At 41.3% G+C, this 72089-nt stretch overlaps 1 protein-coding gene across 1 annotated transcript; it reads right to left on the minus strand.

Annotated features, from left to right (window-relative positions):
• Positions 1-27712: 27712 nt before the first annotated feature.
• Positions 27713-59956, minus strand: OSTM1 (osteoclastogenesis associated transmembrane protein 1). Its single transcript, XM_031012492.3, has 6 exons — positions 59409-59956; positions 49149-49263; positions 39400-39497; positions 35952-36119; positions 34182-34347; positions 27713-29745 (listed from the first exon to the last, which is right to left on the minus strand). Exons 1-6 carry the CDS (start codon positions 59808-59810, stop codon positions 29690-29692), a joined length of 1005 nt encoding a protein of 334 aa, XP_030868352.1. The 5' UTR covers positions 59811-59956; the 3' UTR covers positions 27713-29689.
• Positions 59957-72089: the final 12133 nt, after the last annotated feature.

Genomic DNA, 72089 nt, shown 5'->3' on the forward strand with positions numbered 1-72089 from the left:
GGGCCTGTGCAAGTCCAAAATACAGCGGGGCAGTCAAACTTTAAAGCTCCAAAATGATCTCCTTTGAATCCCGGTGACGCTGATGTAAGAGGTGGGTTATCATGGTCTTGGGCAGCTCCACCCCAGTGGTTTTGCAGGGTACAGGCCCCCTCCTGGCTGCTTTCATGGGGTGGTGTTGAGTGTCTGCACCTTTTCCAGGTGCATGGTGCAAGCTGTCGGTGGATCTACCATTCTGGGATCTGGAGGGCAGTGGCTCTCTTCTCACAGCTCCACTAGGCAGCACCCCACTAGGGACTCTGTGTGGAGACTCCAACCCCACATTTCCCTTTCACACTGCCCTAGCAGAGGTTTTCCATTAGGGCCCCCTGCAGCAAACTTTTGCTTCTATCTTCTTCTGAAATCCATACATCTTCTGAAATCTAGGCAGAGGTCCCCAAACCTCAATTCTTGACTTCTGTGCACAGCAGGCTCAACACCACGTGGAAGCTACCAAGGTTTGGGGCTTCTACCCTCTGAAGCCGCAGCCTGAGCTATATGTTGGCCCCTTTCAGCCACAGCTGGAGTGGCTGGGACACAGGGTACCAACTCCCTAGGCTCCACACAGCATGGGGACCCTGGTCCCGGCCCACAAAACCACTTTTTCCTCCTGTGCCTCTGGGCCTGTGATGAGAGGGGCTGCCATGAAGGTCTCTAACATGGGCTGGAGACATTTTCCCTATGGTCTTGGGGATTAATATTAGGCTCCTTGCTACTAATGCAAATTTCTGCAGCCAGTTTGAATTTCTCCCCAGAAAATTGGTTTTTATTTTCTATCACATAGTCAGGCCACACATTTTCTGAACCTTTATGCTCTATTTCCCTTTTAAAACTGAATGCCTTTCACAGTACCCAAGTCACTTCTTGAATGCTTTGCTGCTTAGAAATTTCTTCCACCAGATACCATAAATCATCTCTCTCAGGTTCAAAGTTCCACAAATCTCTAGGACAGGGGCAAAATGCTACCAGTCTCTCTGTTAAAACACAACAAGAGTCACCTTTGCTCCAGTTCCCAACAAGTTCCTCATCTCCATCTGAGACCACTTTAGCCTGGATTTTATTGTCCATATTGCTATCAGCATTTTGGGCAAAGCCACTCAACAAGTCTCTAGGAAGTTCCAAACATTCCCACATTTTCCTGTCTTCTTCTGAGCCCTTCAAACTGTTCCAATTTCTGCCTGTTACCCAGTTCCAAAGTTGCTTCCACATTTTCGGGTATCTTTTCATCAATGCCCCACTCCTGGTACAATTTACTATATTAGTCTGCTCTCATGCTGCTAAGACATACCCAAGACTGGGAAGAAAAAGAGGCTTCACTAGACTTACAATACCACGTGGCTGGGGAGGCCTCAGAATCATGGCAGGAGGCGAAAGGCACTTCTTACACAGCGGCGGCAAGAGAAAAATGAGGAAGACGCAAAAGCAGAAACACCTGATACACTCATCAGATCTAATGAGACTTATTCACTGTCACAAGAATAGCACAGGAAAGACCAGCCCCCATGATTCAATTACCTCCCCCTGGGTCCCTCCCACAATATGTGGGAATTCTGGGAAATACAATTCAAGTTGAGATTTGGTGGGGACACAGCCAAATTGTATCAATATTTTTGTCTCAACTTTTTTACGGTACACCACAGTAAAGAGACACTTGGATGGATACCTTTCAAACACCTGAGAATGCAGAAGGAAAGTAATTAACCAAATCCATAAAAAGAAAGTAAAGAAATGAGCAAGGCATGCAGAAAAGTTCTAAGCCTCCTGAATTCATCCAGAGCTGAGGGTCCCTATTGCTCCATGGAGTTGATTAGGATGTTATCAGACCTTTGTACCTGAGAAATACTGGGCCACTGACTAGCTAACTGGAGGAACAAATCAGAAATCTAATGATTAAACTCATATTAAAAGCATTTTTATTTCCTACTTTAATTGGGATTTCTTTTTTATTCTATCTTACATGAGTTTTGCTCTTTAACTCAAGAAACATATTCTGAAAGCAAAAATGCATGTGTGATACTGCTATTATTTTTTGCCAACAAAAGAAAAAAAAAATCAGCTAGCCACAGTGGCTCATGCCTGTAATCCCAGCACTTTGGGAGCCCAAGGCGGGTAGATGGCTTAAGCTCAGGAGTTCAAGACCAGCCTGGGCAACATAGCAAAACCCCATATCTACAAAAAATACAAAACAAAATTAGCCAGGCGTGGTGGCATATGCCTGCGGCCCCAGCTACTTGGGAGGCTGAGGTGGGAGGATGTCTTTAGCCTGGGAGGTGGAGGTTGTAGTGAGCTGAGATCATGCCACTGCATTCCAGCCTGGGCGACAGACTGAGACCTTGTCTCAAAAAAAAAAAGAGAAAAAGAAAAAGAAAATTTTTTCTTCAGTGCCTGGAGTTTTCTTTCATTTTACTGTTATTTTAGAGAAGCAAGGCAGTGTGACATAGTAGAAAGAATTGAGGGCCATGAGTCAAAAGACTTGGTTTCTAGGTGTCATGGGAAATCATTTCATCTCTTTGAGGCTTGGTTTCCCCCAGGAGCTATTAAGCCATATACAGAAGAATTCCTTGGATCTCTTCTAGCTTTAAGAGTCTGTGATTCTAGAAATCAAGGAGCTGATTCTGAGGGAGGATAAAGGAAACACAGGCCAGGTGCGGTGGCTCAAACCTGTAATCCCAGCACTTTGGGAGGCTGAGGCGGGCGGATCCCTTGAGCTCAGGAGTTGGAGACTAGCCGGCACAACATAGTGAGACCCCGTCTCATTGCTGTTTTAACATTTTTTTAATTTAAAAAAAAAAGAAATATAATGAAAGATGAGGGAGGCAAGAAGAGACAGAATCTAAGAAAAACAAAGAAAGCTTTGAAGAACAAGGATCCTCAACATTGTACTTTAAAGTCAACCTGCTCCCTGTTAACTTCCTTGGAAAAGTGGAATCAACTTTTTGAGCTTTTTATCTTTTCTTCTGTGTCCTGGCTGGTGAAGTTCAAATCAGCACTAAACTGGAGAAAGGCAAGGAGCTGGAGGAATAAGGATGAGAAATGGAAGGATGGATCATTTAGACACTGCAACGCCAGCCCCAAAGTCTTCTAGATATGAAGGTGACAATTTGGCCCTAAAGTTCAAAAAGGTTAAAAAGGATTTTTTTGTGTGTGTCTGCCTGGGCTGCTCCCAATAACCTTAATTCAAAAGGATCCCCATTGTTTAATTTATCCAGAATCTTCTCTTAAACCTTTTGCAGTGTACATCAGCTGGGATTTCAACAACAGATGGTTGCCCTGAAGGTACTTTGATAGGTGAAGTTTGGAAAAGTTTCTTGGTCCTAAACGAAGTCTAATCTTTTACTGTCTAAACCGATTTGGATTCATTTCAGGCCAGCTTATTCTTAGAAATATATTTACAGAGGCTGGGAGCAGTGGCTCACGCCTGTAATCCCAGCACTTTGGGAGGCTGACGCTGGTGGATCACTTGAGCTCAGGAGTCTGAGACCAGCCTGGGCAACATAGTGAGACCCCATCTCCACAAAAAATTTAAAAACTAGCTGGGTGTGGTGGTGTGCACCTGTGGTCCCAGCTACTTGGGAGGCTGAGGAAGGAGGATCACTTGAGGCTGCAGTGAGCCATAATCATGCCAGCCTGGGCAACAGGGGAAGACCTTGTCTCAAAAAAAAAAAAAAAAAAAGATGTATATTGAAGGAAAAACTAACAAGAAGGGGTGATAGACAGCATAAGGCATGTAGGAGAAAGGGCATGTTTCAGTTTGAGCAACTGGATGGGTATTGCTACTTGTTTAGTGAGATGGAAAATCAGGAATTTGGTTTTAGACATGTGATGTTATGAGCTGTAACTCCTAAACTAACCTATAACTCCTCCTGGGGAATATGTGCATTTTAAAGAAGAAAGCTCTCAAGGATCAAAAAAGGTGAAACTAGAGTGGTGGATTGGCAGGCAGTTGGGTTGTCATTTTTAAATCAGGGATTCAAAAATGGGCTTGGAGAACTGCCTATGGAGAAGGCTACCAGGGCATAATGACCACATCGTTATAGAGATGGGCACAGACTCTGGAAGAAAGCCTGGGACATTTCTTCCTCTACCTCCTCCAGTCTACATTCCCCCCCTGCCTTTTTCCCTAAGATTTGTTCCGGTGCTACGAACCTGAGGTTTAGCGGAAAATTTCCCCTCAGTTGCTCCTGACTATACTTTGATCCGAAAAGCTGGGTGAGATCTGCCTCATCCTGCAATCCCTCCCAGAGCAGCCCTCACCCCTAGTTCCCAAGCTTGCCGCCCTTGAGGGAGGAAATTGCGGATGCTTCCAAAAAGCTGCCAGACTGTCCCTGGGAAAGGAGCCCAATTCATCTGAAAATCAGTGACAGGAAGAAGAAGAAGCTGGAATTGCTGGAATTGAATATTCACACAGAGCAAGAAAGAGAAAGAGGCAGGAGCCAGGTTTCCTGAGCTCTGATTCTCAGAAGCCTTGCTCTTCTCCACAGTTATCTAAGGCCAGCTGTTTCTCCCAAACAAGAGGAGCCCCTTGAAAAAACAACAGTCCTTAGACCAAAAGAATTTATACCCAAAAATGTTCCTCATAACAAATTCTTGTCTCTTTCCATCTAAATACCTACCACTTGCTTGGCATTTGAAATGTTTCAAGTTACACCAGCTTGAAAAAGCTTCTTATTGATCTCCACTTATTATACTGAAGTTAGACTATGAAGCCATCAAGAAAACTTGGTTTATATTATCTACAAAATCAGTTAATCTAGAGGAAATCCTCATGCTTTTATAAAAGTAACTTTGCTTTTCATGTAAAATTATAATTATTTATTAAAATGGCAAAAGAAACAATAACCACTCCATTAAAAAGGATATGCAAGTCTGGGCATGGTGGCTCACGCCTGCAATCCCAGCACTTTGGGAGGTCAAGGCAGGCGGATCGCTTGAGTCTAGGAGTTCAAGACCAGCCTGAGTGGCATGGTGAAACCCCGTCTCTACAAGAAAATACAAAAATTAGCTGGGCATGGTGGAAGGCACCTGTAATCCCAGCTACTCATGAGGCTGAGGCATGAGAATCGCTTGAACCCGGGAGGTGAAGGTTGCAGTGAGCGGAGATCGCACCACTGCACTCTTGCCTGGGCAAAACAGTGAGAGTTCATCTCAAAAAAAAAAAAAAAAGGATATGCATTTTAAAGTTTTATATAAAATGTAATTGCCTATGTACAATTAAGTTCCATTCTCACTGATTGTTACTGAGTAATCCCTGGTTTCTCACCCAGGATCTGCCTTCATCCTGTTCTGGGCCCAAGACCCCACCATTGGTATTACTGGTATGGCATTAGATCTCAACCTCTGCAAGGTCAGGTCTGCTTCCGTCAGAGTCTCTGCTGCAGCCCCAGTGCCTGGCACATGGCCTGCCTTGTCTTAGGGGACCAGTGATATTTCTTCAAGAATGAATGAGTGGACACAATCCAGCACCAGGACTTCAGGATAAACTGAATCTGGTTGGATTATTTCTGGAGAGGCTGAAAGGAGATAGAATTTAAGGGATAAATATGAATCAAAACAGAAGAGCTAACACCAGAGGAGTATTGAATATGCTATGATTCTGTTTTCTCCTGTGAGAGACTTTCGTGAGGACAACGTAAGAGATAAGGGGAAAGTTTGGGCAGAAAAGGTCAGGAACTTGGGGTATCAACAGGGAAGTGGAAGGTTTCCTAGGCTCGAAACAAAGCGTGGGAGCTCGGTGTCGCTCTTGCTGGTGCTGGCTTTGTGACATTTGACAGGTCATCGGCTTCCAGATGAGATTTGATCTCCATGAAACCTTTCTAGAAATCAGACTCCTTCCAGGATGGCTTAAACATTTCAAAACAAGTTGACAACATACATATTTATAATGAGTTACACTGAAGTTAAGGAAACTTCAGTTCAAGGCCACATTCCTCAAAGCATGTTTTTAATTTTTCCTTAATACCTTAATAGAGTTTTGTGGAAGAAAAAAAGGGTGGGCAAAACCAATGTTAACCTGATTTCTTTATTGTAATTCTCAGAGCCTTTTATATATATAATATAAAAAATATATATTTTTAGATGGAGCCTTGCTTTGTCGCCAGGCTGGAGTGCAATGGTGCCATCTCAGTTCACTGCAACCTCCACCTCCCGGGTTCAAGCGATTCTCCTGCCTCAGCCTCCTGAGAAGCTGGGACTACAGGCGTGCCACCACACCCAGCTAATTTTTTTTATTTTTAGTAGAGATGGGGTTTCGCCATGTTGGCCAGGATGGTCTCAATCTCTTGACCTCGTGATCCGCCTGCCTCAGCCTCCCAAAGTGCTGGGATTACAGGCGTGAGCCACTATGCCCGGCCTAATGTTAATGTACATATATACATTATGAATCGCAAAGATAATATGCGTGTGTGTGTGTGTGTGTGTGTGTGTGTGTGTATGTGTGATCTCTTAAGACTAGAATTCTGCAGAATCTTTTTTTGGGAAATACTGACTTATTGAGTAATTCTACCTTCCTCTTATATACTTTTTTGCTGCAGAAAGTGTCAACACCTTTCTCTTCAGTGTCAACACCCATAAAAAATGTGTCAACACCTTTCTCTTAAGTGTCAGCACCCATAAGTGTCAACACCTTTCTCTTCAGAGGTCTTCATTTTCTTTGTGTATGGCATGGCAAAAGCCAAAATGAAAGTTTAAAGACCCAGTATATCTAGATATATATACGTATACAGATAGATAGATAGATTTTTTTAATTTTATTTATTTATTTATTTATTTATTTATTTATTTATTTATTTATTTATTTATTTGTTTTGGAGACAGGGTCTTGCTCTGTCACCTAGGCTGGAGTGCAGTGGTGTGATCATGGCTCACTGCAGCCTCAATCTCCTGGGCTCAAGCCATCCTCCCACCTTCGCCTCCCAAGTAGCTGAGACTACAGGTGCATGCCACCATGCCTGGCTGATTTTTGTATTTTTTGTAGAGATGGGGTTTCGCTATGTTGCCCAGGCTGGCCTTGAACTCCTGAGCTCAAGCAATCCACCTGCCTCAGCCTCTCAAAGTTCTGGGATTACAGGCATAAGCCACCATGCCTGGCCAAATATGTATTTTTAAATAAGAAGGAAGGAAGTTTTTCTTACAAAGTAGGTTTTGTCTTTTTACCTATTGAAGCCAGGACTTTTATTATTCCTTTTTTTATGTGTAAAATAGTCCCTCAGTGACCATCACAAACAGAAAAATATAACAAAACTGCTTTCCAAAAGACCATGAAGTTAGAAAAACAATTTTACCAAAATATAACTTTAAAAAATACACTTAAATAAAACTACCACAAAACAGACAAATAATGTGATTTTACTACCATATATTTGAAAAGTAGAATGACTCATTATTTTAATATTTCCTAAGAGTATTGTTTTATAATTTGCCCAAGGATTTGATTTGATTTTCTACTGGCCCCAAAGGTGGCAATACCTGCTTATGAAAGCCTTGATTTGGGCTGTGTAGGCTGCCAGAGTTTTTTTCAGACTTTTTTTCATTAAAACGAGATTGCACTGTAGGTCAGCAGCATCACCCATGTTTCCTAGACGCTTATATGATCAGAATTTACTTTTTCCTTTTCCTTGCAATAAGACATTTTTTTCATACTTAATGAGTGTAAAATATTCCCTGAGAGGAATCCACAAATGTTGAAATTTCTTCCTCCTTAGGAAAAGACAGTAGATTGTCAGTTTATTTACCCTTTGTTTCACTCAAAATATTTTCTTACAAATTCCCTGCAGGCTTTCTCTCTTCCTTCCTTTCTATGGAGATTCGTGAAAAATGTGACACACACACAACTGATACCAGTGGCATGGGCCTTGGCCCATCATCGTTTGTCTTTTAAGAGGTGTCCTAAAAAAAAAAATTTACAAAAATTAGCTAGGCGTGGTGGTGATGCCGGTAATCCCAGCTACTTGGGAGGCCGAGGCAGGAGAATCTCATGAACCTGGAAGGCAGAGGTTGCAGTGAGCCAAGATTGTGCCATGACACTCCTGCCTGGGCGACAAAGGGAGAATCCATCCCAAGAAAAAAAAAAAGAAAACAGGTGTCTACAAGAGTTTGAAACTAAATTTTTTATTCCTATTGGTATAATATTTATAGATTTTTTTTTTTGAGTGAGGGTTTCTGTCATCCAGGCTAGAGTGCAGTGGCATGATCTTGGCTCAGTGCAGCCTTGACCTCCTGGGCTCAAGATCCTCCCACCTCAGCCTCCTGAGTAGCTGGAATTACAGGAGCGTGCCACCACGCCTGGCTCATTTTTTATATAGACAGGGTTTTGCCATGTTTCCCAGGCTGGTCTTGAACTCCTAGGCTCAGTGATCCTCCCACCTCAGCCTCCCAAAGTGCTGGGATTACAGGCGTGAGCCACTGTGCCCAGCCTTATTTATGGATTTTCAAAAAATAAACCACCTGCCATCATCCTCAGCAAACTAACACAGGAACAGAAAACCAAACACCACATGTACTCACTTAAAAGTGGGAGCTGAACAATAACACATGGACACAGGGAGGGGAACATCACACAGTGAGGCCTGTCGGGGGTGGGACATGGGGAGGGGGAGTATAAGGAAAAATAGTTAAAGGATGCTGGGCTTAATACCTGGGTGATGGGTTGACCAGTGCAGCAACCCACCATGGCATACATTTCCCTACGTAACAAAACCTGCACATCCTGCACATGTACCCTGGAAATAAAAATAAAAATAAAAAAAGAAAAGAAAAATGTCTAATAAATGTAAGACATTTTCAACTTCACTTGTAGTCAAAGGAATGCAAGTTAATAAGTTATCACTTATCTAAGAAAGAAAAGGAAAATAATTTAAAAAATAAAAACAACCACACTAGCCCCAAGTAGGCCCAAGTAAGAAATACATCTTGGCCAGGCGCGGTGGCTCATGCCTGTAATCCCAGCACTTTGGGAGGCTGAGGCGGGTGGATTTCCTGAGGTCAGGAGCTCGAGACCACCCTAGCCAAAATGGCGAAACCCCATCTCTACTAAAAATACAAAAATTAGCCAGGCGTGGAGGCGGGCGCCTGTAATCCCAGCTACTCAGGAAGCTGAGGCAGGAGAATTGCTTGAACCCGGGAGGCAGAGGTTGCAGTGAGCCGAGATTGTGCCACTGCACTCCAGCCTGGGTGACAGAGCAAGACTCCGCCTCAAAAAACAAACAAACAAAGAACAAAACAAAACAAAGAAAAAAATGAAATACATCTTAGTAATTGAAGCAACTCTTATTTGACTATCATCTGCTCACTTTTATACTCTGACAGGTGCTTCTCCTCCCTGCAGCATGAAGCAACTCTTATTTGACTATCGTCTGCTCACTTTTATACTCTGACAGATGCTTCTCCTCCCTGTAGCATGAAGGAATACAGCAATAGGGGCTGAGGCTGTCCTGGAGGATAGCTAGAGAGGCGACACTGAGGAAAGGCGCACAGTGAGACTCCAAGATGAGCCGCCCATGCAGTGCTGAAGATTCTGGGCTGCCCTCTCAAAGCACGGTAAGAAAGTGGGTGGTCCTGAGCTCTGAGAGCTGCCCCCACTCCAGTAGGGGTTTTTCCTCAAGAGAGATTCTTCAGAGAATCATTTTCTTTTTCTTTGTTTTAGAGACAGAGTCGCACTCTATGGTCAAGACTGCAGTGCAGTGGTGCAATCATAGCTCACTGAAGCGTCAAACTCCTGGGCTCAACTGATCCTCTCACCTCAGCCTCCTGAGTAGCTGGCATATGTCACCATGCCTGCTAGTTTTGTTTGTTTGTTTGTTTGTTTGTTTAGACAGAGTCTGGCTCTGTCACTCCAGTTGGAGTGCAGTGGCATGAACTTGGCTCACTGCAACCTCCGCCTCCTGGGTTCAAGTGATTCTCCTGCCTCAGCCTCCTGAGTAGCTGGGATTACAGGTGTGCAGCACCATGCCTGGCTAATTTTTGTATTTTAGTAGAGACAGCGTTCCACCATGGCCAGGTTGGCCTTGAACGCCTGACCTCAAGTGATCCACCTGCCTCGACCTCCCAAAGTGCTGGGATTACAGGCATGAGCCACTGCATGGTTCCATTTGCTGTACAAGTTAGAGCAGTGGCTGAATTACAGAGCTGTTGTGTAGCTCTGAGACAACTGCGCAGGTTATAATTTCTCTACTTGCCTCCTGGATTCATTTTTCATCCTTCCTTGCCCTGCTCTGTGCCCAAGGAGACTGAACCAACCCCTTCAGATCAGAGGGCAAGGAGGAGAGAGGGGTCAGGCTTTATTCTCTATGCCTTTGCTTAGGAGCTGTGTCTGTTGGTAGCTGTCATGCTCCACACCTATCACTCCCATCAGGTGGCCCATGTCACCAGGCTCTAATACCACTTTTCTCTCCCCTTGCTCCTTTAGTCCTAAGGGAAATTATGGCTTCCTGGAGCCAGACTTTGGGTGCCTCATGCCACAGGGCATGGATTTAGCTAGTAGCCATGGCAGTTGCCTGACAAGACCATTCTGTTGCCTTGTGGCAACCTTCATAAATCACAGGACTGGATTTATGTGATATTTAAAATCTTAAAGATTTAATTAAAGATTTTCGAGTAGATGAGCACATAAGATCAGATATGTAGTCTAAGAATATTAACCTGGTAGAGTATTAAATATATGGGAAAGGGAGAGAATGGAGATGACACCAGTGAGCAGATACTGCCATGGTCCCTGTCAGTGGTGATGACAGGTGAGATACACAAGGTCAATGGGAAGGCTCCAGATAGACATCTACTCCAAAGGAACCAAAAACCAATTGTCTTCGGGGGACACAGTGGAAGGATGTTTCAAGTAGGAATCTGCCAATGTTGTCTTTTCTGAATTTCCTTTTGTGAGGAACTGCTCTTCTGCTACTCTACATGATTTTGATGAGCCTGCCAATTGCAGGACTCTGTCCCTCTGACCACAGCGGGGTGTGTGTGTGACAGTGGTAGGTGCAACCAAGAATAGTACCTCAAACCCAGCCCATCATAGTGCTTCATTCTCTTGGGCAGTGTGACTGATCTATTGGTGGCCATGTGCCTCAATCTAGGCCAATCAATGCCTTTTTTGGTGACTTTTCCATTTGAAGCTGAAGGAGAAGGGGCCTTACTTTCAGAAATATGTGAATGGGGATGCTGCAGCCTCTTTTTTTTCCCCACAACAAGAAGAACAAAGACAACATAGACAAGTGGGTGGAGAGTGAAGATGGTGACTTCCTTCAAGTTCTTGAGTCTGGTCAAACTAGAAGCGAGATCAATTTCTGGACTTCCCAGTTATGTGATCCAGTAAATCTCCTTTTATGCTTAAGCTAGTTAAGCTAGTTTGAGTTTTGAGCTGGGTTTCTGTCACTTGTAATCAAAACAAGTCTGAACTTAAAAAAAAAAAAAAAGCAGGGGCTGGGCACAGTGGCTCACACCTGTAACCCCAGCACTTTGGGAGGCCGAGGCAGGCGGATCACCTGAGGTCAGGAGTTTGAGACCAGCTTGGCCAACATGGAGAAACCCCATCTCTACTAAAAATACAAAAATTAGCTGGGCGTGGTGGCGTATGCCTGTAATCCCAGCTACTCGGGAGGTTGAGCTGGAAGAATTGCTTTGAGCCTGGGAGGCAGAGGTTGCACTGAGCCAAGATTGTGCCACTGCACTCCAGCCTGGGTGACAGAGCAAAATTCCATCTAAAAAAGAAAAAGTAACATGCTCTTCCTATTAGAAACAGGCTTAAGAAACTTCCATGAGTCCACAGTAAATTCAATGGAATGAATGTTTAAGCAGATACGATCTAAGGAAGTTTTATTAGCAAACTATGGATAAATCAAAGGTGTTTCGGAGAATGTTGGGGAAACTAATTTTGCTCATTTTCATTCTTTATTTTCCTTCTTATGCTAGTAGTTTCTGCTTTTGAAATTCTAAGAGGAAAAGAAACAGTAAGTGTAGCCAGCCAAGGGAAAAGGAACAGACTGAGAAGCAGTAGAGGAAGCCTGGGAACAGAGTGATGGAGAAGGGAATCATGAGAAACGCCATGGCATATGAGACAGCTCCAGCCTGGGAGTCAGGACCTGCGTACAGTCCTGGCTCTGCCACAAATGTGCCATCTGCTTGCATAAGCTAGTGTGACTAAGTTGTAATTCCTACACTTGAGAAATAAGGAGACCTGGAATAAAAGATGATTAATATTCCCTTTCAACAGTCTATTATTCCAGTGTGTCCCTATTTTTAGCAGGAACATGAAGGAAGCAAGGGATTAGGGATCATCACTATTGGATTCATAGCTGTGAAGACAGTTTCCCAGAAGGGTTCCCAGGAGGTCTGTCTTGGAGGGCAGCTGCTCCAATGCCCCCAGACCCAGGCTCAGATCAAACCACAGGCATCTGAGGCTCTGGCTTTATCCTGGAAGGGTTAAGACGTGGTCAATGAGCGAGGGAACCAAGGAAGGTCTCCTTGTTTTTGCTAAATAGTTAATGTAATCCCCTAGGCAGAGAAGGTAAAACCAACCTAATTTCCTCCTTCCCTCCTCACCCTTTTCCCACCCAATGAAGGAATCCTGACTCAACCTAAACCCCACCCACAGCAGCATACCTGGAACCCATCCAACCTAGCAAGTGCAGCCTGCCTAGTGGCGACCTGAGCAAACCAATTTCACACCGGAAAATTCAATAGCCTGCTATTATCACAGCCAGGAAGGCAGGGAAGGAGCAGCTTCATCCTCATGGCAATTTAAGCAGGAGGAGAGAAGAGTATGGGGAGGAGTGGTGAATAAACTCACAGGAAAAGGAAGTTCTGCAGAAGTTTGCTCCTGCTCCAAAGTTGGGTTTGAAGGGTAGTGTATAAGAAAAAATGGGTTTTCTTCTAGCTCTTCCAAACTTTCTGCCATTTCTGCCAAAATACCACCAAAGAGTTTCTCAGTTCTCAGATTCCAGAGAAACAAGACCTGCCACACAGTAGGTGCTTGGTAAATAATAATTTTATTTTATTTTAAATTATTAATTTAAACATTAATTTAAAGTTAAATTAAAGGCCGGGCACAGTGGCTCATGCCTGTAATCCCAGCACTTTGGGAGGCCAAGGCAGACGGATCACGAGGTCAGGAGATCGAGACCATCCCAACCAACACAGTGAAACCCCGTCTCTACTAAAAATACAAAAAAAATTAGCCAGGCGTGGTGGCGGGCGCCTGTAGTCCCAGCTACACAGGAGGCTGAGGCAGGAGAATCGTGTGAACCTGGGAGGTGGAGCTTGCAGTGAGCCGAGATCACGCCACTGCACTGCAGCCTGTGACAGAGCGTGACAGAGGGTGACAGAGCGAGACTCTGTCTCAAAAAAAATAAAGTTAAATTTTAAAAAATTACTAATTATTAAGCACCTCGCTCTGTCACCCAAGCTGGAGTGCAGTGGTGTGATCATAACTCATTGCAACCTCAAATTCCTGGGCTCAAGTGATCCTCCCATCTCAGCCTCCAGAGTAGCTGGGACTCCAGATGTGCACCACCACACCTGGCTATTTTTTTTTTGTTTTGTTTTTTGGCAGAGGTAGGGTCTTGCTCTGTTGCCTAGGCTGGTCTCTAATTTCTGGGCTCAAGTGATCCTTCCACCTCCCAAAGTGCTAGGATTGTAGGCATAAGGCCCAGCGATAAATGTTTACTGAGTGGATAACTGAACAAATGGATGGACACATCTGTGGGTCATCATATTGACTCTCTTTGTGGTGCCAGATGTGATGAGCCACAAGAGTAAAATATACTCCATGAAAGAGAAGGGAGGATCAGGAGAGGGGCTCAAGCACACTCAGCTGAAGCTGCTTCCCCACTCTGGGCTATCCAGGCAGAATCTTAATATTGGTCACAGTGCACAGAGGGTATTTCCCTCAGTCAAGGAGCTTCCTATGGGCCCTTCCTATAGGCCCAGGACCACACAGTTATTTATTAGTCCCTGACTTATAAGAGCTTGCAGTCTAAGTGAAGAGACAGTGTTAGCTCGGAGGAAATAATGACATGATTTGCATAAATCAATAAATAATTGGCCTTAAGTAATGTAGGAAGATGTATAATTATAATGAGTTCAAAGAAAAGAGAGATGAGTGGGGCTGGAACAGTCCAGAAAGCACCATTGAAGAAGTGGGATTTGACTTTGATGCAGAGAACAGGCAAATGCTCATTCACGTGGGGGAATGTGGGTTAATTTTCTGAACCCTGATCCCACCTGCGGCATCACAGTGCTATTTTCCAGATGCATGCCCAAGTCCCCTTTCAATTTTCCATCCCTGGTCTGCATGGCAGGCGAGATTTCCATCACCATTAGAGCAGATGGGGCTTCACAAAGAGCAGTGCAATTTGAGTGGTGATGAGGCCAACAGGTTTGATTCAGAAGGTTGTTATTGCTGCCAGGCTGTAACTTAGACATATAAATTTGCTGCTTCAAATGTTCCATCAGGAGAATCAGCTGGGGAGCACTAGTCCTAAGTGAAACCGTCTTGATTACAATGGAAGAAACGACAACAGCATATCGTTTAACTGCTGAACCCTTACAATGAAACACAAAGCGGCATTAAAGTTCTCTGCCTGTAATGCCATGGTTTAAGCAGTTAATCTTATTTTAGCTGAATGGCATGTTCATTACAGCAAATAAGTAGGTAATGTGTGGGATTACTGAAGAGGGAAGATAAATTAAACCAGTTATGGGCATCATGTTGATTTTTTTTAACTGTCTGATTTAACTTGGTATTTTTCAACAGCCAGATCTAATAAACACTCATTTAGCAGAGATTAAGGAGATGGGACTCTTGCCCAGAAAAGGTATTATATATGACCTGAGATGCTAGTTTTAAGGGCAGTAATTCATGGTACTCAGCACTGGCTCCAGCCTGGAATCTTCAGTGCTTTAACACGAGGGGTTCATGAGTGGCAAAGCAGTGCTTCTCACTTTCCACTAAATAGTTATGTTTCTACCATTTATACTTTTTATGGGCAGCTGAAGGACTTTTCTTCAAGGTCTCAAACATTCTTTTCTGTAGACCTGCTACAAAGACACCTTCTAACATCATACAGTGTAGTTCAGGAATGTATTTTATCTTTTCTCAAACAACTGCTACTCTAACTTCAAAAACCATTCATTGAACTATGGGTACAAAGGACAAAGGAGATAGAGTCCTTGAATTGGAAGAGATTACAATGTAGTCTGGAGAGGAGGAATAACAATCACACACAATAAAGAACAATAAAGAAGCTGGTAACAGCATGAGCGGGTACATAAACAAGTGCCAAATTACATAGCCAATTTGTGCAGTGTAGCCCATAAGGAAACAGATGGACAAGTACTTACTGAACAGCATGAAATACTCCAGGTTGGGTATTGTGCTGTAGGCTTTTTGTATACTTAATTTGTGCAAAAAAATTTTTTTTGAGGCAAGTATTATGAACTCCCATTTCACAGGTGTAGAAACCAAGGCTCAGAGAACCAAATCGCTTATCCAAGTAGGGGGAAAGCCCCAGGTCTGATTTCAAAGTCCTTGCCTTTTCCTTTATGGCAAGTTGTTTCTTTAAGAAATATGAAGAGTCAGGAGCAGAAGGAAATCATGTAAGATGTCATGGAAGGAGTGGAATTGGATCTGAGTCTGAATGTACCCTTCAACCCAACTTCAAAGCAGCAAATGCCTTGAGGCAATCTGTTTGACAGCCAATTCTGCTTCCAGGAATTAAGCCTAAATAATTAAGAAAATGTCCCTTTAGAAAGTTTGTATCCCTTTGCACTCACACCATATATTATATAAATTCATTGTTCTCATGCCAATACCAGACATTATCATTCCTTTTCAATATCTGCCAGTCCATTAGATGGAATATAGTATCACCATGTAGCTATAATTTGTGTTTCTTTAGTGGGTAGATATGAACACCTATTCATATCTTTGCTGCCTAACTTTGTTTTAGAATTCTCTGTACCTTTTCCTTTGCTGATTTTTTTTGAGACAAGGTCTCGCTCTGTCTCCCAGGCTGGAGTGCAGTGGCATGATCTTGGCTCATTTCAGCCTTGACCTCTTGGGCTCAAGCAATCCTCCCACCTTAGCCTCCCAAGTAGTTAGGACTACAGGCACACGCTACCATGCCCAGCTAATTTATTTTTTTATTTTTTTTTGTAGAGATGGGGTTTTACCAGGTTACCCAGGCTGGTTTTGAACTCCTGAACTCAAGCAATCCTCCCGCCTCAGCCTCCCAAATGCTGGGATTACAGGCACGAGCCACCATGCCCTGCTTTATTTTTCTATATTTATTTACCTCTAAATAATTTTATTTTAAATTTAATTTTATAAATTAAAATTCGTTTTCATTATTGCATTTAGAACACTTTACACATTAAGATTTTTGAATTGTCATATATGCTGCATATTACTTCTAGTTGATTTTTTTTTTTTAACACAAACAAATCTGAGTCATTTTCTTTATAATTTCTGCAGTAGCATCCTGGAAATACAGTTACAGCACAAGGTAACCTTCAGAGTAGACAGCTTTCTCGAAATAGTAGCTCAGGTGAAGGGATAGCCAGGGCAGACTTGTACAGCTTCTAAGTATCTGCAAGGACAATCCCAGTTGTGCAGACTCAGGGCTCCAGTGAGATTCATAGTTGTTAAAAGGACAAGTAACTCCTGATGGCTATACAACTAAAGGTCGCCTCAGTTACACTGATTTCTTAGTAACTTAAATTCCTAGGATAATCTCTAATTTGTTCAAAGTGTACTATTCTTTTAGCATACTGTTAAGTCCACAAATACTATATGTGACATTTTGTCTTCAGATTGATGCAGGATTTTTCTTGGCCCCTTCACTGGACTCCCAACCGGAGGGAACATTTGCTTGGCCCACCACATTCAACCCCTTGTGGGTGGGAGCCTGTGAGCGAATGAGTGCAGGATCCAGCCGGCCGCTCCCGGCACCAGCAGAAGCAAGCTCCAATGTGGGGCCCATGGCCAAACCAGCCATGAGCAAGTGAGTGTGGGATCTCGCCAGCTGTTCTAGGCACCGGCAGGAGCAGGCTCCATGTGGGGCTCATGGCCAGATCAGGAGTGAGCGAGCGAGTGCAGGATCTGGCTGGCCACTTTGGGCACTGGCGGGAGCAAGCTCTGTGCAGGGCCCATGGCATCACCGAGATGAGGGTGCCCATGACCCCAAAACCCCAGGGGGAGTGTTACAGTGCTCTCTTAGCGCTGCCATCTGCAGATGGCTATGTGTTAACAGCTCAGCTGGCCCCTTGTCTCATCACGTGGGGTGGCTGCCCTCTAACAGCAAGGGCAAAGCGCCGGTGTGATAGCCTTTTTGGGTCCCCACACTCGGTGGGTCCTGAGATCTTGTCCATCCAGCATCCAAGAAGAATGAAGTTGTGTGGACACTTGAAGGATGGTGAGGGTAGAGAACTTAATTGAGCAGTGGAAATGGCTCTTAGCATAGAGGGGAGCTGGAGAGGGGATGGGAAAAGCAGATAGTCTTCCCCAAAATCTGGCCGTCTCTTCCCCAAAGTCCAGCCATCTCTCCTTTCTGCTGACTGAGTCTGGGATCTTTATAGGCACAGGATGGGGGTGGGTGGAGTGTGGTGGGCCACAGGTAGTTTTGGAAAAGACAACACTGGATTGGTAAAAAGACATTATTCAGAAAGAACCAATCAAGAGAGAGTGAGCAAACAGGAATAGAAGTTCTCACTTTGGGCTGCAGGTTTCAGGCTTTTAGGCTTGAAGATGGGGTTTCACCAGGGACCCATCCCTGTTTGCCTAGGCGTTTGGCTGCCTCCTGCCACTCTCAATATTTTTGTTTTGTTTTCGCTCTCAATATTTTTTAGTGAGTTTTTTAGTTCATTTTTGTGCTATGTTCATCAGGTTTGACATCAAGATGATGCTGACTTTGTAAAATTAATTGGGACTTCCTTCCCTTCCTCCCTCACTCCCTCTTCCCTCCCTCCCTTCCTTCCTTCATCCCTCCTTCCCTCCCTCCCTTCTTTCCCTCTTCTATTTAATCTACTTACTGATATTTGAGTTTAATATATCATGTTACTATTTGTCCTGTCCTGTGTTCCTGTTTCCCTCTTTTCTTGATTTCTGTTATATTGATATTTCCCCCTTCCTCCATTAGTTTGGTAGTTACACCCTCTTTTACTTTTTTTTAGCAGTTACCTTAAAGGTTTCAACATTAATCCTAGTCTCCAATATTACTTGAATTTTTATCTTATTCCCAAATAATGCAACAACCCTAAAACATTTTAACTCCAAGAATATTGTGATGATTAATTTTATGTGTCAACTTGACTGGGCCACAGGGTGCCCAGACATTTGATCAAACATTATTCTGGGTGTGTTTGTGAGGGTATTTCTGAATGAGCTTAGCATTAGAATCAGTAGACTGAATAAAGCAGACTGTCCTCCCCAATGTTGGTGGACCTCATCAAATTAATTGAATAGCTGAATAAAATAAAAAGGGTGATAAGATGAAACTTTTCCTGCCTGACTTCTGAGCTGGGGCATTAGTCTCCTGCCCTCATATTGGAACTACATCGACAGCTTTCCCAGGGCTGCAGCTTGCCAAATGCACATCTTGGGATGTCTCAGGTGCCATTATCACATAAGCCAATGTCTTACAGTATGTATGTATGTCATAGGAGACATTTATATGCTAAATATATATAATATATGTCATAAGAGACATATAATACATACAGAATATATAATATATAGATCATATAACATGTAGATGTTTCATATAGAATGTTATATGTGATTATGTATTTCCTATGACATATATTAAACATAAAACATATATATATAATATCTATCTCCTATGACATACATATTAATTATTAAATAGAGGCTTATGGCCAGGCATGGTGGGTCACGCCTGTAATCCCAGCACTTTGGGAGGCCGAGGCAGGCAGATTACCTGAGGTCAGGAGTTCGAGACCAGCCTGGCCAATATGGTGAAACCCCATCTCTACTGAAAATACAAAAGTTAGCTGGGCATGGTGGCATGTGCCTGTAATCCCAGCTACTTGGGAGGCTGAGGCAGGAGAATCGCTTGAACCTGGGAGATGGAGGTTGCAGTGAGCCGAGATTGCGCCACTGCACTCCAGCCTGGGCGATAGAGTGAGACTCTGTCTCAAAAAATAAAATTAAATTAAAAGTGGCTTATATATTATCATATATAATATGGCTTATATGCCATATAGCTCTCTCTCTTCTTGGTTCTGTTTTTCCTGGAGAACCCTAATACAAATCACCTCTTGACTTTTATGTCACTTGTGCGTTTTATTCTTTCTCTCTCTCTATGTGTGTGTGTGTGTGTCTATATATATATGTGTTAACTCCACATGACATCATTGTATACAGCCAGTATTTATTTAGATTTATCCATATAGTTACCCTCTACACTAATTTCCTGTTCTTGCCCCTGTGAGTTTCCAACTGGGTTTATTTATTTATTTATTTATTTATTTATTTATTTATTTATTTATTTTTCTGAGACAGAGTCTCGCTCTGTCTCCCAGGCTGGAGTGCAATGGCTCGATCTCCGCTCACTGCAAGCTCCACCTCCCGGGTTTGCACCATTCTCCCGCCTCAGCCTCCTGAGTAGCTGGGACCACAGGCGCCCGCCACCACGCCCAGCTCATTTTTTGTATTTTTAGTAGAGACGGGGTTTCACTGTTAGTCAGGATGGTCTCGATCTCCTGACCTCGTGATCCGCCCGCCTCGGCCTCCCAAAGTGCTGGGATTACAGGCGTGAGCCACCGCACCCGGCCCCAGCTGGGTTTATTTTACTTCCACCTGAAGATGTCTTTAGCATTTTTTTTTAATGCAGTCCTACTTGTGATAAATTCTTTTTGTCCTGAAATGCCTTTATTTCCCTTTTAATTTTGAAGACCATTTTTGCTAGGCATGCAATTCTAGACAATTGGTTACCCTCTTTTTTTTTTTTTTTTTTAAAGCAGACTCTCGCTCTGTCACCCAGGCTGGAGTGCAGTGGTACAATCTCAGCCCACTGCAACATTTGCCTTCTGGGTTCAAGCAATTCTCCTGCCTCAGCCTCCTGAGTAGCTGGGATTACAGGCATGCACTACCACACCCGACTAATTTTTGTATTGTTAGTAGAGATGGGGTTTCGCCATGTTGGCCAGGCTGGTCTCGAACTCCTGATCTCAAGTGATCCACCTGCCTTGGCCTCCCAAAGTGCTGGGATTATAGGCATGAGCCACCACACCTGACCAATCAATTACCTTTCAGCACTTTGAAAATATTCCATTTGTCTTCTGGGTTTCATTATTTCTCTGGAGAATCCAGCAGTAAGTCTAGTGGTTGCTCTTTTGATGGTGATGTCTTTTTTTCTCTAGCTATTTTATAAGATTTTATCTTTGGTTATCAATTACTATGAATATGCCTGGGTTTTTTATGTATTTTAAATTCTGCTTGGGTTTTTTAATCTGTGACAATGCTTTTCACCAGTTTTGAAAGTCCTCAGCTATTATCTTTTCAAAAGTTGCTTCTAGGCTGGGCACAGTGGCTCATGCCTGTAATCCCAGCACTTTGGGAGACAGAGGCGGGTGGATCACCTGAGGTCAGGAGTTCAAGATCAGCCTGGCCAACATGATGAAACCCCGTCTCTACTAAAAATACAAAAATTAGCCGGGCGTGGTGGTAGATGCCTGTAATCCCAGCTGCTCGGGAGGCTGAGGCAGGAGAATCTCTTGAACCTAGGAGGCAGAGGTTGCAGTGAGGTGAGATCACGCTATTGCACCCCAGCCTGGGCCACAGAGCGAGACTCTGTCTCAAAAAAAAAAAAAAAAAAAAAAAAGTTGCTTCTCTCACATTTTCTCTGTTCTCTGCTTTTCAGGGACTCTAAATACATTTATATTAAATCTTCTCATTGTATCCCCTATATCTCTTACCCCCCTTGTCTGTACTTATGACCTTTTTTCACTCCATGTTTCCTTCTGGAAATGTTCTTCTAATGTATTCTTAATTATGTCTTCAACTATATCTTATTTGCTATAAAACCTTTCCATTTAGTTCTTAATTTCAGCTGCTATTTGTTTTTGTTTGAGATTTTGTTCTTTTTACGGTTTCCATAATTATTAATCTTGTTTCTTGTTTTAGCTCTTCAAACCTATTAAACACATTTCAGAGCAATTTTCTGTCAAGTAAAACTTGACAACAAAAAAAGCAATCAATAAGTTCCAGTTCCACTTATGATAGAGAAAGCCAAGAAGCGTTGCTTTCACAAACTACTTTGCCTTGGGCAGAGTACAGGATGAAAGATAGCAGCAAATTAAAAAAAAAAAAAAGAGAAGAAAACTGAAATTTTAACAAATGCTTAAAGACTAAGTGTGGGCTAGTGTGATAGCTTAGAATTACTGGGAGCCACAGATACAAGGAGAGTTTAGCCCAAATTACTGGCTCTTTTTCATAGCCTCCACTGGGTATTCATAAGAAAAACTGGGGACAGAGCAGGAGAACTGAAAGAGACTCCTTTTGGTGACACAGGCATGCAGTTGACAACCAGCTACCACTGTGAGAGAGACATGAAACCCAGGTCCTTCTCTTACATAAAGAAAAAGCCATCTGCCACCAGGGGAGTGATACAAAACCTCCTATCCCCTGGTGTCAGCCAACAAAGTTGGCTGTAGGCAGGGAGGAGTTGAAGCAAAAACCATCTGCCGTTGGACGGGGCAAGGAAACACACTTGTGACCATGATCCTGCACTGATACAAAGCAGAGGTTTGCCGCCAGTGAGAGAGGGACAGGAAACTCACTCTCACCTAAGACCCCACAATTACAAAACAAGGTCTGAGTGCCACGGAGAAAGGGGACCCAGCCCTGAAGCTCACACCCCCATAGCTTGCATGAGACTGAGGCTGGAGGAGGAGAACCGCCTCCTGCCTCAACCATAAGCCTTGCACAAAGTAGTAAGCAATAGATTTCTACAGCTGAGGAGGGGCAGGAGCAGAGAGAAAGAGATATCATCGGTGGTACAAGTGTGCAGAGTCTGCTAAAAGCTGAGGGTGGAGCAGGAACACTGAGAAAAACTCTGGCACTCTAGGCCACACACTAAGCCCACAGCAGCAGCAGCCCACCCCTGAAGAATTTGAAATCTGTGATATACTGAAAGTAACTATAGCAGCAACAAACTCAAACCCAGATCAACTATTTATTAGAGTTATTTGCCTCTCCCCCAACACTAATGGCCTAATAGAAAGACAGCTGTGCCCATTTCCAGATATAAATACTATTTACCTCAGTTTCTACTGTTCTTTAACATGCACCATCTGACATTTAATCAACAATTATAAGACATTTTAAAAAGTAAGACTTTGGGAGGCCGAGGCGGGCGGATCACGAGGTCAGGAGATCGAGACCATACTGGCTAACATGGTGAAACCCCGTCTCTACTAAAAATACAAAAAATTAGCTGGGCTTGGTGGCGGGCACCTGTAGTCCCAGCTACTCAGGAGGCTGAGGCAGGAAAATGGTGTGAACCTGGGAGGCGGAGCTTACAGTGAGCCGAGATCGTGCCACTGCACTCCAGCCTGGGTGACAGAGCGAGACTCCATCTCAAAAAAAATAAAAAGTAAGAAAAAAACGATCCATTATCAAGAGATAAAAGTAGTCAACAGAACCAGATCCAGAGATGACCCAGATATTGATATTATCAGATAGAAACTTTAAAACAACTATGATTAAAATGCTAAAGGACCTAGTGGAATGGATGGACACTATATATAAATAGATTGGGAATTTCAGCAGAGAGATGGAAACTGTAAAAAAAAGAGTTAAATAAAAATGTTAGAAATAAAAATATGATATTAAGAGATAAAGAATCTCTTCAACACGCTTATTGGTGGACTAAACACAGCACAAGAGAGAATCAGTAAGCCTGAAATAGGTTAACAGAAATAATCCAAATTGAAACACAAAGAAAAATAGAGTGTATAAAAGAAAACAGCACATCCAACAGAGCCATGAGACAATATCAAATGGCCTAACATAAATCTAATTGCAGTCTCAGAGGAATATTTGATGATATAATTGTTGAGAATTTTCTAAAATTAATAAAAAACAACAAACAGATCCAAGAGGTTTGGAGAATCTCAAGCAAAAGAAATACAAAGAAAAACACACCCAGAGGCTGGGCACGGTAGTTCATGCTTGCAATCCCAGCACTTTGGGAGGCCAAGGCGAGAGGATTGTTTGATCACAGTTGTTCCAGACCAGCCTGGCAACATGGGGAAACCTCATCTCTACTAAAAAAAAAAAAAAAGAAAAAGAAAAAGAAAAGAAACGAAAAGAAAAAAAAGCTGGGTATGGTGGCACATGCATGTAATGATAGGTACTTAGGAGGCTAAGGTGGGAGGATTGCTTGAGCCCAGGAGGCAGAGGTTGCAGAGAGCTGAGGTCACACCACTGCACTCCAGCCTGGGCAACAGAGTCGACCCTGTATCAAAAAAAAAAGGCACATCATAGTTTAACTGCTGAAAATTAAAAAAAAAACGATATCTAGAAGGCAGCAAGAAAAAAAAATTACATATAGATGAACAAAATTTAGAATTACAGCAGAACTCTCAACAGAAACTTTGCAAGCCAGGAGGCAACGGAGTAATTTCTTTAAAGTATTAGAAAACTTAGACTTTACCACAATCCTATCAGGTAACTTGAAATCTTGGTGTTGGTGAGGCTAATCAGGGCTAGAATTGAGAAGAAAGATGGTGGTACTGTGGGAACAACAGTAAATGACAGGGCTTAGATGCAAGGTGCTGGGGTGCACCTGAGAGCCAGAATGACATGGGTATGCCTCTTGAAATCAGACCATCAATAAGCAAGGTCCCCAAACCCAAAATGGGTTTTTCAGAGCCAGACCACATCAGACTACATTCTCTAAATCACTTTCAGCACAGTGGAGTTGGTTACAAGCAAAATTGCATAACTGCAGTGCCCAGCTAAGCACCTATTCCCCAGTGTCTCAAAGACATAGAATGAATGGTACAGATTGTGACAAGAGCAAAACTACAAAGGATAGTTCCTATGATTTCATCTATTGTGATATCAGGAGACAGGAAGAAGGTGAACAGATAATCTGCTGATGCAGAGGTCACAGACCCAGGAGGAACTGAAGCAGCTAAACACCCATGTGCTCCTATTTGAGATACTGGATTGAAGCAAGGGGTAAGTCCTGAATGGATGGTGGGCCAAATGTGCCAAGTAGTGCAAGGTCAAGCAGAACTTCAATCCTTTCCATAATCTCCATCATTTCCCAAAAGCTTAAAAATATACAATCTAATTTTACAATTTCTTTTTATTTATTTATTTATTTTTTTGAGACGGAGTCTCGCTCTGTGGCCCAGGCTGGAGTGCAGTGGTGCAATCTCAGCTCACGGCAAGCTCCGCCTCCCAGGTTCACACCATTCTCCTGCCTCAGCCTCCCAAGTAGCTGGGACTCCAGGCGCCCACCACCACACCAGGCTAATTTTTTGTATTTTTTAGTAGAGACAGGGTTTCACCGTGTTAGCCAGGATGGTCTCGATCTCCTGACCTTGTGATCCGCCTGCCTCGGCCTCCCAAATTGCTGGGATTACAGGCATGAGCCACCACGCCCAGCCTAATTTTACAATTTCTATGCATGCACTCTTCAAGACAAGTGACCCCCAACTTCCCTTTTCCGTGTAGACTGCTACCTCTAGTTCATTCATATACATTCAGGAATCACAGGACGAAACCACGATTGGGGGTAGTGGAAATTTGATCTAGAGAGTCTACTTGCTTACTCTCCTTCTTTATGCTATCCTTATGCTAGTTGTTTGCCTGCACCACAGTAAGAGAAAAGCAGCAAGAGGGAACATGAGCATGGGGTGGGGAGGGAGGTGGGTGGGTGTTGGATTTTGACTGCTCAGAGTCCCTGGGTTATACAAGTAAACATTGTGCCTTATTTAATGGAGGACAGCCAAGATATAAAGAGGGTTTCAAAAAGCCATGGCCAAGCAAGCCCTTAGTATCTCAGCTTCTATTACGTTACTGGCAATAGCACTACAAATCAATGTAGAAAATGAGGTACTAGTAGGAGAGAGAGGAAAAGGAAGAAATAGCTGATCACCTCTGGAAAGAGGGATGGCTGCAAGGCTTTCTGCTGTGGGCCCCTGCCTCTAAAGATACCCAATACAGTGACAGTAGCCTTCTCCTACCTTCTTTTTACTTTTTGCTGGAATGCAGTAGTGCAATCTCGGCTCATTGCAAACTCTGCCTCCTGCGATTCTCCTGCCTCAGCCTCCCGAGTAGCTGGGATTACAGGCACGCACCACCACGCCTGGCTAATTTTTAGTAGAGAAGGGGTTTCACCACGTTGGCCAAGCTGGTCTCAAATGATCCACCAGCCTCAGCCTCCCAGTGTTGGGATTACAGGCGTGACCTACCGCATCCAGCCCTTCTCCTACCTTCGTGTGATCACTCTTCTGTTTCAGAAGTCAAAACAGGACAAGCAACTAATAATTTTCAATTCTGCCTATCTATACTCTAGTTGTATACAATTATCTGAGAAATTACAATTGAATTATTTTCCACTTCCAATGCTATTGGGCAAATCAGACATGATCCTGAGCATTTGAGACAATGGAGGAATTACCACAATTTCTAGCTAAAATGAACCTATCATTCCTTTTACTTTTTAATTTTAAAAATATGAGATGGGGGTCTCACTTTGTTGCCCACGCTGATCTTGAACTCCTGGCCTCAAGCGATCACCCTGCCTCAGCCTTCCAAAGTGTTGGGATTACAGGCAGGAGTCACTGCACCCAGCATCATTCATTTTAAAGCTCTGAAATCTTTTGATTACATTGGGGTATTGAGATGGATTTTTTTTTTTTTTTTTTTGAGACAGGGTCTTGTTCTGTCACTCAGGCTGGGGTACAGTGGCACAATCTTGGCTCACTGCAACCTCTGCCTCCTAGACTCAAGTGATCCTCCCACCTCAGCCTCCTGAGTAGATGGGACTACAGGTACACACCATGATGCTCAGCTAGTTTTCTAATTTCTTGTAGAGACAAGGTCTCACTATATTGCCCAGGCTGGTGTCAAACTCATGGGCTCAAGTGATCCTCCCGCTTCAGCCTCCCAAAGTACTGGGATTACAGGTCTCAGTCACCACACCCAGCAGATTTAAAAAAATACCTGTTTATCACAAGAAAAACATATTTAAAAAATCATTATTGCAAAGCTCCACACTGTAAGAAGCATGGATCAGTCAAATTATCTTTTAAAAGCCCTCTTTAATTCCAAGGAGACAAAGAAAGTTATTGGTCATTAAACATGTTACATGTATGACTAATATTTATTATAGCTAATATAATAGTTTAGAACAAGGAAATTTAGTAGAGTTGTAACATTTTGGTGCTACATGTATAATTCAGCATAAGCCAAAGCCTTTTTAAAATAACCAATACTATCATTTTATGAAATCTTTACAAGATAAGCACAGTAGTACAATATTTAAGCATCTCAAGTCTCCATTTAAGAGTTGACTATCAAAGAATGACTGTTATAAATAAAAAGCTCTATGATGTTCTGCTTATTTAGTTAATAAGGTAGGGAAATAAGTGACATACTTTTTAGAAGAATCCATGCAGTGGACAGAAAGTCAGATTAGGTAGTCTCTAGGGATCCATCCAGCTCTGGGAATCTATCATCAGATGGCCTCTAAGGTTTCTTCTAGCTCAGAAAATAGAGGTACTTGGAACATAATTTTTTAAATTTTAAATGGTTATATAGGTTAATAGTATTTTTTGCTTTTCAAAATTCATTGCTGGTGATGTCTATTACTTATTTGATGTCATGTCTTTGGCCAGGAATGCAATCCTAATTAGCATTTTTCCAGGAAAACATTTCATTTTATAGGGAGCATATCCCAGAAACATTAGAAAATACTAGTCCCAATATAAGTAACATTTACCAACTAGACTCTGGGCTACACTTTAAAATATCTGATGTTCAGCCAGGTGTGGTGCTTATGCTTGTAATCCCAGCACTTTGGGAGGCTAAGGCAGGAGGATCACTTGAACTCAGGAGTTCAAGACCAGCTTGGGCAACATAGTGAGACACTGTCTCTACAAAAAAAAAAAAAAAAATTTAATTATCAAAAAAAAAGAAAAAATATATCTGATGTTATTTCTATCTCTCAAGTTCAACAATAAATAATCCAAAGTACATTTTTATTTGCAGCAAAATTTAAGACAGACAGTACTTTCCTTTTTCTTTTCTTTTTTTTTTTTTGAGACAAGGTCTGGCTCTGTCACCCAGGTTGGAATGCAGTGGTACAATCTCGGCTCATTGCAACCTCCGCCTCCCGGGCTCAAGACATCCTCCCATCTCAGCCTCCCAAGCAGCTAGGACTACAGGCACTTACCACCATACCCAGCTAATTTTTGTATTTTTTGCAGAGACAGTGTTTCGCCGTGTTGCCCAGGCTGGTCTCGAACTCATAAGCTCCAGCGATCTGCTTCAGCCTCCCAAAGTGCTGCAAATACAGGTATGAGACACTGTGTCCAGCTGATGGTACTCATAAAAGTAGGCATCTAAACTCAATACCTGAAAAACAAATGTGATGTTAAATTACATCTGAAATTTTAAAAATGTATTTAAAAATCCAAATAAAGCTTACAATTTCCTTATTTCCTTTATTTTAACGTGTCAAAAAAACACTTAAAGATATTCTTGTAAATACATATAAGCTGTGTGTCAGCATTCAGTACTATGCAAATAATTTTTCAATATGACAAAATGAAAAATTTACACACTTTAGGGTAGCGCTTAATACTTATCTTTGAAATCTATTGCTGATGCTAGGTCTAAAGAGCAATGACTCAACCAGAAAAAATAGTAAAGGCTGACTTTTCCTTTTTAAAGTGCTTATTAGCTTTATATCCAAAAACAATGGTTTTTACAAATACATAATACTGAAAGGTGCTCAAAAAGTCACCACTTACAGAATTGAACATGTCATTTTCTAACTCTGCACGTGTAAACTTGTTTAACTGCATTAATGAAGATTGCTTCAAATGGCTCTCAATCATATGCTTCAAATCAAGACAGTGCTAAGTTCCAGCAGCATAAACAGTGACAGCAGAACAAACCCCAGCACATTTTCAGTGGATCACAGCAGATCAGAGAAAGTGTAACAGCTTTTGAGTATGTTATACATCCAAGAGCCTTATATTTCACTCCACATATACAGTAAACATAAAAGAAAAAAGAAACACTTTGTCTCCCTATAGAGCATTTTATAGTATAGGAAGGGATTCAAATTCTCTTTTTAACAAAACACTTGTTTCTATATAGAGGAGATTTTATATTCTTAATGTTTACAACAAAGCCTATTTCCACCAAAAAAGCAAGAAGAAATTAATAAATGAAATCCTGAACTCTAAAAACCTAAGAAATAAAATTGTGAACAATTCTGAAATGGAGTGTTTTTTTTAAAGGCTAATACAAACATACCAAAATAGAATTTCTGAGCATGAAATATGTGATTTCATTTCAATCGGATCACTTTCATCTGATTGAAATAATTTAGAAACAATAAGGATGATCTTAATCTCACTATTTTCTGCATGAGACTATCGTTCCGATTCATCCCCTCAATACACACCACTGTCCAACAGTCTTACAGTGAGCATCCTCTCAGGTCCCTTTCTGCTCGCTGAACCTTAAGCTGGTTTTACCCCTCCTGTCTCTCTTCTCCAAAATCCTCTATATATCTTAAGAAGAAAATATTCCTTTAAAAAATGACAATTTAAATACAGTGTGATAATGCTACATTTGATTTAAAGTAGTAATAAATTATAAATCGCCAAATAACTTAATGTAATTCACGATGCAAATCCTTGGTATAAAAATAATCCATATTGCCCTGAATGTAATAAAGCAATCCAGTGATTTTTAAATTACTTATGAAATAAAGGCAAAAATAAGATGTAAAATACTATTTATAAAAGTCAAGTAAGAAACCAGTTACCATAAATCTTTTTACAAAGATAAATGTAATGTGGCTTACTACTTTTAAAAATTGTCAGGGAGGTTTGCAATCAGTGGTTTCAAAAATGACTCTAGGGAAACTAGAGACTGAATTATATATTATTGTGATGTACAACATATTAACTATATATATAACAATAATACTGCAATGGGGGGTAATTAATCTTTGGGCCTGCTACTTCCTAACAAGTACATTTCTTTTTCAAAGTCTTTCCTGTAACTGATTAATTTTTAAATGTTAGTTTTCAAAAACTTTTCTACTTGAGATACTTATGTTAGTAAGAAGATACCAGAAGTCTAGAACAGTAATAAAATGCCTATAAAATAAAATAATGATTGTTCTTGCATGTTCTGTTATTGTGACAAATACACATTAAAATAGATAACATTGCTATGCCTGGAAATTAAAAATATCCAAATCTGTTAGAAAGAAGTGGAAAAGGAAAGAAAAATCGAAAATTCTTATTTAAAAATGGATCTGAAGTCCTTGTATTTCTTAAGAACTTGACTTGTCAAATCACAGTTTATCTTCTTTCTGAAACCAAGTTGTGTCTTCCACCATTCATTCACGTGATATGTCAATTCTCCATTTTGTAGGTCTCAGTTTGAATTTTCCTGAATATTTGCAAAACTGGTACTGGACTTGAGACGTTTGGCTAGATAAATCAAAAGAATTATATTTTAATTTAAATTTAATTATCAAACATGATTATTTACTATTTTTATGTAATCTATAGTATTTGTCTATTAATTCTATGTTTGAATCCTAACAGTTCCAGCCTTATAAGAATTAAAACCTAATTAAAACTTTTTTCTACCAACCTCAAAAAAACATAGCTTTGTTAGAAATTGCACATGACTTTGTTAGAAGCAGTACAAATAAAACAACATCATTTATATCTTCTTGAACATCACAATCTTAAATATGTAATGTAGGTGAAATAAATGTACTTAGACAATGAAAGTGCTATAAGGTAGAATAACAAAATTATACATCTAAAAGTCTAAGTTAGAAATCCAAATCTGAATTTGTCTTAAAAGAATTCAGTGAAAACTTCCCCAACCTAATAAAGAGCATGTACAAAGATTCTATAGCAATCATTATGCTTAACTGTGAAAGACTGAATGATTTTTCCCCCTAAGATCTGGAATAAGACGAAAATACCTGGTCTTGCTTGACATCATGCCACTAATTTATCACCAGCGCAACAAGGCAAGAGAAAGAAAAGGAAAGCTATACATATTGGAAAGAAAGAAAGAAAACTGCTTCTATTTTCAGATAAAAAAAAATCAGTGAAAGAACTCTCTAATGGGAAAAAAAAAAAAAAACATTTTAATGACCCTCAAAGAAAAGTGAGTTGTATATTATTATGGAACTCTGTATTGTAAAAAAAAAAAAATTTTAATGACCCTCAAAGAAAAGTGAGTTTTATGTTATATAAACACACAAACACATATGGCTGCTAACAAAATACGTTACCATCAATTCTGATTTGATGCTAATGGGACTGAGTCATTAAGGTTAATAAAACAAATCATGGCTATTTGGCTTGGTAATATGTTTTGTACTTATAGTTAAACATGAATGTTTCTCATGTTCTAGAAATGAAAAGCAATCATGCCCACAGTGAGAGTATTTTATACTGAGTAACTAAGAGTCTCCCTACTTCAGAGCTTCACAAAACTTGGGTAGGGGTTATGATTTAGAAGCTCTGCAATGGGACCCTAGTACCTGTACTTTTTTTTTAAAGCTCTGCAGATAATTCTGATGTGTAGCCAAGGATGAGAACCAGCGTTTCTGGTTTCTTTTATTTTATTTTATTTTAATTTATTTATTTTATTTTTTTTGAGACAGACTCTCGGCTTTGTCACCCAGGCTGGAGTGCAATGGCTCGATCTTGGCTCACTGCAAGCTCCGCCTCCCAGGTTCACACCATTCTCCTGCCTCAGCCTCCCAAGTAGCTGGGACTACAGGTGCCCACCACCACGCCCAGCTAATTTTTTTTTTTTTTTTTTTTTTTGGTATTTTTAGTAGAGACGGGATTTCACCGTGTTAGCCAGGACGGTCTTGATCTCCTGACCTCATGATCCGTCCGCCCCGGCCTCCCAAAGTGCTGCGATTACAGGCGTGAGCCACAGCGCCTGACCTACCAATGTCTCTGGTTTCTTTTTTTTCTTTTTTTTTTTGAGACGGAGTCTCACTCTGTCGCCCAGGCTGGAGTGCAGTGGCGGGATCTCAGCTCACTGCAACCTCTGCCTCCCGGGTTCAAGCGATTCTCCTGCCTCAGCCTCCCGAGTAGCTGGGACTACAGGCGTCTGCCACCACATCCAGCTAATTTTTTTTGTATTTTTTAGTACAGATGGGGTTTCACCGTGTTAGCCAGGATGGTCTCAATCTCCTGACCTCATGATCCACCTGCCTCGGCCTCCCAAAGTGCTGGGATTACAGGCGTGAGCCACCGCGCCCGGCCTGTCTCTGGTTTCTATCAACTGTAAGTGGAAAATCACAACATGACTTCCTGGACGAGTGTACTGCTTCAGCTTAAAATAAAGGGAAAACTTAAACTAAAAACATTGGCCTAAACTAAAATCTACTTCTTAAGCCTTCAGTAGATTTGGGAGGCAAACCAAATCAATAGTTTGGGTTTCTGAGAATTACTTTGTTAAAAACTACTAGAAGTGATCTAGCTTCTGACTAAATTTCAAATGACTTAATAAACTGGCCAAGTTAAATATGAATGAGTACATACACCTACATCTTCCTTGCCTTTATATTCCCTACCTGATAAATCCCCACATCCTTTAAAATTCTAGCCCAGGGATCATCTAACGGTGAATTTCAACACCTCTAATGCAGTTAGCTCCTCCCTTCAGGCAGGGAAGACAAACAAATAAAGTAGAGAATAAATGAAAAAGATGATTTAAATAACCAATTATTTAATTTAAATTAGTTTAAGTGATTAAGTGCCATTAAAGAAAGACGGCACAGAAGAACAAATGGAGAGGTGTGTTCTTAGACTGGGGAGTCATAAGAGGTCTCTTTGAGCAAGTAACTTTAGAGCTAAGAACTGGCTTGCAAGAAGCCAGGTAAGGAAAGAGGGAAGGGCCTTGGAAAAGGGGCAGTGTGAATGAGCTTGGTAGTGGAGAAGAACAGAAAGGAACCAGACTGTCCACAGCACCATGAGCAATGAGGAGAATGGATGTGACGAGTTTAGAAAGGTGGCTATGGGCCAGGTCATGTACAGCTTGGAGAGCAGACCCTGGAAAGTAAGTTTGGATTTATTCTAGGTACAATGGGAATACATTAAGGGTTCCAAGTTAGTCGAGAAACATGGTGAATTTGTGTTTAAAAAATTATTCTAGCCACTATGTGGCGTATGGATTTTAGTACATCAAGAAATGGAAGGAGGGATACCAGTTAAGGGGCTCTTGCATTAGTACAGATAAGAGATGAAGATCGTTTGGGCTAGGGTTTACCAGTGGAGGGAGAGAGATGACTGACTAAGTAGGACTGGCAGCATACTTGCTAATGAATTAAAAGGGGATGAGAGGGGAATGTGGGAATGGAAAAATAAAAGAAAGAAAATAATTAAGAAATGACTACAAGGTTTGTGGCTTCCATAGCAAATAGTGACACTGGTAGTGACTTTTACTTTGACAGCAAACAAAAAATCCTGATCAGAAGCAGTAAATACTTTCCATAAAGTTAAATAGATTTGCAAGGCAAATAAGATGCTAAACTTTAAAAGTATACCAAGCTCTGAAAAATAGTTTCTCAATGGTGAGGTGCCCACAATATTTTGCTATTATTCTAAGTAAGTGCTTTAAGGACCTGAGCTACTACATATTTACAGAATGCTGGCAGCCTTCAAAAAAGCTTTAATAAATACACCCATGACAAAAACTCTCTCCTCTAGTAGCTAGCATTTTAAGGTGAGAAAACATTACAAATTCAGTTCAAACTGATCTACAGGTAACCTTTTTTTAAAAAAATTAGATATATTAGAAGTGAAGTTAGATGAAGTAGTGATAGAAATTTACAGGGAAAAGAATTTTTATATCAGACATTCCTAGACTACAAATAGTATTTTAGAGAAAAGAAAATTAACCTTTTCCCCTAAACAGTTCTCTTTTTTAAAAACTAAAATTATTAAGGCATAAGCCCATACTTTCATTCTGATAATAAACAAGAAAGCCACGTGACTTAGAAGCCACTCTTCCTTAGCTGGATGGGATCTCTAGTTAGTGCTTCTTTTGCTCTGGCCTATTTCATAGGGAGAAAGAAAGGGAATTAATATGTATTGAGCATATACTATTATATCAAGTAATCTCCTTGGAACTACGATTCCAATTTGTTCACAAACAAACTGTCTGTTATGTCAGCTATAGTTTCTTCCTGCCTGCCACACTTAGGTGGTTCTACCATGACTCCGATGGGTCTAAGAGCTGTCTGTATCTCCCTGCTATTGCCATGTTAGGAGTGCAAAGCCTCTGTTGTTATTCTTCTGTTGTTGCCAACCTTATTCCAGGGGTAATCTAGCTTTCTCAATTTAATCATCTGAAAGACACCGTGTTTTAACTTTTTTTTTTTTTTTTTTTTTTTTTTTTGTTGATACAGTCTCACTCTGTCTCCCAGGCTGGAGTGCAGTGGTGCGATCTCGGTTCACTGCAACCTCCGCCTCCCAAGTTCAAATGATTCTCCTGCCTCAGCCTCCCGAGTAGCTGGAACTACAGGCATGCGCCACCATGCCCGGCTAATTTTTTGCATTTTTAGTAGAGATGGGGTTTCACCGTGTTAGCCAGGATGGTCTCGATCTCCTGACCTCATGATCCGCCCGCCTCATCCTCCCAAAGTGCTGGCATTACAGGCATGAGCCACTGCACCTAGCCCTGTTTTAACTTTTTATTGTCTACACTTATAAAATTTTCACAGATCTCTTTCACTAGTAAGCATGATTGTAAAACTTAAAGCGGAGAGTCCTTTTAGGCTAATCTACTTTGAGTTCTCAGAGTAGCTATCATTTCTAAAACAGGCCTAAATTTTTAAAATACAGGCTTTTATCTATAAAATAAATAATTGTAAAAAACTTACGCAGAATGAGTTTGCGTTTCTTTTGCTCTGAGTGAAGAAAGCTACTAAGGTAGAAGACAACAGGTAGAAAGAGAATGAACACAGAAACAGCAATTACAGGCACTGTGTCACTGCAAGGGACTGAACAGTTGAAAGTTCGACTCCATAGTTTTCGAGTGATGTTCATCTGGAACAAGAACAAACAATATCTTTCTATTTTATATTTAACTTGTCTTCAATTTCTTATAATTATTTTGCTAATAACTAAACAGGAATCTAGAATTTAGACTCAATACATACCTCTAAAAACCTACTGATAGTTGAGGACAACTTCTTCTGCCAGGAAAAAAACCTGGTTCAAAATACAGTCATTGTAGAAATTTATATCCATACACAAATTTCATATTCTAAGTCCATAATACTGACCAAAGTATTCTAGAATGTCAACCATTTGTACATTCAAACAAAGAACTTATATGAAGCAGAATATAGTTAGGCCCTGTTTTATTCATTTACAAAATATTTATTATTTATTGAGAGCCTACTAGAAACCAGGTACTGTTTTAGGCAATAGGAATGGAGCAGTAAAAACAAACAAAAAGCCACACTGTACATTTCATTTTAAGTACTTTTTACCATCTCGAATATTATTGGTTCTTATAGTTCCCTCTGAGCTGTTGTGATAATTCACACATTCTCAATTCTTAAGCTCATTAATTCTGACCTCAAGTTCTCTACTTTGAGCCAATAATTTCTCAGTTTCCTCTAATGCCCCAAAACTCCAGCATCATAGTGCCTAAAAAGGCATGATTGCCATCTAGTGGCAGCCTATGTAAAGGCAGGCTATAAAATGGAGAAAAAAAAATTTTTTTTGACCATTCAATTAATACATGTTTATTAAGCCCATTATATGCTAGACTGTCCTAAATACTGTCCTAAATACTGAATAGTGAACAAAAAAAGCCTAAGTCCTTGCCCTCATGTGGCTTATATTTTAGTGAGGAAGACAGACTAAAAATAAATAAATATTTTCAGATGGTAATAGATATAAGAAAATAAAACAATGTAATAGGAAGTGATTGAGGAATGGCTTCTGAAACATGTAGTGAAATCCAGAAACATCTTTTTTTTTTTTTTTTTTTGAGACGGAGTCTCGCTCTGTCGCCCAGGCTGGAGTGCACTGGCACGATCTCAGCTCACTGCAACCTCTCCCTCCCGGTTTCAAGCGATTCTCCTGCCTCAGCCTCCTGAGTAGCTGGGATAACAGGCGTGTGCCACTACACCTGGCTAATTTTTCTATTTTTAGTAGAGATGGGGTTTCACCATGTTGGTCAGGCTGGTCTTGAACTCCTGACTTCGTGATCTGCCCACCTCAGCCTCCCAAAGTACTGGGATTACAGGTGTAGTCACCATGCCCAGCTCAGAAACTTCTTAAATTAGCAACAAGTGCACAAGAAACTGAAATATAAACATATAACAATACCTACACCTCTGCAAATGGCACATATTTTCAAATTTAAAAAGATTAAAATGTACCAAATCATCAACTCACTTATGAAGTACCTAATTAATTTCTGTTTTATTTTTATCCTAACCATGAGACTACTAAGGAAACATCCATTTTGGTTTAACAGACCAGGATATTCTAAAACTTTACTACTTTATAACTAGTTATTTTTGGTTGAAGACAGAATATGCAGATTCCACCCTATCACCAAAAAGAATAATCATACTGAAGGTACATTCAATAACACTCTAAAATATGTATCACATCAGAAGCAAAGTACTTACTGCATCTTCCACATCAATGCATAAATGTGTTCCAGGTTCAGCCTTATTCTCAAGTTCATTCATTTTTTGCATTTCACTGTACAGACTACTCAGAGTTTTGTATGCTTCACGGCAGTTTTTGCATACTTCTGAATAATTTTTTGTCTGTAAAAGACTATGTGCATTCCCCTAAAATGACAAAGGCACATGTAATATATACAATAAACATTATACACAATATCTCTTTAATGTAAGCTATTTACGCTTCTAGAAGACAGGAAACAATATGGTGTGTTAAAGTGCTAAGCTGTGATGTTGAGTAGGTTACTAAATCACTCTGAGTCTCAGTTTTATCATCTATAAAATAAAACGACCTCTACCTGTATTATAAGTTCGAAGGATTAGAGAGACCCGGTATGTGAAGCAGATGGCAAACTGTTTGGAACTTTCTAGGTGCCTCTAAATTTTCAAAACTGCTGCATTAGCTAATGTTAACTGAGGATAACAATAATTCATATGCCAAATGACTAGTAACTAAATACAAAATTTCCTAAATTATCTCATCATCACAAACCTGCACTTATCTATCCTACTCTCACTGAATAAATAAAATAGGTTCCTGCCTATGCTGACTTGAACACCATAGTTTACCTTACTGAGACAGAACTTTTTAAATGGAAAGGGAAAAGGCACCAAAACTGCATCCCCACTCAACTCTCTTATCACAAGGCTCATAATCCAGGCCTTTCTAGTCAACAAAAAGGGCCAAATACCAAAGAATTGTATAACCTAAAATGAAGATAGTGGAGGTACATAAAATATTATGCTACTAAATCTCAATATTTTGTACTTCTAGACTGACACTTGTCTTTTCAAGAATAAGTTTGCTAAACAGTCAGTTCACACCTTTGCTTTCTATGCCCTTTATTCTTTACCTTGTAGTATGAAGAAAGAATAAACTGAACATTGGGATGAAAGAGAAAAGAGAAAAATCAAAGTAATTACACTGATGTTGGCCCAACAATGTTACCCTCACCATCTACTTGACAGAAAAACTAAGTCTCTCCTTAGTCTGCTACAAGAAATAGCCCATTGCTTGTTTTTCACAGAACAATTGTGCACTTAGTTAAAAATTGAGCACAGGGCCGGGCGCGATGGTTCACGCCTGTAAACCCAGCACTTTGGGAGGCCGAGGTGGGCGGATCACAAGGTCAGGAGATCGAGACCATCCTGGCTAACACGGTGAAACCCCATCTCTACTAAAAATACAAAAATTAGCCGGGCGTGGTGGCGGGCGCCTGTAGTCCCAGCTACTTGGGAGGCTGAGGCAGGAGAATGGCGTGAACCCGGGAGGCGGAGCTTGCAGAAGCCGAGATCGCGCCACTGCACTATAGCCTGGGTGACAGAGCGAGACTCCGTCTCAAAAAAAAAAAAAAAAATTTTGAGCACATAATCCATTTAGCTAAAATTGTGCACATAATCTTGATGGGGAGTAGTTTAACCTTTTTTTTTTTTTTTTTTCGAGACACGGTCTTGCTATTTTGCCCAGGCTAATTTCTAACTCCTGGGCTCAAATGATCCTCCCACCTCAACCTTCCAAAGTGCTGGGATTACAGGCAGGTGCCACCATACCTGGCCACAATTTTTATTCAAATTTAAAATGCACATATCTTTTGATAATGTGAAAGTTGCAGACATTAGGATGAAATCATCTTTTGACAGACCCAGACAAAATAGAGACAAAAAGAGTCCTTGTTTCCAAGGACTTTCTAAAAACCCCACAATAAACCCTTTCACGCCCTTCATTGCAACTCCTGCTTTCACATGGTTTATCACTGCCATTCTTTAGGACTGCAGTAATTCAGATAAGATGCACTCAAAAGAACACTTGCCCAGTAATGGCATCTCCACCAATGAACTGACAACATGGCTTTGAGCCTCTGGAACCAACGAACTCAGTTTCCAAGCAGCTTGTGTGAACCTTTCCCTTTTTGCTAATAAAAGCTTCCCTTTACCCTTCCCTCACTGGTGGTTTGCCAGTGCATTCCAAATTATGATACTCCTTTCTTATTCCCTAATAAACATCATATTTGGAGATAATTTTCTCTAGTGTCTTTTTCTTAGGCTGCCAATATAGTAATTCCACTTCTAGAAATCTACCAAACTCATACAAGTACTCTAAGTTAAACGAAAAGAAGACTGTTTATGGTGTACAATTTAAAACTTATTATTTCCAGAACTTTCCATTTAATATTTTTGGACTGCAGTTGGCCACAGGTAACTGAAACTGTGGAAAGTGAAGCCATATATAAGAGGGATGACTTTATAGAAAAATTGCTATTTGAGTGTTACAACACACATCAGTCCACTAAAGGCTCTGAAGTCCTGTAGTAAAGCATTTCCCAACCTTAATGGAATACTAAACCCTTTCTGATAGGACATCTATTAACATGCTGCAGAACAAATTCTGAGAAATGTTCACCTAATTTATTTTATTTTATTTTTTTGAGACAGAGTCTCTCTGCAACGCCCAGGCTGGAGTGCAATGGCACGATCTCAACTCACTGCAACCTCTACTTCACTACAGGCGTGCACCACCAAGCCTGGCTAAGTTTTGTATTTTTTAGTAGAGACAGGGTTTCACCATATTGGCCAGGTTGATCTCGAACTCCTGACCTCAAGTGATCCGCCTGCCTTGGCCTCCCAAGGTGCTGGGATTATAGGCATGAGATACTGCACCTAGCCCAATTTTTATTATTCTCAAGGAAATTCATAATTCAGTGTTACCACATTTATTACAGAAGAAATCATACATGCTTATATCCTAAGCATGTGTACATCTACTATGGGGATTACTTACTTGTTATGTAAGTTTCAAAACTACATTTTAACCAGAGTTCCAACCTCGTCCTTCACCACGACCGGGCAAGTTCCAATACCAAAATTCAAGAGTCAGAGATAGAGATGGCAATAATCTACAAGGTTAAGATTCTTAAAGCTACCTTTTATTATCATAATTCAATACTCAAAGTTATCTTACTAAACAGTGCTTTTTAAGGTAGGTAAAACATATTTAAGCAAATTTCAGGCAAAGAATAAACTTCCTATAGACAGAATCATACTACACTGCAAAATACCTACGTAAGTCAGATTGAAAACCATTGTGTTTTAATTAAACAATCACACACCTCAATCAATGTTTTCACACTCATTATCTCACCAGATTCTCATTACAAAATACTTGAAGATAGGCAGGATAGATATTATCTCCATTTTACAATGAGAGAACTGAAGTTTTCATGATTTGTAAGTAGAAGAACTTACTTAAGAGCAGAAATCCAGGTCCACTAACTCCTCTACATCATGAATTTAGACAAATATCAATAATTAGTGTTCTAAAAACTTGGAACTGCACATTATTCCTTTGTACAAGGCAGCATTTTAATTTTAAATATTATATATAAAATACCTGAAGGTTATGTTCAAAGCAGGTCAGGGTGTGATTAAATAGATTAAGGAAATATACTGTGCTGTTTGATAATTCTTCACTGTTGTTTGTTAAACAATCTGTCAAAAAAATTCAAAAAGTATATTAATATAACTCAAGGAACAATTCTATGTTGTCATTTATATCTTAAGCTATCAGCTTCGTTTCACACTTCGGTAGTTCTTTATTCAAACAAGCATGAATTTTCCAAATATATGAAGCTTACTCCTTTTATTTTCCAAAAGTTAAAAAAAGTCATAACCATTTTCATGAACATCTTAAAATAATCACATACTCTCCTCTTTTCATAAAAATATACTAAATAAAATTCAAATGGACTTTTGATGGCACAAGGTCATAATCACGGAATATCAGCTATCAAATGCTGCCTTAACAGTGCTATTTAGGCATAAGACTGTTTACCCTGCATTAATTTTACCGAAACGCATATGCCTTATCATTTTTTGTGTCAAATTTCACAGTTCTCTGCATCTTCCAACTTCACTAATGAGTCATTTATTGTACCTAATGGGGTAACTTTTAAAATTCGCTCTTTCTAATCCATCACGAGTTGGGAGCCCAGACAAACAAACTGGTGAGAATTTTGCCTAAAATACTGACGTGGGGGCTTCAAGTAAAGTCTAGAAACAAAGTTGTTTTACATTTTTAAAAATCCTACATAAATGGTATTTCTCTGCAACTGGCTATTCTTGCTTAGAGTTAGCTCAAGTTCACTCATCCCTTTTATTTTCTATGTATGTGTATATCACAATTTATGTATCCATTTTCCCTTCTTCAGGGAATAATCTATTCTTTTTTTTTTTAAGAAACGGGGTCTTGCTCAGTTGCCCAGGCTGGAGTGCAGTGGCACAATTTGCCAGCTCATTGCAGACTTGAACTCCTGGGCGCAAGTGATGTTCCCACCCCAACCTTCCAAAGTGCTGGGATTACTTAAAGGCATGAGCCACTGCGCTCAGCCAGGGAACCTAGTCTTTATCCTCAGGTAAACCTTTGTCTTTACCTCTCCTTGTGTTCTCAGCCTGCTATCTCCAATCGAGGTTCAACTGCCTGGTTCCAGATCTTGGAACTTGTGGTCAGTCGTTTCCATCTGACTCTCCTAGAATCCTTGCCCTCTTTATCTTCCACATATTCACAGCCATTTTCATCCCTGGACAGTCCCCATCTACTTTCTGTACTCTCAGTCTGGTTACAGAATACTACTACAGAAATTCTAAAATGATAATGAAGGGACTCAATTCAAATTCATGTGTTCTGATCTCGGGGCAACAAAATGATCCTTGTAGATGCCCTACTAATTGCTCTGCAAGGGATGTTCCACATATTTTCTCATCTCTAGTCCCAGCCCTACTCTTGTTCCCCTTAATTTCAACAGATAGCTTTGTATTATGCCCACCTTATTTAGAAATTCAGGGCCATCAGATAGGATCTCTCTCAACTGGAAGTGGAAAGACAACATGCGAAGCTATTGCAATTACCCAGGAGAAAGGCAGCAAGGCAAGTAGAATTTGTGGAGAAAAGAGAGACTGACTAGGTAGACACTAGGATATGACACACTAAGGGACATCCATGTACTCTGACAGACAACAATTATTACAGTACTCTGACAGACAACAATTACTACAACGAAAGTTAACACTTACTAAATACTTGCTATGTTCTAAGAACTATGCTTACACTGCACTTTAAACACATTTGCCCATTTAATTCTTGCAGTGATTCCATGAGGCAAAAATTATCATTATCTCCATTTTATAAATAAGGAACAGAGATAGGTTTAGATAAATTAAGGAAGTTGCCCAAGGACATAAAACTGGTAAGTAAAAAGGTAGACTCTGTACTCAGTCTGATTCTTGAGCCTGCACTCTCAAACACTGCAAAATAAACATATTTATATCTACATTCTAAACCATTAAAAGTTCAAGACTCAGAATCTACAAATACATGCCACTGCCTACTCCCTCCACTACCCATAGATATCTTACACCATACAGGGATTCAGGCAGTCCCCACCAACTGATCAGAGTTAGCAACTGAGATGAAACCTAAACCTGGTAGACAGGGGCAGACAGCACAGTAAAACTCCTTTGTGCAAATCAGAAAAAGATATTCCCTCTGGGTAGATAAATTACAAAAGGTCATTCCTGCCTCCAGAAGCTAAGCTGGAATTCAGCCCCATTCACCTCCTTGCACAGCCCCCTTGTGCAGGGCTCCTTCTGCACTCATTGTACACAGGATCCTCTTGGTAAACCTATTTCTGGAGTTGTCCCCTCTCTGAACTCACATACTCTACATTCTCTGAAGCTTTATCTTCTCCAGAACATGAATCTCATTCTAACTTCTCATCCTTATTTAAAAAATCTGAGGGATCACTACAAATTAGGAAACTAAGCCACAGAAATAGGTGATATGCTGATGATCATACCATAAGTTAATAAGCCATTGAAATAAAAATAGGCCAGCACGGTGGTTCACACCTGTAATCCCAGCATTTTGGGAGGCAGGTGGATTGCCTGAGTCCAGGAGTTCGAGACCAGCCTGGGCAACATGGTGAAAACCTGTCTCTACAAATAATACAAAATTAGCCAGGCATGGTGGCGTGCATCTGTGGTCCCAGCGGCTTGGGAGGCTGAGAGGGGAGAATTGCTTTAGCTTGGGGAGGTCGAGGCTGCAATAAACTGTGATTGCGCCACTGCATTCCAACCTGCATGAAAGAGTAAGACCTTGTCTCATAGCCCCTCTTAATGCTAGTTTAATATCATCATGAAGTAGCCCGCAATCCTTTTAGGGATGAGGCAGAGTTGATATAAATAAAAACAAACAACTATATAGTTTTTGTACATGTTTACAAAAACAATTATATCGTTTTTGTAGTTGATGTGTTGCAGGGAAGTTGAGGGAACACAATTTCATTCACAACAGTTGTACATCTGTGTTATAATGAGCTATGTCGTGACAACTGACATAACAATATAGGGATAAAAGGGGTCCACATACTGCCAGCAAAAGTAGTATAAAGTGCATTATCATGAGAGAGCAATAGCAAATTTCTTCTATGCAAGATACATAATTAAAACAAATAATTTCTTTTTCAAAAGTAATTTATAAAGTAAGCTTCTCTGAAGAACAAAAGAACTTAATTTCTTTTATTAATAATTACATTAATGCAGTACCATCAAAACTTTTTCAATGATCATTAGATGGTGGTAACATAAAGCATAAAGCAGTTCATTTATATAATGGGGTTAAAAAGTCTTCATTATTAAAAAGCCATGACTTTCTGAATCGAAATAACAGATCTCTAGTAAATTCCTTTTTTATCTTTTTGCAGGAATTGGGAGCTTAAGATTATAAACAGTGAAAAGCTATATGTTTTAGAAATTGGTGAGTTAAAGAATATTAATAATAATAAAGCTTCCTTTAAGCACTAAGTGAAGCGGTCATTATGAATTTCCTTCATCTTAGATAATCAATGGAGCCTCATCAAGGACAGATTAGCCGAGTGGCTTTCTCAGAGAAGGCTCAGGCATCAGCTTAAGAGTCATTCTTTTTTTTTTTTTTTTTTTTTTTTTCTGAGACAGAAGAATCTCACTCTGTCACCCAGGCTGGAGTGCAGTGGCATAATCTCAGCTCATTGCAGCCTCCAATGTGCCCGGCCTCAAGAGGCATTCTTAAAGGTATTAAGGATTCAAGTTAAGACCTCACAGAGAAACCTACTAAATTATCATAACAGGAATTATGCATCTTTAAATAAAGCATTTGGCATCTCTTAGGAATTTTACAAAGATCTTTGCTGTTTTTCAAAACTAGTTTTATAGAAAATAGCAGAGATAATCACCAATTTAGGGTAAGCTTCAGAAAATAAAAATAAACTACGGAAACTTTGTACCTAAATGACCTAATTAAGTTTAACAAATATGAAAACTAAGACACTTTAAATTATAAGATACAAATAATATGATTATAACGCTTAGTACATTTCCCTCTGGATAAAATATGGGAAAGAAAGGTTTTGGGCCGGGCGCAGTGGCTCACGCCTGTAATCCCAGCACTTTGGGAGGCCGAGGCGGGTGGATCACGAGGTCAGGAGATCGAGACCACGGTGAAACCCCGTCTCAACTAAAAATACAAAAAAAATTAGCCGGGCGTGGTGGCGGGCACCTGTAGTCCCAGCTACTCGGGAGGCTGAGGCAGGAGAATGGCGTGAACCTGGGAGGTGGAGCTTGCAGTGAACTGAGATCGCGCCACTGCACTCCGGCCTGGGCAACAGAGCAAGACTCTGTCTTAAAAAAAAAAAAAAAAAGGTTTTGGTGAATTGACCTTCTGGTTAACCATTAAGTACTATTGTTGTTGCTTTTTAAAGCATCAAGACATACATTGTATGTATTAACTGAAAGTTAGTTTTCCTCTGATAAATCAGAATATACATCGGGATTACACAGTGGTTCAACAGCATCATTATGCTCATTAATTATCACCCAGATCACCTGTATCACTGAAGATATAGGTTGCTCATAAAGAAAGAGTTTTCAGTGTGTAAGAACAAATATCTGAACTGATAATTTTGAGGCCTATCTCATTACAATAATGCTTCATACTGGATACTGCTTACCAAAGAACGAAAACACTAAAGCAGTCATGAACTCATCAAATCTGGTCATTCTGCTGATTATTTAACTGTTGTATGCACAAGATAAGCAAGAAGGGTCTCAATAACAAGGCTATCCCTATGTCAACAATACACACCTTTAAACTTCTGAGAAACCTTGAATATACTCTCTTTACTTTTTGGCAGTCATTCTCCAACAGAAAGAGCTAGTTTCCATGTTATTTGTAGTATGAGTAGAAAGAGTTGCACTCTTAACACTTCTTTTGACCTTCCATCGATTTCCAATAACCAGTTTCCTACCAAGACTAATACCATTTGAAGACACAGGAGTTCTGAGAAGAAAAGGGATGGGAGTAGTACATGGATGGCATTCTCTCCTCTCTTGGATTCCTAGCCTTCCTTTCACGAATAATAACTGCAGAGACTAGATGCCACCCCTATTTCAAGCTAAATTAAGCAGAACAGAAAGATAGTTTTGGGCAGTATACTCATTTTAATAATATTCTTTCTAGTAATATTTTACCTTTTATGTTTTTACATTTTTTTCTGTTATTTAATAATATTATTTTACAAAAATTCTAATAGCCCCTGTTATGGTCTGAATGTGTCTCCCAAAATTGATATGTTGAAACTTGATGGCCAATACAATAATATCAAGAAGTGAGGCCTTTAGGAAGTGACTAGGTCATGAGGGTTCCTTCTTCACAAATGGGATTTACTCTTCCACTTTTCTGCCACATAAATGGGGTGACGAATGATGATAATTTTTAACGCATAATTCTGGAAAATGAAATAGCTAATCTCTCTAACCACATCTAACATACAAATACTCATCACAGATTTGAACATTCTGTTAAATTTTTTAAATTTCTATATATTTTTGAATACGTATTAAATGTATATGGCATAAAATCCAAAGGGTACAAATGCAAATATGGTGAAAACTAAATCTTCCTTTCTTTCCTGCCCACACAGCTATCCAACTGCCTTCCCTCAAAATACATATGTATTCTTAGAACACAAAATATCATACTTCTCTGTACCTCGCTTCTTTTACCTGAGACCATATGTCTGGGCCAAATTAATTTTAATTGGGAAGAGTCTTTTAAGTAAGTCATATCTAATTGCTTAGCATTTTATTTGGCCCTCAGAAGTTCAATGTAAGGAATATTTTCAAGACAGGATGCCTCACAGAAGAACAAAATACCCTAAGAATTTATTCTAAAGCATTTTATACCTGCCATACTGAGTAAATATGTGGTAAAACGTTTTCTTTTCAACTAACTGGGGAAAAAAGGTCTGTACTTCGAATTAGTGAAATCTTTATTACAAAACACCTTTTAAGCCAGGCACAGTGGCTCACACTTTCAATCTCAGCACTTTGGGAGGCCAAGGAAGGAGGATTGCTTGAGTCTAGGAATCCGAGACCAGCCTGGGCAACATGACAAAACACCATCTCTATTAAAAACACAAAAATTGGCCAGGCATCCTCGTGCTGCCTGTAGCCCCAGCTGCTTGGGAGGCTGAGGCTGGAGGATCACTTGAGCCCTCAAGAGGTGGAGGCTACAGTGAGCTGAGATTGTGCCACTGTATTCCAGCCTGGGCAACAGAGCAAGACTCTGTCTCAAAAATCAAACAAACAAAAACACCTTTTAAAGAAAAAAAATGCCCTGCGTCTTCTAAGTATATAAATTTAGTCACATCTGTCAAAAGAAGTGAACCCCTGGCTCATCTGAAGGTAGTGAGTTATCTCAATTAATTGTTCACAGTTGGTTACAGATCGAACTCCTTGTTCTACTCTTTCCCCTCTTCTCACTGCTGCACTTGACTAGTCTTAAAATAAAATTAAAAAATAAAGAAGTGAATCCCAGTATATATCCACTTATTCCAATTAACTGATTTTAAATTATTTGTAATTAACATATTTTTCTATGTTAATGGATTTTTCTAAAAAGCTTAAGAATGCTTAAAAACAGGTCTACATATGTTAAGCAAATGCTCTTCAATCATATTTATACTAGAAAATTTTACTCTGAAAAGTAAAGGGTATGCTAAAAAAAAAAGTTGTGTTAGTCAAGCTTCGGAAACAAAATTTTAAAAGTCAGTATTCAATATACCATGGTATACTGACAAGGGAAAAAAACTGGCTGGGGCTTCTTATCCCGTTTTAGTTTTTCTTCATATGAACTAAACAAAAAGACAAGTCTTGATAAAAGCTAAGCTACTTAATGACTTATAGGTACACAAATTTTAATCTATCCTTCTATTTCCAAGGCCCCTCCCTACTTCACATTTTCTTTCCTTCTTGCCTAAACTATAGCAGTAAACTTCTTACTGGTCTCTCTCTCTCTTCCAATGAGGTTCCATGAAAAAAGGATCTTTGTAGTTTTTTTTTTTTTTTAAGGCTTAGAAAGTGCTAGGTTAAATGATGTTTAAAAAACCTTTTTCTTTAAGACAGGGTCTTGCTCTGTTGCCTAGGCTGGAGTGCAGTGGCACAGTCATAGCTCAATGTGGCCTCCAACTCCTGGGCTCAAGCACTCCTCTCATCTCAGCCTCCCAGGCAGCTGGGACTATAGGCATTTGCCACCATGCCCAGCTAATTTTTTTCTTTTCTTTTCTTTTTTTTGTAGAGACTCTGTCTCTACAAAAAATGTTGCCCAGGCTGGTCTTGAACTCCTGGGCTCAAGCAATACAACCATCTTGTCCTCCTGAAGTGCTGGGATTACAGGTGTGAGCCTCCCCACTGAGCCAAAAAAAACCCTTTTAAAAAAATCTCAATGCATTTAATATTCCAGGTGCATTGTAAATCCCAAAGATATTACAACATACAGTAGTCAACTCTTATCTTCAAGGGATATATTCCAAGACTCCCAATGGATGCTTGAAACCAAGTATAGTACCAAACCTTCTATATACTATGTTTTTTTCTATTTCTATGTTTTTTTTTCTAGTATAGTACCAAACCTTCTATATACTATGGTTTTTTCTGTTTTCTATATCATACCCATGATAAAGTTTAATTTATAAATTAGGCACAGTAAGAGATTAAAAACAAAAACTAATAATTATGTTACTATTATTAAAGAATTAGTAAGTAAACTAAGGGTTACCTGAACACAAGTAGTGCCATACCATGACAGCTGACCTTATAACCAAGATGCTCCTGAGTGCCTCACAGGAGGGGCAGCATCTACAGCATAGATATGCTGCACAAAGGGATGATTCGCAGCCCAAGTAGATGAAGCAGGATGGCATGGGATTTCATTATGCTACTCAGAATCATACACAATTTAAGATTATAAATGGTTTACTTCTGAAATTTTCCATTTAATATTTTTGGACTGCAGTTGACTGCAGTAACTGAAACTACAGCAAGTGAAACCATGACTAATAGAATACTATATAATCATAATAGGAGAATACTATATAAGCCTTTCTTTTCTTTCTTTTTTTTTTTTTGTTGTTGTTGTAGATAGGGTCTCGTTCTGTTGCCCAGAGTGGGGTGCAGTGGCACAATCATGATTCATTGCAGCCTTGACCTCCCATCTCGGCCTCCCAAGTTGCTGGGACTACAGGCACATGCCACCAAGTCCAGTTAATTTTTTATTTTTTGTTGAGACAAGGTTTTGCCATGTTGCCCAAGCTGGTCTTGAACTCCTAGGCTCAAACAATTCTCCCACCTTGGCCTCCCAAAGTGCTGGGATTACAGGTGTGAGCCACCATGCCTGGTCTATAACCCCTTCTTAATAATATGGTGATATTCTAAGCAGTATAAAAAATGTTGACCCAAATAGTAAACTACTCTATCAGTCAAGGTCCTACTTTCCCTTGCTAACTTTACCTCCCACTATGCTTCCTGGAACATCTGTTGCCCTTTTATACCTCTGTGCCTCTGCCCATGACACTACCTGCAATGTCCTTCTCTCATTTCTACTTTTTTTTTTTTTTTTAAGACAGGGTCTTGCTCTGTTGCCCAGGCTGGAATGCAGTGGCACAATCATATCTCACTGCATCCTTGAATTCCTGGGCTCAAGGGATCCTCCTGCCTTAGCCTCCCAAGTGGCTAGGACTACAGTCACACACCACCATGTCCATCTAATTTAAAAAATATATATTTTTGTAGAGATGGGGGTCTCACTATGTTCCCCAGGCTGGTCTCAAACTCCTGGGCTCAAGCAATTCTGCCTTGGCTTCCCAAAGTGCTGGGATTACAGGCGTGAGCCGCCTCACTGGCGTCATCTCTACTTATTGAAATCATGTCCAATAGTACAGGCCTAGGTTCAAAAGGTAGCTCCTCCAGGAAGTCATTTCAAATTCTCCCCAGTAAGATTTATTTTCTTCTTCCTCCAAGGACTCTATAACTTTATTAAAGCATTTATGTGTCTGTCCTAGGCTGTATTTGTAAATATATCTTTCTCACTCATTAAATTATAAGACTTGAAAAATAAGAACTGCCTAGCACATAGTTGGTATTCAAAACATCATCTGAATTGGAAGTGATTTTAATTTTTCCAAAGAATATCTAAAAATAGATCTTATTTTATTACACAATTACACACAAACCTGCAAAGAAGGTAGAACAGATGTCATCATCCCACCCCACTGCCTGCCACACACCACTTGACAGATTACTGTAAACATCATAATTATTATTATACTAAACAGTTAACATTTCTTGAACACTAAATACGTGTCAGGCATTGAGCTAAGTGCTTTACATAATTTATTTCATTTCATTCTCAAGGCGACTATATAAGATAGGTTCTATCATTACCACCAATTTACAGATGAAGAAACTGAACTTCCAAGAGGCAAAGTTTTTCTCCCATATCTGACAGCTAGTAGGTTAGGGCTAGTAAGTGGCAGAGCTTAGAATCAAACCCAAGTCTGTCTAAACCCAAAGCTCATAGTAACTGCTACACTTTTCTGCCTTTCGCTATTTGCTCAGTTGCCATTAAAAAACCATGGTGTCCATGACAGTTTATTTAAACTTAGCAATAAAAAGTATTATCCAGCTTCAAAGATCCCAAAATTCACTAAAATAAAATCTGACATCTGTACTACTGAACCATAACTGCAACATGAAAATGAAAGAATTACTTACTTGCACAATTTGCCTCCTGCCATGTGGTATTAAAAAATTCTGAGAGAATCACAACTATTTGCATTCTATCTGCCATTAAGAGACTTCTGGCACAACTCTGACTCTCTGAAGTATTCTGTAACAAAAAGAAGACAGAAAAATACAATCTGAGTATTTTTAGACTTTGCAAACAACTTGAGGCAAAAACCTTACAAAAATAACATTTATTATAAGCTTTTTAACATTTTGTTTGATATGATCAGATGTTAACATTAATAATAACAATGATAATAAAGTAATTAGCAGCTAACATTTATTGGTACTAGGTTCACTTGCAAAGGAAGGAAATCTTTGTATCTAAATAGTTTGTACTCAGATGGAAAAATACGCTTTTGTAGATCATTTTAATAATGAAAGAAACTCATGCTATGCAAATAATAAATCCAAGTTCCCCAATCATTTGATCCTTATCTACTTCCTTTCCCTCGTGCCCCAAGCAAGGAACTAAGTCCTGCTGACCCTTAATTCTTTCAAAGTTATTTAACTCCTACTATTTACTAGGCACTATAAAAATCCTGAAGTTCTGAGGATATAAACAGTATAAAAGAATGCCATCAATTCTGGGGCTTTGAGAACCTCTCGCAGATACACAGACAAGGAGTTATACAGTGTGATGAATAATAAAAGAGAGTGGTAACTCCTGGGAAACAAATGATCAGTCATGTGGGAGAAGAAATGGAAAAAAGGAGAAAAGAGGGAGAAAAGGAAGAATTTCTGCTTTAAAATATTTGCTGATGTTCATTTTGGGAAGGTTATCTTCTTTGTAGCTTAGTTTTGTCATCCCATTAAAAGGTACATTTGAATGAGTGCTTGCTTTTAAAATAGTGAATTGAACAAAACATTTTATTATTATTATTATTTGAGACAGAGTCTCACTCTGTCACCCAGGCTGGAGTGTAGTGGCAAGATCTCAGCTCACTGCAGCTTTTGCCCCCCAGGTCCAAGCGATTCTCATGCCACAGCCTCCCGGGTAGCTGGGACTACAGGCACATGCCACCACACCCAGCTAATTTTTGTGTTTTTAGTAGAGACGGGGTTTCACTATGTTGGCCAGGCTGATCTTGAACTCCTGAACTCAAATGATCCACCCGCCTCGGCCTCCCAAAGTGCTGGGATTATAGGCATGAGCCACTGCACCTGGCCATGAACAAAACATTTTAAAAGACTCTTTTTTAGAATTACCTTCTGAGCAATACCAGCCATAGAAGAAAATTTTCTATTATCACTTTTTTTTTTTTTTTTTTTTGAGATGGAGTCTCACTCTATCGCCCAGGCTGGAGTGCAGTGGCGCAATCTCAGCTCACTGCAACATCTGCCTCCTGGGTTCAAGCCATCCTCCTGCCTTAGCCGCCCGAGCAGCTGAGACTACAGGCACGTGCCACCATGCCTGGCTAATTTTTATTTTTAGTACAGACGGGGTTTCACCATGTTGGCCGGACTGGTCTCGAACTCCTGACCTCAGGCGATCCACCTGCCTCGGCCTCCCAAAGTGCTGGAATTACAGGCATGAGCCACCATGCCTGGCCTATTATCACTTCTTAAGTAGAAGTAATAATATTGTATTAATACAAGCCTGGGTCACTAGCTAGTGACCTTGGGCAGCTGACCCAACCTCGCTAAGGTTCAGTTTCAAAATCAGGGGTCCTACAGTTACTGTATTAAATGAAATAGCATACATTAATCACTCAGCACACTGTCTGGCACACAGTGACTGATATATGCTATTTCACCTAGCTACCATGCTGCCAACCTGAAGTGCTCTAAGTAGGTTTAGTTGGATAAGTGTCATTAGTTGGTTAAGCTGAATCTTCATAAGTAGGTGACTGGCTATTTTAAAAATCAATACAGTAGAGCCTGTATGAGTGTTCAATGTGTGGAACAGTTCGGTTGAGGAAGATATCAATGTAGTTTTGAGAAATTAGGAAAGAGTTCATGAAGGAAGCACAGGATATGAACTAAGCTCTATATTGAGGAAGAGAAGAGGATTCGAAAATAGAAGAATTAAATGATAATGGGGTGAAAGTGATAATGATTATGTGGTATTCGGAGAGTATTCAGTAGTCTGTGAAAGTAGGGCTATTAAAGGGCTAAGTTAGAACAAGGTTATGAGAGGCCTTGAGGGTCATGAGAGTTAGTCAGTGAGAAATTCTTTAAGATTTATGAGGAGGGTGTCATGAAAAGCAGTTTGAGGAATACATCTTTAGGCCGTGATATGTAGGGTGAGGAGGCAGGGAGACTCATTACACTACTTCCATAGATCAGGTATAATGAAAGGATGATGGCAACAGTGAGGACAGAAAGGAAATGATTAATAATCCAAACGATGATGAGGTACTTACTTAGTACTTACCAGTTCTAAATGTTCCAACTGCATTTCCTTATTTAATCCTCATAACAACTCTATGAAATAGGTAGTGTTAGCTGGGTAGAGGGTAAACTATCAGAAGTGACTGAGAAGGAAGAATTGGAGAGATAAAGAAAAATAAGGAGAGCATGATGTCCTGTAAATCAAGGAAAAGGGAAGGGGTGGTTATTTGTGTCAAATCCTGCTGAGAGAATTGGAGGTACATCTGTCAACACTGGCAGTATTGGTGACACTAACAAGAATGAATTTGATGGAGTCCTTGAGTGTGAAAGTGAGATCAGAGTGGGTTGAACAGGGAATGGAAGATGAGGACATGGGAAGAGTGAACCTAGACAACTGCTGAAGAGTTTGGCCTTGATGGGGAGATAAGAAAGAGAGGTCACTAAAGAGCAATGTGGGACCCATGCGTCGTTACCCTGATGCATGGTTTCTTAAAGCATGATATCCACCTATATATGTTTAGGTTTCTCTTCTGGACAGATGTCCCTTTAAAATGGAAACTGTCACATCTTTGTATTCCCAACACCTCGCCAAGTGACCAAAAAAATCAATGGTCCTTGCTTATACTTAGAACTCTTAATACTCAAATCTATCCTAACTACTTAACAGAACCCTAACCATCTTGAAGCCAGCCATTTCCTTTGATCATGCCTGCACCCAGGAAGTCAGGAGCTGCTGGCAAAAAATTAACAACACAGATTAATTCCACAGTAAATCCATAATCCCAAACCATACCCCTCACTTTTCTGTCTGCTCATTCTCTCCTTTTTACAACAGCTATTTCAAATCCTCTCCACTCTCCCAGAAACTCTGATCTCTCTCCCACTCTTTACTCTCAAAAGAAGATCTAGCCTCCTGGATAATAGAAGCCTTCGAGCTGAAACTCTAACCTGCCTACCCCTACATGCAACCTCTCCTTCTACCCTCCCATTAAGGTGGGGAAGGCACCTGTCCTTTTCAAGGCCCATCTCTCTGAGGATGCCCTAGATCCCATCTATCCTGCCTTTTCTGGAAACTGACCTTGTCTGCTTCCCACTCCCTCCTACAGAATCTTCACTTTCTCTAAAGGACCCTTACTATCAACATTTAAACATCTCCAGCTCTCTCCCATCTTGGACAAGGAAGAAGGGAAGGCAGGACAGAGGAATGGAGGGACAGGGGAATGGAAATAAATGATAGAAAGTCAGCCTGGCACTGTGGCTCACGCCTGTAATCCCAGTACTTTGGGAGGCCAAGGCAGGCAGATCACCTAAGGTCAGGAGTTCGAGACCAGTCCAGCCAACCTGGTGAAACCCCATCTCTTCTAAAAGTATAAAATTAGCTGGGTGTGGTGGTGCACACCCATAGTCCCAGCTACTCGGGAGGCTGAAGCTGGAGAATCGCTTGAACCTGGGATGGTGGAGGTTGCAGTGAGCCGAGATTGTGCCATGCACTCCAGCTTGGCTGACAGAGCGAGCCTCTGTTTAAAAAAAAAAAAAAAGAGAGAAAGAGAAATGAAAGAAAGCCTCTGAGTCCCACATTGCTCTTTAGTGACCTCTCTTTCTTATCTCCCCATCAAGGCCAAACTCTTCAGCAGTTGTCTAGGTTCACTCTTCCCATGTCCTCATCTTCCAATCCCTGTTCAACCCACTCTGATCTCACTTTTGTACCCAAGGACTCCATCAAATTCACTCTTGTTAGTGTCACCAATACTGCCAGTGTTGACAGATATATCTCCAATTCTCTCAGCAGGATTTGACACAAATAACCACCCCTTCCCTTTTCCTTGATTTACAGGGCATCATGCTCTCCTTATTTTTCTTTATCTCTCCAATTTTTCCTTCTCAGTCACCTTTGAGAGTTTACCCTCTACTTAATGTTAAACTCTTAGTGTTCCTACTCATTCTTCAGGTATGTTCACCCATGTCATAATTTCAAATGCCATTTTTATGCCGACACTCCCAAAGGTGTTATCTCCAGTCCAGTCCTCTAGATGTGTATATTCAACCACATAGGCAATCAATAGATCCACTTAGAAAGCTCATAAACACCTCAAAATCAACAAGTTCAAAACTGAGTTAATGATCTTCGCCCATTAAACAGACTCCTCCCTCCAGCTCAGTAAATGACAACTCTATTCACTAAGCTGCTCGTATTAAAACCCTGGAAATCATCACTACCTTTTCCTTACTCCCCACATTCAATTAACCTCCAAGCCTGTAATTTCTGCCTCCTAAGTATCTCTGAAATCTACCCATTTCTCCACATCATGATGGCCCCCACATAGCCTAGACACCACTGTCTCTCACACCACTGCAACAGTCTCCTAATTCATCTCCCCACATATCTTCTTCCCCTACCCTCCCCAGCCCCTACCCTCTCCATTTTCTGTCACATAGCCAGCATAGCCTTTTAAAGTACAAATCTGATTATGTCATTCCACACAATTACACCTTTCAATAACATCATACTGCTTTAAAATCAAAGTCTAAAATCCTTAACATACCCTACAAGGCCCACATGACCTGGCACCTGTGTACTTCCTTAGGCTCAGACCACGGGTTTCCTTCTTGCTCACTGTGCTGTGTTCTAGACCTCAAATACACCACAAACTCCTTCCCATCTCAAGTCTTCGTGCCTGCTATTTCTTTACATGTATACCTTCCCTCCCCTGCCTGTGTTCTCTCAAATTGTAGGTGTCTGCTTTAATCACTGACCATTCTACCTACCCCCCAGTCATACTCAAGATCAGCACTCTTGTCATATGCATTGGTAGCATCTGGGTTTTTTAATCAGCAACACTTATCACACATGAATTAAATAATTATTTGTATAATGAGATGCTTAATGTCTGTCTTCAGACTACAAGCTCTGCTCATTCACGCTATATCCCTAGTAGCTACCACAACCTGTACATAATAGGTACTCAATAATTTTTTTGAATGAATGCAGAAGAAATATTACATTTTCTGATCTCTAATGAAAGACATAGATTATTACACTATGTTCTGGCTTTCTCCCTATAGTCCTCAGAATTCATTATTTAATAATCTACAGTAAAAGTATATTGAATACTCACCAAATACATAACCCAAATGACTAGCACTTCACAAAGATACACAGATACATAGATAGATAGAGATAGATAGGTAGATGGATGGATCTATAGATCTAAATTTTAAACAAACCAAGTAGAATAGGACAGAGCCTACCAATTCAGAATCTGAGGGGGCAAAAGCATCCTCAGGACCATTCCGATAATGCTGAATCACAATGAAACTATGTCCTTATCAGTTTAAACTAAAAGGAGAAAGTATGACTCTAAGGAAGAGGGAATCCCTCAGTTCTATCATTCAGGTTTCAGAAATCACTGTATTTTTCACCTTGAGATAATAAAACTATATGCAATCCCTCTCCCAGAAATTCTAAAAGGAAGTGACAAGAACCTAGGATTCTTATCAGGGAATTCTATTATAGTTAAACTAATTATATTGCTGTACCACATAAATAGCTTACTAGTTTCTGGCTTTGATTCTTTTTTTCTCCTTGTTATACTCCTTTCCTCTCTCAATCCATGTCCATTCACACTAAAGAAGGGTAGAAAGAATGCCTTGAGATTCAGCTTGTAGGTTTCCCCTGATGAACCAGACTTGCTCTGTTTCCTCATTTTTTTTTTCTTTTTTTGAGATGGAGTCTCGCTCTGTCACCCAGGCTGGAGTGCAGTGGTGCAAACTTGGCTCACTGAAACCTCAGCCTCCCAGGCTCAAGTGATTCTCCCACCTCAGCCTCCTGAGTAGCTGGGATTACAGGCACATGCCACTACTCCTGGCTAATTTTTTGTATTTTTAGTAGAGACAGGGTTTTGCCATGTTCGCTAGGCTAGTCTCGAACTCCTGGCCTCAAGCGATCCACCTGCCTCGGCTTCCCAAAGTGCTGGGATTACAGGCATGAGCCACTGCATCTGGCTCTGTTCCCTCCTTTAACTTGGCATTCCTTTCACTCTTTTGCTCTAAATTGCTATGGTACAATTTATAACACTCACTGATATCTTCCTATTTCCCCATATAAGGTATTTTATTTCCCCTAACTATACTGATAGTTTGAGGCCTGAATCTTACCCTTCTTTTCCTTCTTATCCTTTTACCAGCCCAATATTCAAGAATAGCAGGTGCTTGCTAAAAACTGATTTAAATAAAAGACTGAGTCTGAGTCAAACAAAATACATTACACTGGATAGGCTGGGCATGGTGGCTCACGCCTGTAATCCCAACACTCTGGGAGGCCGAGCCGGGTGGATCACCTGAGGTCAGGAGTTCGAGACCAGCCTGGCCAACATAGTGAAACCCTGTCTCTACTAAAAATACAAAAATTAGCCAGGTGTGGTGGCGGGCGCCTGTAATCCCAGCTACTTGGGAGGCTGAGGCAGGAGAATCGCTTGAACCCGGGAGGCGAAGGTTGCAGTGAGCCGAGATCCCACCATTGCACTCCAGCCTGGGTAACAAGAGGGAAACTCCGTCTCAAAAAAAAAAAAAAAGAAAGGCTGGGTGTAGTGGCTCACACCTGTAATCCCAGCACTTTGGGAGGCCAAGGTGTGCGGATCACGAGGTCAGGAGATTGAGACCATCCTGGCTAACATGGTGAAACCCCGTCTTTACTAAAAATATAAAAAATCAGCCGGGCGTGGTGGCGGGCGCCTGTAGTCCCAGCTACTCGGGAGGCTAAGGCAGGAGAATGGCATGAACCCGGGAGGTGGAGCTTGCAGTGAGCTGAGATTATGCCACTGCACTCCAGCCTGGGCAACAGAGCAAGACTCTGTCTCAAAAAAAAAAAAAAAAAAGAAAGAAAAGAAAATACACTACACTGGATAAATAAACCTCCCCAAGAGACAACTAATTCCTTCAAGTTCACTCATGACACATTTTTCCATAGGTTTTTCTTTTGTTTTGTTTTGTTTTGTTTTTGCAACAGAGTCTTACTCTGTCCCCCAGGTTGGAGAGTGGTGGCACTATCTTGGCTCACTGCAACCTCCACCTCCCGGGTTCAAGCAATTCTCCTGCCTCAGCCTCCTGAGTAGCTGCGCACCACCACACCCGGCTAATTTTTTTTTTTTTTTGTATTTTTAGTAGAGGCAGGGTTTCACCATGTTGGCCAGGCTGGTCTCGAACTCCTGGCCTCAGGTGATCTGCCTGCCTTGGCCTCCCAAAGTGCTGGGATTACAGACACGAGCCACCACGCCTGGCCTCATAAGTTCATTATTATACATGATGGTTCAACTCCCAAACCAGTCCATATAGCCTTTTAAATCTATAAAGTACCTCAGAACTGTAGAAGTCACACTTTTGAGCCAATGAATCATATCCAGCTCTACTGGGGAAATAAGGAGAGCCGAGACCAAGGCCTAGGATGAGTTGGAGAGAAAATACAAAAAAAGTTTCCCTGCCTCTTTTCACCTGTTTATCCACTTCCTTTCACATCAGGGTGAGTTGAGCTGGGTACCCAGGTTGCTGGTAGAATCTGAGGGAGAGGAAGGGGGTTTCTACAACTCCCCCACTGGGAAGCCTCCTTTGGGTAGTGGGGAATTCATATGGAAATTCACATGCAGATTGGGTGATGCCCATAATACTGCACCCTAGAGTTTGAGGTGCTACTTTTAGCCTCTCTTTAATTCCACAGTACCTACACACATGAGAAAAGCATTTGCTGCCTTCAAAGACCCAAACTTTGCATCATGATCCCTGGCCATTCTGCCCACAATAGCACTTGCTCTTTAGAGTAAATGGAACCCTAAAACAACTCATCTTAACCACTCAACACTGAATATGATGCTATATCGTATCCTGCTGTAGTTGACAGGGACATGTCTTGGGTACTTTATTTTAAAGTGATAGTAAGATATATATTCCTTGCTATACCCAATGGAAGTGTGCCTGGAAAATACCACATGTAAGCCTGAATTTATTTACCTCAAAAATATGTCCTTGGCCAGGTGTGGTGGCTCACACCTGTAATCCCAAATCTTTGGGAGGCTGAGGTGGGTGGATTACTTGAGGCCAGGAGTTCGAGAACAGCCTGGTCAACATGGTGAAACCTGTCTCTACTAAAAATACAATAATTAGTTAGGTGTGGCAGTGCACATCTGTAGTTCCAGCTACTCAGGAAGCTGAGGCAGAAGAATCACTTGAACCCAGGAGGCGGAGATTGCAGTGAGCCGAGATGACACCACTGAACTCCATCCAGCCTGGGCAACAGAGCAAGACCTTGTCTCAGAAAAAAAAGAAAAAAGAAAAAAAAAAAAAACATGCTCTTTACAGAGAGATTGACCACAGAATTTATTTAATGCAAATAAATTCCCCAGTTATGTAAAATGACAGATTTTTATTTTATTTTTATTTATTTATTTATTGTGAGATGGAGTCTCACTCTGTTGCCCAGGCTGGAGTGCAGTGGTGCAATCTTGGCTCACCGCAACCTTGGCCTTCCAGGCTCAAGTGATTCTTCTGCCTCAGCTTCCCGAGTAGCTGGAACTACAGACGTGTACCGCAATTCTTCTGCCTCAGCTTCCAGAGCAGCTGGGACTACAGGCACGTGCCACCACGCCTGGATAATTTTTGTATTTTTAGTAGAGACGGGGGTTTCACCATGTTGGCCACGCTAGTCTCGAACTCCTGACCTCAGGTGATCCCCCTGCCTCAGCCTCCCAAAGTGCTGGGATTACAGGCATGAGCCACCGCACACAGCCATGACAGATTTATTTTAAAAAATAACAGGCTGACTTAAAGCAGGATACAACTAGGTACAAATTTATATTTAGTGCAACTATAAACAAGTTTAGACAAGTTTAAATTTATGGAATAATTCCAACCACATTTTCATGAGACTACTTGCTGTCCCCGTAATACAAGAGGAACTTTCTCATTCTCCAATCCCAATGTTATTCCTCATGTTTTTCCTTTACCAAGCATATCCGGCCCACACCTCGTGACTCCCACCAACCCTGACACTCTAATCTTTTCCTAGTCTAAACTTTATAAAGTACTTAGGAGCAGGAATTGTCTGTTTTTCTTTTTAAAATTAAGTCCCTCACAGCAGCTACCACACAACTAGAGAACCCTTAAGGTACCAAGAATGAAGAGCAGTCTTACAATTTCTTAAAAATTTACCTCCCATTTACTTAGAGGTATTACTATGTGTTGTTTTCTAAAACCTCCTTTTATCCCCATTTTACAGATTAGTAAACAGGCACAGAGAACGTAAGTAACTTGCCCATAGTATACCGCTAATAAGCAGAGTGGAACTGGAGTCCTGGCCGCTAGCTCCAGACTGTTCACATCACTAAGATGAAGTCACAGGCAATATCTCTTTTAATTCTTCCAACAGCCGCATTAGGCAGCTGTTCTTTCCACTTTATAGAGGAGGAAATTAAGGTTCTGAGAAGATAATTAATCCAAGGTTACATAGTTAGAAGTTGGTGGTCATGAACATTTCTGGCTACAAAGCTCAAATTTCTAACCACTACCAGTGTCTCCACCCCACTTGTTTCAGAAAAGGATCCTCCCTGGCAACTCCAGGTGAAGATGAGAAGAAGCCGTGGTGGAGTGGGTGGAGGAAGAGGAAGAGGGTTGGGGAATCAGGACCCCCAAGAAAACCAATCACACCTATATGAACCAAAGATGTCCAACAGCATTCTTGGAAGCAAAACCCAAATCCCAAGCCCCATAATGCCACCCCCTTTTTCTGATGCCCCAACTCCACAGACTCAGTCCAACCCCTTTTTCTTACTGTTGGGGAAACTGAGGCCCCCAGCGCTGACCATCATTACACCCTCGTCCTTTCCCAACTCTCCTGAGCCACAGTCCCGGACGTGGTCCTGTACCCACCCCTGCGGCTCGGCTGATGTTGTCCATCTTGCTGACGACCTGTTGGAAGAGGGGGTAGCAGGTCTGACAGAGGCGCACGGGCCGGGCGCTGCGCACCAGACACCCTGTCAGCTCTGCGCTGCTGTTGGCGAAGTCCAGCAGGAGCTCCCGGCACTCAGGATCCAGATCCGGCAGGTCCGGGGGCAGCGACAGAGGCCCCAGCCCTCCACCCTGCAGGAGGGACAGGGACAAGTCCTCCACCTCCAGCAACTGCTGCTCCGACAGGAGGTCGTGGAAGACCCTGTGCGGACTGCTGCCGAAGGGGAGCGCGCTCAGGGCCAGCCCCGACCACAGCAGCAGCCCCAGCGGCAGCCACGGCGGCAACGAACACCTCCGCTGCGCGGCTGTCGGGCCCGGCTCCATCACCGGGCCCACACACCCCAGGGAGCCCACCGCCGCCTCTCCGCCCCCAGCCGGCACCGCGGACAGCCGCCGCTTCCGGTTTCCGCGGGCGCAGGCCGAGAGCCGGGTCACGAGGAGGGCGCGTCACGGCCCCGCCCCCTGCGCGCGGCGCCCCGCCCCATTGGCTGCCGGCTGCCTCCGGGCCGCGGGCCTTCGCGCGTGCGGGAGCGCGCCCACCCTGCGGCCGCGCGCTCTCCAGCCGGCGTTAGGCGCGGGGCGGGGCGGAGTGGTGCACTGGGGGATCCCGAGCCGAGGCTCGCCAGCTGGTGACTACGAGCACCCACCGCTTTGGACAATTGCATCTCGGGGGTCCTGACCCTTGAACGCCCAACCCTCTGGGAGTTCCGGGCGTCCTACAAGTTTCTTACCTCGCTGGACCGACGACGGCCTCCGCTGTGGAAATGGCCGTCGGCTGCGTTCGCAGAGAAACCCCGCTGGCCTGTGCCTCGGCAGATTTTCTGCATGGTGTGCCTTAGCGTAGTTTTTTCCTCATCCCATTTGGAGAGAGTAATAATGCCCGTTGGTTATTATAGGTGGTGGAGACTAGCGGTTTCCAAGCTTTTTGTTTTTGTTTTTAAAAAAACTCTCAACTATCTGCCTCAGCGTTGTCAGAACTCTCTGAGATGAGGGAAATATTCTACATCTCCGTTATTAAGGCAGCCACTGGCCACATGTGTGGTGTTGAGCCGGATGAGGAAGTGAATTTTAAATTTAATTTAGGGCCGGCGCGGTGGCTCACGCCTGTAATCCCAGCACTTTGGGAGGCCGAGGCAGGCAGATCGCTTGAAGCCAGGAGTTGGAGACCAGCCTGGCCAACATGGCGAAACCCCGTATCTACTAAAAATACAAAAATTAGCCGCTGGGCGTGGTGGCGCAAGCCTGTAGTCCTAGGTTGAGCGGGGAGGATGGCTTAAGCCAGGAGGTCGAGGCTGCAGTGAGCAGAGATCGCGCCACTGTACCCCAGCCTGCACGACAAAGTGAGACTCCATCTCAAAAATAAATAAGTATTTAACTTAAATGTAAGTAGCCACATCTGTGTAGTGGCAACTGTACTTGACGTAAGTCTGGTCCTACAGTGGCCAACAAGCAGGTTTGCTTGGAACTGAAGGGGTACCAGGGACGCAGCGCGTTCAGTGCTAAAGCCCAGGAAATCCTGGACAAACAGCTCAACTTGAAACTCCTATCCAGTTTCTGACATGCCCGAGGCAATAGCAGGGGACACTCTAAAAAGCGTCCTGATACCGTTGCCAGTCTGTAAAAAGAATTTAAGCTCATAACCTGGAAAACAGTTTTCTGACAAGTATCTGACCAACCAGATTGGTAGAAAATTATTTCCGGGCTTTGTGTCATCCTGCTTTTCAGGGTTGTAATTTTTGCCTTGTAAATTGCAGAGCTGCTGCACGTCTACTTAGCTTAGGGTCCTAATTTATGTTTCTGAGGGTTCTTCAAAAACTTTGTTGTTGTTGTTGTGTATTTTGTTTGGTTTGGTTTTGAGACATAGCCTCGCTAGACTGCCCAGGATGGCCTCGAACTCCTAGGTTCAAGGGATCCTCCTGCCTCGGCCTGCCAAACAAGTGGACTACAGGCACAGGCTGCTGTGCCTAGCCTGGGGGTTCTTATAGTTGCTTTTTACCCCGTCTGTTTGGTTATTGTTTTATGTTCCTAAATTTGCTTGGGATAGCTAAATTTTGTTTCATTTTTGTTACTAAGAAACTGAATAGTAGGAAATTTGATTTGTGTAACAATAAACGTATTTCCAAAAGAGAAAATAAGTTGTCTTAAGTTTTGCAAAAGTCATCATGTAACTCTTAGGTCTTGCTATGTATTAGAATTATCTTTCTTTTAAATTCTTTCAAGCACCATCCTGTGTTGCAGGTGGATGTGTAAATTGTTAACTTCTATGGAAATCAATGTGCAGAACCAACAACCTTGCAAATGCACAAGCTCTTTGATACAGCAAGTTCACAACCTTGTCATAGACACTTATTCATTACAATATTGTTTGTAGTGGTAAAAGGATGGCTTCAAAAAGCATGTTAAGGGGCTGGGCACGGTGACTCATGCCTGTAATCCCAGCACTTTGGGAGGCTGAGGCGGGCGGATCACCTGAGGTCAGGAGTTCGACACCAGCCTGGCCAACATGGTGAAACCCCGTCTCTACTAAAAATACAAAAATTAGCCGGGCATGGTGATGCATGCCTGTAATCCCAGCTACTCAGGAGGCTGAGGCAGGAGAATCTCTTGAACCTGGGAGGCAGAGGTTGCAGTAAGCCAGGATCACACCACTGTGCTCCAGACTGGGTGACAGAGCGAGACTCCATCTCAAAAAAAAAAAAAAAAAAAAGTTAAGGAAATTACAGACACTTTCCCTCTTCCTTTCCTTTCCATTCCCGGAACAATTCAATCTTAAAGGTCAAGTAGAGCAAGATAGGCATCGGTGCTTGGTAGGAATGGGGTGTCAGAGGCCCAGAGAGAGGTGTCAGAGCACAGGTAAGCTGAAGAGGACAGTGGTGTGAGGGAGGGTGGCAGCATCAGCCTGATGCAGAGTATTGGGTTCTCAGTGGATAACAAGGGTCTCCATGCAGAGGATTGGGCAGCAGTGACTGGGAGGTTGCTTACATTCAGAAGGATTGATGGAATCAGTAAATATATTAAGAATAATTGGAGTTCAGTTTCAGACTGTCAGAGAAGAAAGTTACAAATATGAAAAGAGAGAAATGAACTCAATGTTGGATTAAAATTAGAAATAGTGCAAATTCATAGCTTAAAATACATAGTCATCCCTTGATACCAGCAGGGGAATGGTTTCAGGACCCCCCACAGATGCCAAAATCTTCAGATCCTCAAGTTCCTTACATAAAACGCCATAGTATTTGCATATAACCTACACATTTCCTTCCGTATACTCTCTTTCTTTTTTCTTACATTCTATTAAAGCATCCTCTTTATACTTTTAAATCATATCTAGATTACTTATAGTACCTAATACAATATACATGCTATGTAAATAGTGGTTATACTATGTTGGGTTTTTAATTTATATTATTTTTTATTGTTACTTTTTTTCTACTAGGAGATACTACTTTTTAAAAAATTATGGTAAAATATATGTAACATAAAATTTACTATTTTTAATGTACTTCCAGTGGCATGTTACTTTTTATTGTGGTTTTATTTTTCTCTTTTTTTGTAGAGATGGGATCTTCCTGTGTTGCCCAGACTGGTCTCAGACACCTGGGCTCCAGTGATCCTCCCACTTCAGCCTCCCAAAGTCCTGGGATTAGCAGTATGAGCTGCTGTACCCAGCTCTCAAATATTTTAGACCTGCAGTTGGTCGAATCCAAGGATGCAGAACCCATGCATACAGAGGGCCAACTATATATAGTATAGAAATAAATACAGATGTAAATTTATGTGTATACATTTTATATGTGTATGTACATATATGAATATATGGTATATGTATACATATATATGTACTTGTGTGGTTGTACTTCCTCTGGCTTTGTCCACTTAGAACACTTAGTAACAAAGGTACCCCAGTGATAATGAGCATGCATAATGCCCAGATCTTCAATTCGAAGTATCATTCTCCACTAAAAGGAACCAGGGATCCTTGGAGAAATGGCTGATTCAGAAAAAGCACAAATTGAGACTGGATCATCTTGTGCCAGAAAGTAAGGAAGTGCTCAAAGAATAATGTTGGAAACATGTGAAGGGCATACAGAAACAGCTTGAATGGACTCCCGCTGGTCAAATCTGAGTCACTCTCAGCATTGAAATAATGATGGTTAACAAACTATAACCCATTACATAAAACCACAAGCTCATAGTGATCAATTTAAATAATAGATTGATAAGGACTAATACATTTACATACTTTCATAGATTCTCCCCACCAAATACTTATTAATTACAAATGGGGAAAAAGGAGTAAATTTACAGTGGAAAACCTTGTCCAGTCCTATGTGAATCAAATGATCAACATGAACATCATCATAATGGAACATATAGAAGTTGTGTGCACCTGATAGGCTGCAATTAGAAGAATACAGTGTCAGTTCTGTTATATTCCTGCCAAAGATGCATAATCTGATTCTAATCATGAGGGAAGTGTCAGACAAATCAAATTAAAGTTCATTATATAAAATATCTCGACTATAATCTTCAAAAGTGTTACAGCTACAAAAGTCAAGGAAAGATTGAGGAACTGCACCTGACAGGACATTACTGGGACAACTAGCAAAATTTGAATAGGGTCTGAGAATTAGATGGTAGTTATGTACATTGCTGATGAGATTAATGATTGTGAGAGAAGATTATATTCATCATGATACAATAGCCCCATAGTGTAAGAATAAGGAAAGTTCTTGTCTTGAATGTAAACCTGATTAAAAAAAAAAAAAAAGTAATGCTATTGCCTAAATTCAGGTCCTTTGCATCTCTTGTCTACGATATTGTAACAGCAAAAACTAGCAATCAAAGAGAAACGTCTGGAAAACCAGAGAAGAAGATGAGAAATTGACCTACGATGCCACCTCACATTCCTCTTGTAAATTCAAAATGTTAATCAAGACTCTGTGAGACTTTCAAAAAAAATGTTTTCGTGAGAAATTGTTAAGAAAAATTACCTCGAATTTGGAAATAAAGTAAAAAACTATCAGCATACTGGGGCGTATTTTCTTATTCTTTCTTTGTCTTTTTCATATGGATTAATTAAAAAACCTTGTCTTTGAGCTCTGAAGTTCTTTCTTCTGCTTGTCAATTCTATTGCTGAGACTTTCCAGAACATTTTGCATTTCTACAATTTTTGCATCCATTGTTTCCTGAAGTTTTGATTGTTTTGTATTTATGCTATTTGACTGACGATTTCTCCCCTCATTTCTTGTATCATTTTTTATTTCCTTAAATTGGACTTTGCTTTTCTATGGTGCCTCCTTGATTTTAGCTTAATAACTGACCTTCTGATTTCTTTTTCAGGTAAATCAGGGATTTCTTCTTGGTTTGGATCCATTGCTGGTGAGCTAGTGTGATTTTTTTGTGGGTGTTAAAGAACCTTGTTTTATCATATTACCAGAATTGTTTTTCTGGTTCCTTCTCAGTTAGGTAGGCTGTGTCAGAGGGAAGGTCTAGGGCTCAAGGCTGCTGTTCAAATTCTTTTGTCCCATGGGGTGTTCCCTTGATGAAGTACTCTCTCCCTTTTCCTAGGGATGTGGCTTCCTGAGAGCTGAGCTGTTGTGATTGTTATTTCTCTTCTGGATCTAGCCACCCAGCAGGTCTACCAAGCTCCGGGCTGGTACTGGGGATTGTCTGCACTGGGTTCTGTGATGTGAACAGTCTGCAGGTGTCTCAGCCATGGATATCAGCACCTGCTCTGGAGGAGGTGGCAGGGGGGTGAAATGGACTCTGTGAGGGTCCTTAGTTTTGGTTGTTTAATGCACTATTTTTGTGCTGATTGGCCTCCTGCCAGGAGGTGGCACTTTGAAGAGAGCATCAGCTGTGGTAGTATAGGGAGGATCAGCTGGTAGGCAGAGCCCTAGAACTCAGGAGAGTATACGCCCTTTGTCTTCAGCCACCAGGGTGGGTAGGGAAGGAGACCATCAGGTTGGGTCAGGGTTAGGCCTGTCTAAGCTCAGGCTCTCCTTGGGTGGGTCTTGCTGTGGCTTCTGTGGGGAATGGGGATGTGGTTCCCAGGTCAATGGAGTTATGTTCCCAGTAGGATTAAGGCTGCGTCTGCTGTGTCATGCAGTTAGTCAAGGAAGTGGGAGAAAGCTGGCAGTCACAGGCCTTACCCACCTCCCAAGCAACCCAAAAGGCTGGTCTCACTCCCACTGTGCACCCTCCCAACAGCACCAAGTGAATTTCCAGGCAGTGGGAGAGCAGGGCTGAGAGCTTGCCCCAGGCTACCAGCCTCCCACGTGAAAGCCAGCTGGGTTTTTGTTCCTTTCAGCCTGTGAAGTCTGCATACCAGATTCATGACCTCCACCGGGTTCTGGCCAGGAGACTTCACATTCAGTTGGAATTGTTACAAAGTTCAGCTAGAGGTTTCCTTCCCCCTGTGGTCTTTTCTCTGGCAGCCCTCCTTAAGGACCCCTGTGAGACAAGGCAGAAATGGGTACCCAGGGGACCCAGAGAGCCCACAGGGCTTTTCCTGCTGCTTCCTTTACCCCTGTATTTTGCTCTGCTCTCTAAATTGACTCAGCTCCAAGTAAGGTCAGAATATTCTCCTGTGATCCAGACCTTCAGGTTCCCCAGTGAGGGTATGTGTTCAGGGGTGGACAATTCTCTTTTCCCACCACCACAGCTTGGGCACTCACAGTATTTGGGTTGTCTCCCGTGTCCTGCAGGAGTCATCCGCTTTCTTCAGAGAGTCTGTGGGTTTTCTCAGCTTTCCTGGTTTATTCCTGCAGTAGTTCTGGAGCAAAAGGTTACAGCGCGAGTCTCCACATACTGCTCTGTCTGTCTGCGTGGTAGCTGCAATCTAGTCCCGCCTCCCGTCCACCATGATCCTCTATGCTGTCCAGCAACCTAATTCTAACATTACTTTTTCAGTGCCTATACCCAGTTTGAGAGACATTGAGTTAATATTAATGAGTTAATAAACATTCGACACATTTTCATTCTGTATTTGTATGAGTCACATTTTTAACTTTTTGAAAATTATACTTTGACAATTTTTCCCATTAAAACATGGAATAGTGGGGAAGCAAGAATTTAGGCCAAGAAGGTAGTCGAAGATGACCAGAAAAGGTCCAGGAACCAAGGCCAATAAAACAGTCTCCCTATTGATACTCTTTCTCTCTCATGGATGGTTTATTCTAACTACAGCAGACAAAGTGATCCTTTCAAAACCTAAGTTGGATCATGTCACTTTTTTTTATTTTGACCCCACCAGTGGCTACAGATATCACCCAAAGTTAAAGCAAAGCTCTTGTTATGCCCTAGAAGAATCTGGGATCTGCTGCTTTTATCAGCATTCTCTTTTCCCCAACCTGCTTTATTTTTTTTCCGTAGCACTTAGCACCATACGGAATCCTATACACTTGTTTATTTCTGTCTCCCTGCACTGGAATTTAAGTTCCTTGAGAGCAAAGACTGTGTTGTCCACTGCTCTCTCAGTGCTTAGAACAACGGCATGAAATAGATGCTCAATAAATATTTATTGAAATATGATTTCCTTTCGAGAGGGGTAGAATATAAGCAGTTTGAGGCTCGAAAAGAAGGTATGAAATAATTATTCTGGAAAAAATAAACTTATGAAAAAATAAATGTATTAGGTATATGTAATACCATTGCCAGGCAATATTGAATGCCTATTTGAGATCTGTGGGCACAGTTTTAAGGTATAATCAATAGACCTAATTAAGTGTTCTTGTCAGCAATGTTTAGTTGTTCATGTGACAGTGTAGAGCAGCATAATGGTTGGGTTTAAAATTGTTGGGACATTGCCTAGGCCAGTATGATGAAAGGAGAGTGCACCATATCACCTTACACATCCCACCTGACCCAGTTTCCAACGCCTTCCCACCTTCCCAAACCGTTCCACTGGGTCCTTTGTAACTCATGATCTATCATCTGTAATCTCTTTTCTTCAATATCTTCTCTAAACAGTCCCTTTACCCTCTTTGATGGAACAAAAGCTGACTATCTCTTGATGACCTCACTTTTGCTATGCTTCATGGCCTCTATAGATTTTGTGGAGCTTCCTCAGGAGCAGCCCCTAGTTTGAGGGTAAGAGGAGCTCAGTGAGCATTCCAGTCCCGAAGCAGAGCAGCCCACCTTGACCTGCTTTCATGATTGGAATTCCACAGAAGATTATTTTCAAGTTTCCCCTAGGGGAAAAAATAGTTTGGAAACCACTGTTTTGTTACATTTTGCAGTGGGCTAATGTCTGCTGTGTGTCTCCAGTCCCCATTTCCTAGGTTATCCTGATCCTGTTCCATCACTGTGCATTGTTATATGAGGAAAGAGAGCTTAGCCTTTCAGCTCATAGGTCTCTGGATCTGAAGGAGCCACATTTGAACCTGTTGTAGAAAGTATCCCACACACTACCCAAAGATTCTAGACTTTGAACTTTATACTATGACATGATTGGAGTTTTGGGTTGTCTCCCTTGGAAGAGGTTTATTACCACAGTAAAACCTAGTCACCCAAATACACCTTTGCTGGTTTCTGAGGTTATCCTGATTCCAGACTTTGAGATTCTAGACTGAGCTTTGTACTATGACATGGTCAGACTTTTGGGTTGTCTCCCTTGGAAGAGGTTTATTACCACCACAGCAAAACCTAGTCATCCAAATATATAGTTCTTTGCTGATTTCCTCTCTGCTATTTTCTCTGGTTCACTCTTTTGGAACGTTTTTTTATTTGGATGTTAAATCTTTTTTCTTTTTTTTGGAGACAGGGTCTCATTCTGTTGCCCAGGCTGGAGTGCAGTGGCAAAATCATAGCTCACAGTAGTCATGAACTCCTGAGCTCAAGGGATCCTCGGCCGTCTAAGTAGCTGGAACTACAGACACATGCCACCATGCCCAGCTAAAATTTTTGTGTTTATTTTTTGTAGAGATGGGGTCTGACTGTGTTGCCCAGGCCAGTCTCGAATTCCTGGCCTCAAGCAATTCTCCTACCTCTGCCTTCCAAAGCACTGGAATTACAGGTGTGAGCCACCAGGCCCAGCCAGATGTTAAACCTTATAGTGGAGATTGCTCAACTTCCTCCAACATCCATTCTCTCCTTCCTTTTAATGATACAACTCCTGAGATTTAGCTGAACATGGCAGGACTACATGCTCCAACCTCCCTTGCAGCTAAGTGTGAACTGAAGTGCATATATCTTACTAGTCATATCTTTAAGTCATGAATTGTATCCGCCCTCTTCCTGTTAGTTAGGAAATGTTTTTTGTTTTGTTTTGTTTTTGAGATACAGTCTTGCTCTGTCACCCAGGCTGGAGTGTAGTGGTGCAATCTCAGCTCACTACAACCTCTGACCCCTGGGTTCAAGCAATTCTTCTGCCTCAGCCTCCCGAGTAGCTGGGATTATAGGCACGTACCACTGTGCCTGGCTAATTTTTATATTTTCAGTAGAGACAGGGTTTGGCCATGTTTGCCAAACTGGTCTCAAACTCCTGACCTCAGGTGATCCACCCGCTTCAGCCTCCCAAAGTGCTGGGATTACAGGTGTGAGAGCCACTGCGCCTGGACAGAAAATGTTAATAACTGAAACATCAGGCCTGGGTACAGAGATGGATATGGATGCAACATGTTTAGCATGACGGAGCCAGCTGGTCATAAAGCAGAGTCATCTACCTACTCTAGGCCACAGAGAAATGAACTTCTGTCCTATTAATGCCACTATATTTTGGAGTCTCTGTTACAGCAACTTAAGCTGATCCTAATGCAGTCCTCCTAGATGGTTACTTAAATTTTCTCAACTTCTATGTCCTCCTATTTTTTCATCTCTTTGTATATTTTTATTGTACTTCCTAGAAATTTCATTAACTTTGTTCTTCAATGCTTCTACTGAGTTTTTTCATTTCTGCTATATTTTTAATTCCCAAAATTTCTTTCTTTTTTTTTTTTGAGACGGAGTCTCGCTCTGTTGCCCAGGCTGGAGTGCAGTGACACGATCTTGGCTCACTGCAAACTCTGCCTCCCAGGTTCAAGTGATTCTCCTGCCTCAGCTTCCTGAGTACCTGGGATTACACGCACACAACACCATGCCCAGCTAATTTTTGTATTTTTAATAGAGACAGGGTTTTGCCATGTTGGTCAGGCTGGCCTCGAACTCCTGACCTCAGGTGATCCGCCCTCCTTGGCCTCCCAAAATGCTAGGATTATGTAGATGTTACGTCCTTTTAAAGTTTTTTTCTTCCTCCTAGCCCGTTTCCTCCAAGTTACTTTTATTTATTTATTTTATTTTATTTTTTGAAATAGAGTCTCGATCTGTCACCCAGGCTGGAGTGCAGAGGCACGATCTTGGCTCACTGAAACCTCCACCTCCTGGGTTCAAGCAATTCTCCTGTCTCAGCCTCCCAAATAGCTGGGACTACAGGCGCCCGCCACCACACCCAGCTAATTTTTGTATTTTTAGTAGAGACAGGGTTTCATCATATTGGTCAGGTTGGTCTCGAACTCCTGACCTCAGGTGATCCGCCCACCTCAGCCTCCCAAAGTGCTGGGATTACGGACGTGAGCCACCACAGCCGGCCAAGTTACTTTTATTCCTGTTTGTTTTTATATATACTTTTAAGTGTCTAGTGAACCTTGGCTTTCTGCTTACATTTAAGAGAGAGGCACTACAAAGCTGAATGGAAACTCTGTGTTCATGGATAGTTCTTTTTGACTATGAGTTTCAGTATAGGCCAATGGTTCTCAATGGGGAGAGTTTTGCTCCCCACCCTTGTGGTATATTTAGCAATGTGTGGAAACATTTTTGGTTGTCAAAACTGGGAGAAGGGTATGCTACTAGCATCTAATGAATAGAGACAAAGAACACTGCAAAACATCTTAAAATGCACAGGATGGTCACCCAAAACAAAGCACTGAAAACATCAGTATTTTAAATCGTTTCTCTTGGGCAGATTATCCTCTTCACAGAAGACTCTGCCAGCATGCTACCTTGCTGCCAGTAATCTCTGATCCTGGCAGTGGAAAAAAGCTGGCAACTCAACCTCAGTGAATGAACTTTTACTTAATCTCCCTGTTTTAGCAAAATGTCCCTGCCCTCAAATATGCTTATGTCTCTTGGTCCAGACTCCCCTTGCTTCACTTTCTCCAGATATCAGGAATTTAGTGGTATTCTGCTGGAGTTGGGATGGGACATAGAATAGTAGGGAGGGTATTGTAAATAGCCTTTCAATCATCTTGTTTTGGTTCTTCTTTTATCTACATTTTCAGATGTACCTGATGTCTTTCCACTTCTTGGGCTCTTTGAGGGTTCTATAATATAATTCAGTTGCCTTTTTTTCCTACTACAGGCATACAAATTAGCTTTTCTGCTTAGGTTTTGCTAAGTCAGTTTTTATTAGTCCACCTGCTTTCCCGCTTCCAATATATTTTTGAAGAGATGGGGTCTTGCTATGTTGCCCAGGCTGAACTTAAACTCCTGTGCTCGGCCAGGCGCAATGGCTCACGCCTGTAATCCCAGCACTTTGGGAGGCCAAGGCAGGCAGATCACAAAGTCAGGAGATCGAGACCATCCTGGCTAACATGGTGAAACCCTATCTCTACTAAAAAATACAAAAAATTAGCCAGGCATGGTGGCAAGCGTCTGTAGTCCCAACTAATCAGGAGGCTGAGGCAGGAGAATGGTGTGAACCTGGGAGGCGGAGCTTGCAGTGAGCTGAGATCGCGCCACTGCACTCCAGCCTGGGTGACAGAGCGAGACTCCATCTCAAACAAACAAACAAACAAACAAACAAAAAACTCCTGTGCTCACGTGATCCTCCTGCCTCACCTCAGCCTCCCAAGTAGCTGGGACTACAAGTATGCACCACCATCCCAAGAACCAATATTTTTACTTTTTCTTTTCTCCTGTTCTCTATGTTCTTACATGTCTTTTTAAAAATTATTTTACAAATCTTGTGGGATTTCAGGAAGGAACAGATCTAATCATGTGTTCAACTTGGTGTCTTAAGTGGCAATCTTTTCTGTGTTTTACCTTGCTCTTTATTAAAGTCAGCATGTATATCTTATGTCACCTCCAGCCATGAGATGATCTTATGGAGAATGTGGACTGAGTCCTATTTATATTTGTATACTTAGAAGCATTTAGCCTGATGTCTTGTACAGAGAAGGTACCCAACACATTTGTTACATTGAATTTGTGTAATACAAATGCACATCTGCTTTAAGTGCTTTTCAGATTGATACATCAATGGAAACATTTTTATTTTTATAATTCTTTAATGGGCAAAACAATGCTGTAAGTAAATGCCCATAAGCTTTGCATGCCTGAGCAGAATGACCTGAACACATGGGACATGTAAATCATGTTGTTCATTCATGATAGTTTGCAAAAGTCTAATCTACTCACTCCAGTGGCCAATCTCATTTCCAGAACTCTCACCTGAAGATAGATTTTTTTTTTCACCTGAAGATAGATTATCTTATAGCTTCGGCATTAGGAGATATTTTTAAAACAATGAAGTTGAATCACATTTACTTGACAGACTCTCTGGTTGTAAATGTATGTTTCTAATAGATGAATGGTATTAGAACTTTGAGTTTGTATCAACATAAT

Source organism: Gorilla gorilla, chromosome 5 (assembly GCF_029281585.2).
Source record: "Gorilla gorilla gorilla isolate KB3781 chromosome 5, NHGRI_mGorGor1-v2.1_pri, whole genome shotgun sequence".
Classification (NCBI taxonomy): domain Eukaryota; kingdom Metazoa; phylum Chordata; class Mammalia; order Primates; family Hominidae; genus Gorilla; species Gorilla gorilla.

Excerpts from the sequence above, each read along its gene's own strand:
- OSTM1 (XM_031012492.3), bottom strand. The coding sequence starts at position 59,810 with ATGGAGCCGGGCCCGACAGCCGCGCAGCGGAGGTGTTCGTTGCCGCCG. Across the intron at positions 39,498-49,148 it reads GCAGGAGGCAAATTGTGCAA|ATTGTTTAACAAACAACAGT; the intron begins GTAAGTAATTCT and ends TTTTTTTGACAG. Across the intron at positions 36,120-39,399 it reads GCTTTGAACATAACCTTCAG|GGGAATGCACATAGTCTTTT; the intron begins GTATTTTATATA and ends TTGTCATTTTAG.